Here is a 72,089-nt window from a genome sequence, read left to right as displayed (position 1 = left end):
TTTTCCATCCAACTTATAATTATTCTTCCACTCAGTTTAATATTATGTGTAGTGCTGGGCAACGATTTACATTTTGAATCGCGATTAATCGCATGTTTTTGCGCAAAATTCCAAAGTTAATTCATAAGTAGTGTATTGTGCACTTTTATTTTGAAAGTGCTGCTATATGAACAAACGTACAATAAAGTTTGGTTTGCAAACGCTTTAAACAAATAAGTTGCTTTTTAATGGCAGTATCCTCTTCACACAGTAGCGGTTAAAATATTTCTTGTACATTTGAACTTAAACATTAATTATATATGAATAAATTATTAAACCAAAGCTTTTTGCCATTGCAGGGGCACTAACGTTTTATCTAGTTTGTTTTAGAAAGCAGCTGCAGTGGTTCAGTCTGTAGGGGCTTAAACTTTGAACCGAAGGGTCGCCGATTCATGTACCAATTGGACCAAACAATTTTTATTACGGAGTGTGAGCTGGGCTGCTGAGGTGCCCTTGAGCTTGTGATTAGTTAAGAATATTTTTCGACCAAAGGAGTCGCTCCCTGAAGGCCATCAGTAAGAATGCCCTTCCACACTGCCTTGACTTTAGGACCTGTAGGTTGCAGTAGGGTCCAGTCCAAGGTAAAAATGGATTGTTGTGGTTATGGTGCCAGCCACATTGGAGAGAAAAAGTTAAATTAATAAAGCAAGATGGTAACTTGATTCCGTCTCTTGCAGTGGGCTGGCTCCTGAGAAGAAGGACATGTTTTGGCCACTTAGCAACCTCTGGGCTCTCAGGACTATTTGACCGTTATTATTGTTATGCTGCAGTCACAAGGCCAAATCTTCCTCTTATGTAATTTTTAACAGTTTGTGGGCAGGAATTCTCCTAATAATTTAGTATTTTCTTCTAGTTTTGGTCCAGATCATACTGACTATTTTACAAACAAGTTAAAAAGAAAAAAACATCCAGTCAAACTGACGTGCAACTTGTTGATTTGACACTTAGGGAAATTGTCACATGCTTCACTTTAATGATCCTAATGTGTTTAACTGTGTTTTCTTATAGAACCTCAACAAACTCAAAAATCATTACGGAGGATTACTGTTGAATGAATGCGTCATACTGTACTGTACAAAGAATAGGACACAGGAAGTCGGAACTGCTTCGGTCTTTGAGATATCTGGAACATTGGTGTTTATACAAAACAAAATATTGCAGAATTTCTTTGTTGTTTGCCTGGCGATTAGTTATGTTTTGATCAGTGTGACCTCTTTTGTTTCTTTTCTCTCAGCGAGTTTTTCTGAATTCTGAGCCTTTTTTCTGAACTTCAAATGACTGCTTTATAGGTTGGAATACATTAAGCATTCTTTCTGAACAAACACACTCACCAAGTGTTGGTTTACTTTATGCCTTTGAGGACATAACAAAGTTCAAAGCCTAAAATGTATGGAACCGTAGCTTCAGTATGCTAAATCATGCATGAGTCTAGCCTTACACTCAATATTTATACCACTTGGTTCAAATATTCAGTGTTCAAACTGCTACCACTGGAGTAAACATTGTTCTTAATGACACTGCCACAAGCTGATGGATAAAGCTCAATCCAGAAGTCATGGCTGTTGAACATTAAAATCCTGTTTCGTCCGGTGGATCGCAGGGGGTCTTGTTCGGGTCTATCGTTTTTCCAACCCTCTTGCAGTCTTCCAAGAAAAATATTGAAAAGGGACAGGTGGATACAAGAAAACAAGAGTAAACACCACAACAATTGACAAGTCATAAAATTAAGGCAATTAAGTTGTTGTGACATCAATCATAATTTTCAATTGTGCTTCACAGTTTAAATGCATTTTAAACGTGTCATTAATTTAAGGGCTTTAATTTAAAAGAATTGACTCATTTTGAATTTGCTTTTAATTTATAAATTGGGATTTATGAGTAAAAGGTTATCTATACAGTATGTGTTAAGACAATGTTAAAATAAAAAGTTTGAATAATTGATAAAAACAACGGATAAATAAATAATGTTGTTCATGTATTTCATTTAGATTATTAGTTGTTCAATACCAAAAGCAGTATTTTATTTAATCGGAAAGGCGTCCTTTATGTTTACGTAATGATGTATTTTAAAGGTAACAAACATATTTATATAACGTTTCGTAGTTTGGGTTGGTTGGCTTTCAGTTAGATTAAAAACTTGCTTATTAATTCATTTAAGTGAATGATGTCTTTGGTAAAGTGCGAGTTATTTTACATTTGAATTATAATACCCCAATCAGGAATGGTTTATTTAGAATTTTTAAAATATGTAATGGAGAAACAATGCAATGAAAGATAAAAAGGTTTAAAATTGTATTTGCATGTTCCTAACATTTATTTTGTCTTTTTTTTGTATTAATTTATCATTCTTAAATCCGTACAACAGCAAAATGTTTATTAACATTTACTGTAACTCTGATCTTCTTTCCCGTTAAAAAAGCTTTATTTTCATCAATTTAGTTTGAAAGATATGTTCTATGAAATGACTGTAGCTAAAACTCCAAGTTTGACGCCCTGATGCTGCGTCAATGCTTTGTTGGCGTGGAAGTGGGCATGGTTAATCGCAACTGGGTTGGAAAACAATAAATTTAGCATGGAGCCAGCACAACACTCTTGATAATGAGAAATCCATGGTAAATCAACCAAAGCTGGCTTTTGTCACATCAGTCAGTCTGATTGAGTTTTTTTTTATTCTACACAGAAGGCCACCTCTGCTTCTCCTATATGGGGACTCTGGACTTCCTGCTGGTTCTCTGTCAGTGCCGTCTCTCTCTAACCCGTTTGTTCTCTGCCCTGCACTCCAATGCGTTTAATCGGCGTCTCTTGATGCTCTTTCATGTTTGCATATATCCCCCCACCTGTCAGTTGTATGTTTTTCTCATTACGGAAAAGCCAATTAGGCCTTCAAAACATTTAGCCCGTTAGCTTGTGCTTGTGGCAAACACATTGACTGAGACTATATCTGCTTAAAACCTGTCAACTGCAGTGGAGCAGAGAGTTTATCTCCAGAATTGGTGTGTGTGTGTGTGTGTGTGGGTGTGTGTGTGTGTGTGTGGGGGGGATTTTTAAGCAAGGTCCAACGGGACAACTGGGGAGTGACTAGACAGCTTGCTAAGCCCTGTCTTCTCTCGTAACTCTATAAGCCTGTCATCGCCTTTGACTGTGTTAAATATGGACATACTCTCTGTTAAATATGGACATACTCTCTGTTAAATATGGACGCAGTCTCTCTTAAATATGGACGTAGTCTCTGTTAAATATGGAGGTACTCTCTGTTAAATATGGACGCAGTCTCTCTTAAATATGGACGTAGTCTCTGTTAAATATGGAGGTACTCTCTGTTAAATATGGACGTAGTCTCTGTTAAATATGGACATACTCTCTGTTAAATATGGACGCAGTCTCTCTTAAATATGGACGTAGTCTCTGTTAAATATGGAGGTACTCTCTGTTAAATATGGACGTAGTCTCTGTTAAATATGGACGTAGTCTCTGTTAAATATGGACATAGTCTCTGTTTAATATGGACGTAGTCTCTCTTAAATATGGACGTAGTCTCTCTTAAATATGGACGTAGTCTCTGTTAAATATGGACATAGTCTCCATGGCGCACCAAGAGGTGACGTCAAGGCTCTGGTTAAGGGGCTCATTTCCGGATTGGGAAAAAGACTTTATTGGTGATTATGAGAACATACCAGATTCCCGGCCTGCTAGCTCCAGGCATGCTAGCCCTCAGGCCGTTCCCAATGAAACTCCTCTTGTGCATCCCTTTTTGGGATCCCGCCTGGCCTTTGGTGGCCCGCGGAGCATTCAACAGGTTCAAAAGGGACGCAAGGCCAGGCTTGCAGCTAAGCCTCCACTAGCCAAGGCCCCTGCAGCCAAGTCTCTTGCAGCCAAGCCCCCTGCAGCCAAGCCCCCTGCAGCCAAGCCCCCTGCAGCCACGCTTCCGGCTCAAGTTTTGGCCCTAGCAGTCATGTTTCCAGGCCAAGCCCTGGCCGCTATGCTCCCAGCTGCAGTCCGGCCCACTCCAGCTACTCCTGTTCTGTCGGCGGCCCGGCCGACACCAGCCTCGCCTTTCCTGTCCACCCCAGCCCCTGCTGTCCTGTCGGCGGACTGGCCGACTCCACCCCCTGCTGTGCTGTCAGCGGCCCGGCCGACACCGGCCTTGCCTTTCCTGTCGGCGGCCCGGCCGACTCCAGCCCCTGCTGTCCTGTCGGCGGCCCGGCCGACTCCAGCCCCTGCTGTGCTGTCAGCAGCCCGGCCGACACCGGCTTTGCCTTTCCTGTCGGTGGCCCGGCCGACTCCAGCCCCTGCTGTCCTGTCGGCGGCCCGGCCGACTCCGGCCTGACCTGTCCTGTCGACTCCGGCCTCTCCGGCCATGCCGACACCAGTCTCGCCTTTCCTCTTGACTCCGGTCTCACCTGTCCAGTCGACTCCGGCCTCGACTCTCACCTCAGTTGAACTAGAGTCCCGCCGACTCTAGTTCATGTTCCGTCGACTCAAGCTCATGTCCCGCCAACACCTGCACCTGCTCCGTTGGGGGTCCTGCCGTCACCTGCTCCGATGGGGGTCCCGCCAATCCATGTCCCTGTCCAGTCGGGGGCTCCGCCGACTGAAGCTCATGTCCCGCCGACTCTAGTTCATGTCCCGTCAGTGGTGCTGCCGGCCCCTGCACCTGCCTCTTCCGGGGTCCCGCTGACACCATTACCACCCGGGTTCCCGCCAAAGCCATGTCCTCCCTCTTCCGGGGTGAACCCCAAATTTCAACGGTATTGAAGTCTATGTAGTTAGATTTTGATGAAAGTGTAAACTAAATGACATGTTATGTTATCATCGAAGTGCTTGAAACTAGTTTCAGTTTTGTTGATCTTTTTGTTTACTGACTGACTGATAGCATAAAGGTCAGCCAGTAGTATGCTTTCAAGAAATTGCCTCATCGCCAGAAAAAAAAGCCAGTGAGATCCACAGTGTAACAGCCCTGTTCAGTCACAAAAAAACAAACCAAAAAATGAACAGCGTCTGATCTCTGAAAAAACAGTCTCAAACTGTGGCATTCATAGTCTGGAGAATTTGTTACATGGGCGTCCAAATGGATTCTGACGTCTTGGTTGCCTTGGAAACCAAAAGCTCAGTGACTTCAGAGCTGACCCTGTCCTCCGCCGAACTAAATGTTTTCATATTCCGACAGTTGCTGTGCACGCTGCCTACACGGACGGAACAAAAGCACATATCTGTTGGACAATCACACTGTGGTCTCATTATGTCGATGTGTCATATTCATTATCAATTTCATTTTTAAATGTACCTTTTTATCAAGTTCTTTAAAGGACACAGATACTAGTAATAATAATAATAATAATAATAATAATAATAATAATAATAATAATAATAATAATAATAATAATAATAATAATAATAATAATAATAATAATAACTTATATAGTCCAAGGTTCGCTTTACAAATAGGGAGGGGAAAAGGGGAGTGGGGGTTAGGGATCAAAGGACTTAGAGCAGAGAAATGTTTTGATATGCTTTTTGAACATGGGCAGTGATTGGGCAGAGCGGACGTGGAGTGGTAGACTGTTCCAGAGTGTGCATTGGCAGAGACGGCTCTGTCCCTAAAAGTTCACAATTTGGTGCGGGGAGTGGCAAGCAGGTCCTTGTCAGAGGACCGCAATGATGCATGGGACAACTCTTTTGTTTCTTTGTTTCTATTTATAGGTAATTTCAACAGTTGACTTATGAAGACCGTTCATTTTGTGAAACTTTTCAGGTTGAAAACTCTTTACACAAAAATAAAGACCGAAAAATAGATATTAAAAACATAATTAAAAAATGGTTCTGCCTAATTGCATTTTTTCCTTAACTATCTATTCTTCAAAAATCGATATAAACGATTAATCATTACCCAAGTTTTCAGTAATCGAGTTCAAGAAATAGCAAATTTACTTAAGAAATGTAAAACTAAAATAAATGAATACAGTCATTATTTCAACATACTGATAGTCCACAGACATTCAGAAAACGTTGTTTCAATGAATTATTCAATTCTTTACCTTAACTGATAGCTTGTTAAGGGTGGGGGAAATAGGACCCAAGTGCAGTAACAAAGGGAGGCAGGTATGGGTCCAAACAAAGCAAGCTTTATTCCAAAAACGCTGTTTAACAAAAATACAAAGTTTAGGAAATCCAGGACATGAAAAACACCTGACTTGACACATGAAGGACGACAACGAACTGACAGAGAACACAAGGGAAAGCAGGACTAAATACAAAGACACTAATCACAACACAAGCCACAGCTGGGGAGGGGACGCAGAAACACAAAGAGGGCAACAGGTGACAACAATGAAACAATCAGACACAAGGAAAACCAAAGACAGGAAGTAAAACTACCAGCGCCACAATCGTAACAATGCAAATTCAAATACACTGCCCGGCCAAAAAAAAGTCACACACTCTAATATTTGTTGGACCGCCTTAAGCTTTGTTTACGGCACGCATTCGCTGTGGCATCGTTTCCACAAGCTTCTGCAAAGTCCCAACATTTATTTCTGTCTTGCTTTAATTTTGTTTTGATCTTGTGTTGATGACGGGAGATTCAAGCCACTGCGCAAAGTCTTCTCCATCACATCCCAAAGATTCTCAATCGGGTTCAGGTCTTTGACTCTGTGGGGGCCAATCCATGTGTGAAAATGATGTCTCATGCTCCCTGAACCACTCTTTCACAACTTGAGCCCGATGGATCCTGGCATTGTCATCTTGGAACATGCCCGTGCCATCAGGGAAGAAGAAATCCATTGATGGAATAACCTGGTCCTTCAGTATATTCAGGTAGTCAGCTGACCTCATTCTTTGGGCACATAACGTTGCTGAACCTAGACCAGACCAACTGCAGCAACCCCAGATCATAGCACTGCCCCCACAGGCTTGTGACCTTTTTTTTGGCTGGGCAGTGTATGTTTAAACAAATATGAATTAACATACCAAAGGCATCTCTGAGGCCTCACATCCATGCCAACTATTCCCTCCGTGTCTTTCCAAAATAAAGGAAAGCATCCAGAATATTTCTGGTTATTATATTATATATAATCTTTCTTTTTATTGACTTTTGTTTTAAGAGATGACCACCTCTGTACCAGTGTTTGTTTTAATACAAATGTATGCAAATAACCTAATGAGAGTAATGTACAGCTACTATCTTTCTATTGCACAACAAATATCTGTAAGTGTATGCATATTGGGAATTATACTAAAAATACATAGTAAACTTATATCCACAAACACTCAAATATAAGTACATTCATAAGACATAATGAATACATATAAAACCAGGTCATAAATAAGGGCCCAGATTGTAACAGATTGTCTTGATTTGAAAAAGGTAAACAAAGAGTACTTGTGGAAAGATGCTTCATTTAAAAGGGTTTAGATTTATTCATTTAAATAAAATGTGGTTTTGCGAGCAATGGCATAAGGCCCAGATGGAATAACTCTTGGTCTAAAGTGTTGTTGATGGAAACATTAACAAAGCTATAAACCAAAATCTGAAATCTTTCTTGGCCCTTCTGCATGTACTTGAGAGGGGCCCTAACAACTCTACAGTTGCTGTCCACTAGTCAGTGGCACCAGACACCAGACTGCAATCTATTCAGTTCTATGGTCTAAACACATTAAGTTCTATATTGGAAATTAATGTGTTCTTCATAGGGATGCACCGATTCAAAATATATCGGCCGATGTTAAGACTATTTTTTTTTGCCGATGCTGATGTTAAAAATAACAATTTTGCCGATGTTTTACTATGTAAACTGTAATAGTAGCATAATGCAGACTAAGGCAGCCTATCCCTTGAAGAGAGAGAGTGGGGGATACGTGTGTGCATGTGTAAGAGCGAGAGAGAGGCTGAGCGAGCCATAGTAAGTTCCTGGAAGTTAACGGGAGTAGCAGCAAATATAACAAAGTCACAAATATAAAAGACAGCCTCCCAAGAACACTGAAGGATGGATTTAATTTACCGATCCTGCAGACATCCGCTACACGGGGCGGAAATCCTGCAGCAAAATAAATCATGATTTTTCCTTTGTTCTTGCGTTTTGTATTTATTTAAAGTAATATTTTGTATAACATTTTTTTTGTACATGTTTTAGTTCTTAGATTTCTTTATTCCTATGATGATGATTATTATTATTATTATTATTATTATTATTATTATTATTATTATTATTATTATTATTATTATTATTATTATTATTATTATTATTATTATTATTATCATTGTGTTAACTGCTATTTGCCCTGTTCGGTGTTTCACAAAAAGGTTTATCTTATCTTAATATTTACATATTTGCTGTTCATTCCTACTGACTAACTCCTGATGCCCAAGTTGAATTGTCATTGTTTATTATCTAAATAAACACTTCTCACAAGAAAATGTTTGTTTTTTGGTCATGTAAAAGGATTAACCTATATTTTCTGCCTTAGCATTGTTAGCGAGGCTGCCATCGTCCAACGTTTTCCACATGAACAATATTAGCCAATCAGAAGAGGACTGCCATGGATACAGAGCCCTGTCCTACACATTAATAATAATAATAATAATAATAATAATAATAATAATAATAATAATAATAATAATAATAATAATAATAATAATAATAATAATAATAATAATACATTTTATTTATAAATCGCCTTGCAAGGCTCTCAAGAGTTCAAGGTTTTTTTATTGTCATGTGCACAATATTAACAATGTAGTTATGACAATGAAAATATTAGGCCCTGAACTCCTCCAACAATGGAAAGTATTATACATAGGACACACGACAAAATAACAAGAAGAAAAAAAAAAAAAAAGTTGCCATTCAAGGTACACAAAACACTGAACAAAAACAAAACACCGGCCTAAAAAACAAGACACTATAATCAACAAACACAGAGGACTTGTCATTTGATCAGGATGGATATGCCAGTGTGAAGAGATGTGTTTTGAGACGTGATTTGAAAATGGTCAGTATTTCGGTTGACCGGTTGGAGGGAGTTCCAGAGGCAGGGTGCAAAGCAGCTGAAGGCTCTCGATGCGTTTAAGCGGAGAGTTGGCGCAGTGAGGTGGATGGAAGCAGAAGATCGAACAGCGCAGGTGGGTGTGTCAATATGAAGGAGGTCGGAAAGGTACGGAAGTTGTGGATAGACTTAAAGGTCTCCTATTATGCTATATGTGAACAATATATTGTAGGGCAATATCTATACAAAACATGTCTGTGAAGTGTTTTGCTCAAAATACCAAACAGATCACCCATTGTAGCATGCTTCATACCCCTTTATTTCAGCCCTGTTCCTGAAGTGCTGATTCTGTGACTGTAGCTTTCAACTTGAGCTGAGCTGAAGCTGGCCCCTTTGCAGCATCATGCAGCTCTCTCTATCCTCTGAAAGTTTTCTACCAGGAAAAGATATTCAGCTAAATGCTGCCGTGATTAAACGCCATATTATGTTCCAAACCACTTCAAGCATTATTTCTGAAACACTTCTCAGTGTTTACCACTAGAACAGAGACATTATATGTATTATATATATACAACAACTCTAAGTCCCTCCTGCAGACATCCTGCTGAACACACAGACACACAGAGGCGCTGCAGAGGGGATTCAGCTTGCGACTGTATATGGGGGACGATAGGTTGGGCCGTGTCACGTGGGGGGGACGTTGCCAGGAGTTCAATGTAAAGCCAGCCCACATTTCGGTTATGACTTCATCTGAAAATCTGGATCAGCTCGTTTGTCCCCCCATTTTTAGAGATGTGGGTAAGGAGGAAAAGAGAGAGGGTTGTATTTTCTGACACTTTGTGAGTCTCTCTACACACCGGGGACACATAGTTATATTTAAAATACAGCAAAAAGTGCATTTTGCATAATAGAGGACCTTTAAAGGAGCGAAGCAGAATCTTAAAATCGATACGGTATTTGACGCGCAGCTAGGGAAGCTGCTGACAAACAGGAGTGATGTAGTTAATGGAGGGGCTCTGGTGACGATGCGGGCGGCAGAGTTTTGGACCAGTTGAAGTTTTAGAGACCAAAGAGAAGAGAGTTGCAGTAGTTGGTGCGTGAAGTGACCAGGGTGTGAACAAGAATGGCATTGCTGTTTATGTACGATATGTAGGCTTGAACGCATATTATAGTCTGCTACATACATGCCTAATGTTACCAATTCTTGTCGACACTATGTTGATTCAGTTGCTTATATTACTTCATTACTGCTATCAGAGACTTTATCCACAGGGGAAATCTCCGGATGTGCGCATTTTAAGATGTAAAAGCATCCACAGTATGTCTGAAAAGTCTGTGTGTATGAATGCATTTGTTAATTTGTGTATGTCTATTGATGTATGTTCCTGCAAGTGTGTGTGCACATGTATGCAAATATGAACATCTGTGCTACCCCCACAAATGTGTGTGTGTGTGTGTCCATGTGTGCACTTGACACAAGCTGTGTGTGTGTGTGTGTGTGTGTGTGTGTGTGTGTGTGTGTGTGTGTGTGTGTGTGTGTGTGTGTGTGTGTGTGTGTGTGTGTGTGTGTGTGTGCAGATGTCGGTGCTTGTCGCTCCTAATGAGACTCTCCAGGTTGGGAAACATCTGAGATCCTTCTGAAGGATGTTTGGGATCACACAGAATAGAAATGTGAGAATGTCACAGTGTGTCACGGCGCTGTGTTACGAACACCTACTCACAGGTAGCAGCCTTTGAAAACCATGCGAGCTACAAGGCCTAGTTGGGAAGTGGTTGTTGCCATGCTTACCGTACCAACAGCGTGATGAAGCTGAACTTCAAATGTCTCGAGACACAGCCCTGTGGTATGTTTCTTACACTCTGAAAATGAGGGGGAAGCATTGTTGCACTTTGGCTCATCAGTTTAGTGCAACAAAGCAGCGGCAGACTATTTTAGAACACAGTGTTGCGTGGGAGGACAGAATGTGAGCATCTTGTAGGAATATCTGGGCAATGCTTTCATTTCCTGTCAGAATGTCACCGTGCAGGAGCCGTAACTGGAAAAATAAAGATTTCGTCAGTGGAGTACATCAAGGTTATTTCGAGGTATTAAGCCACCGGTGAATGGAAATATAGTCAACTTACGAAAGAAAAGGAATATGCTTAAAGGCCAAGTCGTACCAGGAAAGAATTAGACGTTGAATGCGGACGGTCTTAGAGAGGAGGAAACCGATTATGTTTGAACGTGGGAAGCGTGTTCAAACAGTACGCCTGGAAGTCATTCGGAGTGCTGAATGCAATTGAACAGACGAAAAGTGACAGATATGAAGAGCAAAAGAGAAAAGCTGACACCAGGACTGCTAACTTCACGCATTTGACCTATCACAACACAAAGTGGGATTAAATGCTTCAGTGACAGGAAAAGAAAGGTACAGAAACGATGACGGCCACCTCGAATAGTAGAAGATTCGGAAATCAAACGATTCATTTGTGTCACAGTGCAGTTAATAGGTGATAAGACTGATTTCCTTCATCAGATACGACTTTATAAATGTTTTGTTTAAACTCAAAGTCAACTTTATTCTCAAACTTTGAATGTGTGTGTAAAGAGAGATTGAAATACTGTTTCCCACAATCACGAGGATCAAATATATATATACATATATGAAAAAAAGATAAATATATATATTTATACAGGCATAAAGAAAGGCACAATAGTCAATATGTACAAAATAACACTTGAATGATGAATATATTGGAGTACGAAATGTACATTAGTGCAAAAGACTGTCCACATATGTCTGTTGGGTGTTAAAGTCCAGGTCCAGTGGGGAGAGGTGGGAGGGAGGGGAGAAGGTTCAGCCTCCTGAAAAAAGCTGTTTTTTAGTCGGGTGGAGCTCAAGTTCAGGCTGCGGAACCTTCTCCCCCAGGCATGATTGTGAAAATACAGTTGCAGGGATGGGATGGGTCACCCACAATGCTGAGTGCTTTGCGGGTGAGGCGGGTGTTGTAAATGTCCAGGAGTGATGGGAGTGAGGCACCAATGATCCTCTCAGAAGTGTTCACGATGAGCTGCGATGCGGATGAGGATGCTCTCGATGGTGCCTATTGGCAGCTTAAACCATATAAATGCCGTTTGTTTCATAGCTTTTTGTGCATGTAAATGTTCTGCAAAGGGTAAAATCCCACCGATGAGTATCCGACTGACATGGGACATTTTCCCGAGAGTCTAGACTCAAACGTCAAATGTTATATAGTGTCCATGGGCTCATGCAAATCTACGGGCCCCTTCCCACGGGATCCCGAACAAGATAACCGCTGCTTTACAACGGCATATTACGTTTGCAAAACCAAGTCTGGCTTGGAGTTACCACGGACATGGCTATGATGTAATTCAGCAACTGCTTTTGGGTTTTATTGTGTTTTTGATGCGCAGTTTGGAGTTTGTTCCTTTTGGTGTGCCGTCACCAGTGTTTTTTTTATTTATATCTGAAAGTGAAAACAATCTGAAGGCGAAAAAAAAGTGAAACCTGAAAAAAACGTTATTTGAAACTGAAAAATAATCGTTTTGAATCTGAAAACGTAAAGTCAGTAACTGAAAAAAATAAGGATTCAAATATCAAATATAGTATAAAAGTGCATTATGAAAATAAATATGTTATTCCCAAAAATTGCTGAACTGAATCAAAATGATATTCAACCTGAAAAATTAAATAAATTATAAATTGTATTTTTTTCAATGATCAAAACTTATGACCCATCTAACACCGGATTTACTTCAAAATATTCACCTACAAAGCCATCAACAACCTTACGGACCTGGGGTGATTTGCTCTAATAGATTGACGAATCCTAACAGAGCTGGCCAGCTAACCAATTAGAGCAGACTGTGCTCTGGTTTCAGACAGAGGGCGAAAAGATACAAATTGTAAGTGTAGCCTCAAGGGGGATTCACATTAGAAGGAAAAACAAGAAAATAATATGCTGCTCATTTAACACAAACAAAACATGTATTACATAATGCAACAGTAGAGCAGTTGCATAAAATAATTGAAATTTGCTTGTTACAAAAAAGAAACATCCCTTGTCAGCATTGGCAATTTGCTGTTGTTTTCTTGGCTGGTAGAGGAATGCAGTGCTTTCTAACAAAGTTGTATTTTATTTGTGATGCTTTAACACACAGGGTTCAATACTGCATGCTCTGTATCAAATATAATAATAGGCCAAACAAGTAAGAAACCCTATATTCACATGAACGAGGATCAGATCAAAAGATTGAAGTTGATTACATAGGAGCAGTTTTTACAATAGACACTTCTCATCCTCTTGAAGCAGCAATTGAAACTGCGACAGATGAAAAACATCTCATTCTGCCTTTTTCCTGACCCTGTTCATCAGTGGAATAACTCATGCTGGGGATTAGGGAGGACAGGTCTGTTGAAAGCTTAAATTCCAACATCAAATCCTATTTATTCTCATTGTCACGTTGCTGACCCCAGCACTGTGTAGCATGGCGGTGCGGCAGTCCCTTCCTCTGAGTGAGCTGAGGCAGCGAGAACCTACTGCTGGCGGTGTCCGCGTTCTGTCTGCTGTCTGTGTGAGTGTTAGTGTGGCTCACTGTGTCGGCTCAGAGTCGTGAGGACTGTCAAACATGGTTTGTGTGTGTGCTTCTCTCCGCTCAGGCAGAAGCTAGACACCGGAGGTTTGAAAGTGAAGAAAATCTGTCTGAATTTAAAAAGAAGTGAGGTTACCTGGGCTTCAAGCCATGACTAGCAGCAGGCTTTTTCCCTTCATGGTGCTAATAGGGAGCATAAGCAATACTTTTGGGGCTATTAAAAGTTCTAAATCTAATTTTGAATGGCAGATGGACATGCATCTACAGCATATACAACCCCTCAAAGCGTTTTTACATAAACAGTTAGCTTTCAACCATTCACTCACATTTATACAGAGGTACCCATACAAGGCGCAGCATTCGCACACCATTGGCCTTGGGTGCAGTGGAATAGTCAGTTCAGCATAGGAAGGTTCCCAACGGAGTGAAATGACCCGGAAGTCCCTCCGTGGCAGCCATGATAAGGGCTGTTCTGATTCTCTAGATGATAGGAAAGGAGCTTTGAAACTTCCTTTATAAAGTCTTTAGCTTAGGAAACACTGGACCTTTAAAAATGGAAAGGAGAACATGCTGTCCCACAATGCCTTGCGGCTGCAACATTTCCCATGACACGACATTCGGCTGCTAACAGAAACAACCGATCGTGATGAGAAATGCGTGTCATGAAAGTTACGGTGCTTATCAAGCAATTTAAAACTTGTGCCGTGACTTGCTAAAGTGCTTTGTTTTGAACGTTCAGCTCTATATTAATCTAAAGGAAAAATATGAACGTTACTTTTTAACTGACAGGCTCAAATAAGTAAATTTTTCAGTATTTATTTAGCGCTGCGGGGTTTCTTAAACTTTTTTGAGACATGTTTTAATGGTGATAGGTTAAGGCCTAACAAGTTTATTATAAATACATTTGTATTTATTTTACTGATTGGAGGACGACCGCTCTACCTCCTGAGCCACAGCAGATTTATAAGAAAGATAGCAAATACAGCCGAGTGATATGAATGTTGTTTTTGATTTATTCTACATTTTTTCAATATGCAGTCAGACAGCTGGGAATTGGTATTAATGTTTCAAATGATGAAATGGCCTTCACAACGGATGAAATTAAATTGCTAAAAATCCCATGGTGAAGCCAGAACTTTATTGGATTTTGGAATATGGCAGAAAATATGTCCTGAGGCAATAAAACATTTATGATCAGCAGAATAATCTTAACATACAAATACCGCTTTATTATTTTTGAAGTGTAAATGCAATCTCCAGAAGAAAAATCTAACGTAAGGCTATTAATAATCATCATTTGTGCATCACCACTGCTAGGCTAATGTTGCTTATGTTCCATGTGATGACGTTTAATAGTCAGTTGTAATCAACTACCATATTTGAGACAGACCTTTAACCAGTGGACTATTACTGACATTATTTACTTATTTCATGTGGAGGAATCTCTTCAGCTGGTTTTAGCCTATACCCAAATCTACTTCAAAAAAACGTCAACTTTTTGGAGTCACTGGGGCACCATCTTGAAACGTAGTATCCCATGTTGTTACCACCATCAACATTCACATGACATCATTGACAGGAATGTCTATGATGCCATGATTTGGCAATACTAATAGAAAAAAACAAAGCCAATCAGAAATCATATGCTGAGGGTTGTTGTAACAGTCTGAGAGATGTGTATGTTTTGCATGTTGGTTTGTGAGTCACATGACCACAGTCGTGTCAAGGGGCATTGCCACGGCATTGTGGGTTAGAGGCAAGATGGCGGCAGAACAGTGTGCTTTACATAGAATTGTATACTTAAATGTAAAGTTATTTTATTTGGTGAGCCAAGTTTTTATTGTGCTAATGTGTTAGCCGTTTGTCAATGGGTATTAGACTGAAACGACCCAATGTAAACTTTGAATTGTTGTTTATTTCTGGTAGTTTACACGGTGTCTTCAGAGATAGAAAGAGAGAGACAATAAAACTACAAAAATACATCAGTATGGTTTGTAGCCTTATTCATTGGACATGTGTAGCAACAGTTGTTTTAACATAACTATTACCAACATGACTGTGTCTGAGTTTCTATGGTTTAGTTGCATCTCACTTCAAGTTACCTGGTGCTTCTTTAATAGGACAGAGGAAGCATTCTCAATAAAAAACTATCAATCTCAGAAGGACCAATTTTTTGTGGCACTGTCACTTCTTCTTTTAGAAATAAGCATATTCTCAGTAAAAGTTCAATGGACTCAAGCTGACACACTGCCATGTCATTATATCACACTGAAACTTCAGTCAGTCTAACACTCCAACTTTCATGCACTTTTTACCTCCCAAGAGTCTAACAACAAAATGTGGCTCCTTTTTTTGCCTTTAATCCAGCCCTTGAGACTTGTCATGCCACATGTCCCTTCTGTACAGTGCCTAAATAGAAACAAGCCAATTACCAAGAGCAGCTTGACGGGGAACCATGTCATCCTGTCTGTGAACAACCACCCCCTTCCTCCGTGCAACAAGACAACTGCTGCAACAGGAGACAAATCAATGAGTGCAGGTCAATTCCTGCAAGAATTGTCCTTTTGTGCGACAAGGGCTGTCTACTGGAGTAGACGAATGGAGTAAGAGAGGCATGTGGAAATCCTCAATCTTGTAGACTACATTAGAACTTACTGCCTTCTCCAAAATGCTTTTTTTCCCCTCCTGGCGAATGCATTTCTGCCAGCAGGGGAAGAGAGCGGAGGGTAGCAATTAGGAGAATTTCTCTGTGAGCAGGCAGAAGGATGCCTCCTCTATTGTGACATACTTAAAGAATACCAATGAAGTTCAAAAAGCCTCCCAAAGACACTCACAAATATCTCAAACTGATCCTGAGACAATTGGATCCAAATAAAAAATATAAAACACACAAGTAAACTTTTCCAATTGGCAATAGTCAAATTATTTAATTAAATATTGAATATTGGTTACTTTCTGACATCATAGCAAAGATTTTGAAAACCACTGATAAATCTGACCCTGATAATTGCAAAGGGATCTCTGAACTTTAACACAGGTAACCTGGGTAAGGTCTACTGAAGCAATATGAATTCCTGGCTTAAAGAAACATTCACTCACACTAGTGGACCTATATGTTAAACTAAATTTTTTTTTAAATGTACTTTTGCATGCTTTGTTGATTTTCTTTTGCATATAGGTTTAATTTGAACTTATACATTTGACATAATAAAATGTACACATGCACAAACTGTTGATTGGCAGGCAATTTCACCCAAATGCAGAACAAATGGAACAAACACCTAATTTACTGGTATGCCTCTTTCCTCACCAGCAGAGAGCAACTTGTGAAGGTACACAAAACCCTGTCATCTGCCATCACAACCAATGTAAGGGCCCCCCAGGGCTGTGTGGGTTTAGCTGTGCTTTTTACTCTCTAGACTGACGACAGTCATACGAAACACACCAAATCAATTCATCATTAAGTATGTTGATGATACTGCATTAAGAACACTGTTAAATAACACAGAAGACCATAAGCTGCACCAACAGGGTGTAGATCAGGGGGATGAATGGACTGATCACAAATCTCTTGAGATCATCACCAAGAGAAGAGAGGAAATAGTTTTTGGCTCGCCACCTGACTGTCATAAAGTCCCCATTGTCAACCATACAGATCAAATCAAGGGAGTTTGATACAAATACTTGGGTGTAATGATTGACCATCTGCTGTTATGGAAAGACCATCTTGAATATTTGCGCAAACGGACAAAACAAATCATTTGTTTTCTCTGTTGCCTTAGGTCTGTTGGGGCGAATAGATACATTCTCCTGTTGTTCTTTTCATCTGTGATGTCGGTTCCACAGTACTGCAATACTACCTGGTACATCCGTTTGTCAACTGCTTAAAGTAAAAACTGCTCCACCGGTTCTGCCAAAAGATTGTCGGTCAAATCTATCAGAGACTTCATGAGTCTGCCACCTAGCGAGGTTTTCCAACAACATCATCTCTGACCCAAACCATGTTCTGAACAGCAAATTTGAACTGCTACCATCTAATCGGAGATACAGGGTCCCTCGATTCAATAAAGTCAGACTGAAGCCATCCTTTGTAGACCTGTAAATCCCAGATCAAACGCACGATAAAGGGTCATTGAGCATGTTTCTCTCAGTGATTATGATGTTATGTTAAATGTTTGTTTTGTCATGTATTGTGTCTTGATATTTGTCCATGTTGATATTACAAATGGAGCTGCTGTGTGCAAGTCAAATTTCAGACTCGATCTGACCATTGAAGTATTATTGTATCGTGTATCGTATCGTAGCAAATACAATTCAAGTATAACTAAAGGCTTTATTCAAAGCATAGCTATAACAATAACTGTTGAACAAAGAGCTGAGGAAGCAGGTAAAGGCAATACAGAACACATTATGAGCAGCACACACAAAATGAGGAACAAACCAATATGCAAAAACACAGAATGCATATCCAAGAAGGAACACAAAGAAAAGAACACAATCGGGAAGAATCCATGGACACAAAAAGACAGGAAACATTGACTACAAAGCAAGAGCGAAACTGGTAAAAATAGGACTTAAAGCAATACAATCAATCAAATCAACATGACACAGTTGGATAATGCACGCAAAGACACAAGGCCAGCAGGGTTATGGGTACACAAAGGTGGATAGAATCAGGTTGGGGCCAACTTTCCTAAAAAAAGCAGGGAAAGACAAACACTGGTCACAAGGAGACTGATGATAAGAAACAAAACAACAGAAAAAAAAACTGAACCAAGATCATTACACAAACAAAAGGCATGGCAACAACATTTATCCCTTCACATTGTCTGGTGAGGTTTATCACCCATCCTGTTTATTATCTACAGTATATCTGGGGTGTCAAACTCAATTTCATCACGGGCCACATTAGCATTATGGTTGCACTCAAAGGGCCGGTTTTATCTTTAAGACAATATAAATAAATAATATATATAAATAATGTATTATTACATTATTGCCTCTGCATTGGATAATTATTGGTTTTGGTAATTGTTAGGGAATATTTTGTGTAAGCTTGTAAACCTTTAGCTCATTTGCATCTCTTCTCTCTGTCCTCCTCTGACCTGGCTCTATGGCCTTGCAGGTGCTGTTATCTTCATTAAGGAGGGGCAGCCTGGGCTTTCTGAAGCCTTGTTGTTCCCACAGTGGGTACAAGCTCACGCTGACCTAAGATTGGCTTCATTGTTTAGGGACAGCTAGCTCCAGTTTATCTGGACCCAGATGCTCAGGTAAACACCTTATCTGTGACCTAGATGACAGTTTAAGTTAGACGTATTGTCCTAGATTGTTTAGTCTGCTGCTCTGAGAATGTTGATTATCCATTTGGAACTAGTTAAACCCTCTTCCTATCCTGAGATCTTCAGAATTGGTTTGGCAACCGCTGTGGGAACTCGTGTCTACAGTAAATGTCTTGTCAATTCTCCGGCCGTAACTCCGAATAAACCCAACAGTGTTTTGCCATCAAGTTCCTGCTCTCCAGGGTCTCTCTGAGTTTCGTCTCCATTGCTTCAGAAGTTTCCACCATAAATTGACGTTGTCGGCAGGACACCAACACATCATCAGAGCTGGTAAGTGTGATTTCAAACTCTTGCTTTTGATTATTGCCTCGCCGGTATCCGTGATTGACAGTATCCTAAAAGTACCTGTATAGAATTGCTTTATTTGATTTTGGCTACTGGACATTTGAGGCTTTCTAACGCCTAGGAGGTCGGTGTCTGGGGACTCTGTCCTGGCTGAGTCCCTCTGAGTGTGCTGCGGGGGGCACACGTGCCTTTCACATACACACAGCTCCTGTTCAAACAAACCTTAATAAACAGAGTAAGATTAACATAAACTTGTGGTTGCAAAGACGGTTTATTAAACTAATGTTTATTAATCCCAAATGATGGTGGTTTCAGCGGTCAGCACACACAGTTTATGAGAAACAGCTTGAGATATCCACATATATCGCCTCCCTAGACACCGCTCCAACTTTCGATTACGGAGGTGTGAGACACTGTACCGACTCTGAAATACCTGGAAAGTGTCGTTGGGAGGGAGTGCACAGCCTGGGCCCAAATTCTTACTCACTCCACCAGAGGGGGACTAAAGGGGGTCTAAAGGCGCAGCCTGACTGTTTCAGGCTCCTACTTGTTGGAGGGTCGGGCAGCTTGGGGGTGCATACAAAAATGATAGGCTACTTGGTTACTGGTGTGAGGTGGCATGAGAGTTTCTGAACCTGGTGTGTTTCATCGTTGATAATGAACTTGATCACTAGTGGATAGAGCTGGTCCGAGGAACACTATAACTAACTGTGTGGTGCTGGATAGAAAGAGGACAGTGGGGTGGTAGAAGTCTGTGTCTCCTGATCGGGGGGACATAGCACTCATTAGCATGTAGGTTAATGTGGGTCGCAAGAGGATAAGTTATTGCTCTTGCACGCTCTTCTGGGAGTGTGAAAAATTGTGGTATCGCATTTGGAGACTACCCCTGCCCCCGCTGAAACCCCTTACATTTGATCAAATTGAGTTGAGAGATCTTGCTGACGCACTGTGGTTTATTGAGAGTTCATGTTTGATTGTCTGATTGTTTGTATTGGGGGTCTATGTTGGTTTGTCTAACCGCCGGCTCATGCATGACTTGTAACCACTAATAATAAATCTGTCCAGATGTAAGAAGAAAATTATATTATATTGCTCTTAGAATCAGTTCTAAGATGTGAGTGTTGACTTTAAGGGCTTGTGAGGCCTCGTCCTCAGTTATGTTTGTGACCTTTTGTAAAGAACTATGACCCGTCCTGCACCCTGAGGGCCTCAGAGGCATCACTGCTGGTCGTGGTACGACCTGCCTGAGGAGACCAGGGTTGCAAAATCTGTCATATGTCCTAGATCAATTTTATGTTATTTTATCTGTCATTTCTTCTTAGTCTATATGCTGTTTGGTAATAATGATAGACTTTATGTATTGAACAGATTCCAAATCAAAGCTGATAGACAGATCTAGATTCAGACAGAATAGGAAACAGTGTAGAAACATTTTGCCCTGTAGCTGCAAAATGAAAACGTTGTTGATTATCTGTTCCAACTGGAATCAGATAATTACTATAAGTTAAAGATCAATTACTTTGAATGTAGTTTAAAATTCTATGTAAATGCTTCAATTGTTTCTCATATCAACACATTTGGTCTCCTTAGACTTTAATTTAATTCAGAGAGTAAGTAGAATTCATCATTGAGAATACTTAAAGTTTTCTGAAACCAATCTTATAAAAATAAAATGACTAAAGCTCTAAGTTCCCTGGTGAAAGCAAGGATCCATATATTCTAATATATGCTGATACTTCAATATGTTTGTTTTTTTGAGTGCACCATTTTAACAGCAGGTCAAAATAAACTGCACCATATCAACAAGTTATAACAAATAAAATTCCTAAGTGTTGGAAAGCATTATATAAATCTTGTGTTTATGTTATTATTGTCATTAAATGAATTCTTTGAAAATCTAATATTCAAATATCTTAACAATAAGCAATGAAAGGATAAAAGAGAAGGATGAATAAATAAATATATGTTTGTTATCCGCGGCTCGGATTTGGCCCACAGACCTTGAGTTTGACACAGTGCCGGCGCTAAGGGGGGGGCATTCGAGGGCCGGGCCCCCCCTAGCGGTCATTGATGCCCCTCCTACCAGCTGTGAAGCATATTCTCCACCTGTCAAAATCGACAATAATTGACACTGAGTTCGAAGTTGCTAAAGGGTTTTTAATGTCACAAAAGCAAGCAATGGAGGGAGAATGGACCATACCCCCCCGCCAATGACCCAATGCCTGTCCAGTAGATCTGCTCTGGCGCCGACTCTGGTTTGACACCTGCGATCTATATGAATGAATTGACCATCGTGGAACTGCCCGCATCTCCCTGTCTAGCACAGTTACAACTCAGAGATCAAATTCCTGCTGTATGCAGATGATATAATCCTGTTAAGTAAAAAAAAAAGATGGACTATTAAGGGTTTAGAAAATACTTCAATGTTATCGGACCTAGGCCCTGGCTGTGCTGCCCCTTTAATGCCCCTTTTTGTCCAACCTGGCTTTAAGTACCGTTCTTGTGCTTTTCTGGTGCTTATCTGGTTCTACTCTGTAGCACCACTTGTGTTTCCACATGCTCAGAGCTCGAGTGGAGCTGCGTCAATGCGTCAACGATTGCGTCATGATGTAACCGTTTACGTGCCTGCTTATGACACCCACATGGCGCCAAATTCTATCACATCGACAACAACAACAATGGCGGATCGTAACGAAGCGCTGCTCATGTTTATCTTGCTTTGTCAAGCCCACCTGTAAAGACAAGGACCACTTTTTCTTCTGATTCGTTGTTGTGTGTGCTGCTTGAACAAAACGTTAATCCCGCGTCCGACGTATGCGTGACATAGCAGTTGCCTAGCAGTCAAATGGGGCCAGCTAAGAACCGGTTTTCGGTGCTTAAGAGCCGTATCTGCTGCGGTGGAAACAGGAAGAACCAGAGCTGAATCAGGCTCTAGCCCGGAACCTGCCCTGGAACCGGTTTGGTGGTAAAGGGGCAGGAGAGGGGCCTGCAGAGTGTTGCCCGTTTTGCACTGTATGTCCATAAAGGCTTGCTGTAGTTTCCTTGTTTTGGAGCACATGGGTTGTTTTTATGAGGGGCCCCCAAGGACATTATTCAGAAATACCATTCACATACACATGTGAAACACTCTCACACACACAACTGAAACCAAACGCTCTCATAAACACATGTGAAATCTCTCACACACACATATGAAAGACTCTCACACACATATGAAACGCTCTCACACACACATATGAAACGCTCTCTCACACACATGTGAAACACTCTCACACACACATATGAAACACTCTCACACACATATGACATCCTTCACACACACATATGAAACGCTCTCACACACACATATGAAACTCTCTCTCACACACATGTGAAACACTCTCACACACACATATGAAACACTCTCACACACATCTGAAACGCTCTCACATACACACCTGAAACGCTCTCACATACACATATGAAATGTTGAGTTCAGTAGGGAATTAGGAGTGCATTACAGTTAAAAAGAAGGCCTTCCTGTCACATGAAGGAAGCAGGAAGACTCCACACTAGGAAAAGCATGATATGCTTGAAGTCAACTTCAACCACAATGAATGTTCATCTGATCCTCATTATTTTCCAAGTCCAAACTTTATTTTTTGCAGTGAGAGGTAATGAAGAGGATGTTTTAAGTTTTTTCAGTAGTGCTTTGCAATGCATTGAGTCACTGCAAAGTGAAGAATCCAACTATTTGGATCAGGAGAGGCTTTTTCGAGAGCTCAATGACCACACACGAACTCTATCTGCATGTTTTGCTGTGTTGAGGTATGGTCATGATAATAGGGATGTCAGTGACCTACTAGGATCATTGTATAGATGCTTTCACAACTTGCTGCATGAACATGAGGCCAGACGGAGATCCACTGATGTGACAAACAATCTAATACCCCCAACAGCCTTGACTGGCCATCCAGGTCGACCCCAATACAGCATACCCGCTGAACAGATTTCTCATTGTGTGTCCATTGGTATGACATGGCAGGGAATTGCATCATGCTTTGGAATCAGTCGAAGAACCCTATACAGACACAGGCAAACTCTGGGAGTTGAGCCATTAAGATATGCAGTATTGTCAAACCAAGATCTGGACAGCATTGTGACAAATATACTGCAGAACACTCCAAATGCAGGTGAAGCATATGTAATTGGAAGCCTGCGATCAAGTGGCCTAAGAGTTCAGCGTTGGCGGGTCAGACAGAGCCTGCATCAAGTTGATCCCATTGGGCGGTCATTTAGACGTCGTCATGCTATACGACGAAGGGTCTACAGTGTTCAGGTCCCCAACCAATTATGGTAAGTTGACTTGTAAACTGTTCAGATGTGCACATTTTAAGTACATACTTTCTTTAATGTAGTGTATATCTCCCAACAGGCATTTTGACGGCAACCACAAGCTGGTTAGGTGGCGGATGGTCTTTCATGGCTGTGTCGATGGCTTTAGCCGGACTATTATATACTTACGGTGCTTATCTAACAACAGAGCTTCAAGTGTCTTGTCATTATTTATAGAAGCAGTAGAAAACTTTGGTTTGCCTTTAAGGGTCAGATGTGATCACGGTATGGAAAATATACATGTTGCCCGTTTTATGTTGGAAAGAAGGGGGTTGAACAGTCGTAGCGTTATTACAGGTGTTTCAGTACACAACCAAAGGATTGAGAGACTATGGGCAGAACTCAATAGAGTTGTATCAAGACACTTTGCAAATAGTTTCACTTTATGGAGGAACAGGGTATACTGGATTCATTGAATGAACTTCATCTTTTTTGTCTGCATTATGTCTATTTACCAAGAATTGAAAGGGCAGTAACAGAATTCATCAACTAGTGGAACAACCATGGCCTCTCCACACAAGGGGGGCAGACACCACTACAACTGTGGCATACAGGTGTCATAAACAGCGTAGGAATCCATCCGGTTATAAATGACATTATTGATGGTGACACCCATTATGGTATTGATGAAGAAGGGCCATTACCTGAACTTCAAACCAATAATAATGTATCATTCCAGACATTGATCTTGCCATTAATGAGACCACAATGAACAATATCCAACAAGTGAATCCACTTGAAAATGATGGAAACCATGGAATACATTTATTTTCTTCACTCTTGCAGTATATTCAGTCCACATAGGAGTTACTTTGTAAATAAGCTGTTTTCCAACAATAAATGAACCTAGTAAACATTTTTTCAAAACTATAAGAAGCATTTGTTCAAAGTGTTTTTTTCAAAAACACATACTGCGAGTCAAGCAGAGACTGAGACTTTAAAGATTGCAAACTTTATTGCAACAGCAATATTATATTCTGAGAAAAATGTGCAATCAGAAATGCAACTAATAGACCTCTTTATAGAACACATGGAAAAAGTTAACTAACAAATGTCATCAAAATATGTATCTCTGCATTTATTTCTCTGTTGTTCTCATTTATCTTTTCCTGTATTTATTGACTTTGGTTATGAGTTGGTCATTTTTTTGCTGTTTTATTTATAGGCCAACCTTCTCGTGTGGGTTTCTTTTTACAGCAGGCAAATCAGTTAAAATATATTTAATATTACTTTCATATTCACCCACTTACCATTAATCCGACAATTGTCCGCTTCTCTGTGTACTCCATTGTGTACTTCAACATGTGTAATCACGATTAATGTTTTCTCTGCTTTTAAAAAACAAAATTCTAATTAATTTTGAAAAATAGTTCATTTTTCCTTCTTAATTATTTATCTACTTATTTCCTCCCTCTCTCTAATGTATTATTTCTACGATACTTTCTTAAACAAAGGGACAATGTCGGAGAAGGGGAAGGAAGGTATCCCCAAGCCTGAAAAAGAAAAAAGTAAATTAAAGGAACAAACTCAGAACAGTAAACATGCTAAGAATACGTTAATACATTGGACAATACCAAACTACTTTTTTTAATGGTAACATTTATCTTCTTTCCTCTCTTTGACCCTTGCCCTTTTTTCTCTTCCTTTCATCTATTTATCCATCAATTTTTAATCCCCTTTTTCCCCTTCACACCACTACTCCCATTGCACAACAAACACACCTACAGTTTCCCCAAACATCCCAAATCAAAATCCCCAACCTCTGATTAATACTTTTCTGCTGTTGCTGTTATCTGTCATGTCCCCTAATGTACTAAGTTCTGGTTTATATCTTGTCCTGCCTCAACTGTTATGTCTCTTTGCACTGAAAAAACTATTTTCTATTCTAATCTAAAATACTATAGACTACAGAGCGTGAGACACCGACAGAGATTGCATACAGAGTATGATGCAGTGGGGGAAATAAGTATTCAACTCATCAACATATTGTTCATTAAACATATTTCCGATGTAGCTATTCCTTTGACATTTGAACCAGATATTGGTATTACTTAATAAAACTACACAGGTAAAGGAAACGTAACATTCCATTCCATAAACAGTGTTTAACAAAGTGAAATAACACAGGAAAAAGTATTAAACACACATGTAAATGTCTTTACCTGTGTAGCTTTACTTATTGACTTTTATTGAGTCAATTCCAATATGTGGTATAAATCTCAAATGAATAACTGCATCAGAAAAATATTAAAATATTTAACGAAAGAAATGTTGACACGTTGAAAACTTATTTCCACCACTGTATATTCATGACCTGCCAAACCCATGAGTGTTCCCTAAAGCAAAGTCAAACTTGTCTTTAAAGACTTCATATGACACATGTAGCGGCAACCTGATGCAGTTGACACATGTGTTGGCCATAGGGAACAATGGTGTCGAGGCATAGTCGTCCTCTCCCTTGTGAATGAACTCCACAGAAGGTGTTGGGGAAAAGCCGATGGGTGGCACCACAGAGGCTCCTGTTGCGAAGGCCAACATTTTTTGTAGTTTGGATGGCCCGTCTTCTTCTATACAAAAAAACAGCAAAACAATTTAAGTGGTAGTTGGTCTAATTAACATGTTTATTGAACATCTCTTGAGTTATTATCATTAGCTGATGATGGCATGTATTCTTTGTAGGAAAAACTATTTTTAAAGTAAAAATATAAATAGATGCATCATTTTACGAGTAGTATAAACTATCAATTACCTTCTGCATCCTGGAGATAGTCTCTCCAGAAGATTACAACCATTTCTTCTGCAGTTCTCTTGTTGCTCCCTTCTGGAGAGAGTGGAATGCTGAAGAGATTGTCCATCTGGTCAGCAGTGAGAAGACTTGCCTCATAGCAAAACAGGGGCTTAAAGCTGTCAGGATGTCTCCTGATTTTTTCAAGAACCCCAAGAGTCTTCAGACCTTCACAGAATCTGTACAAAGTACATGGAAACATTTTACTAATTTTGCATAATTTAAATAGGGTTCCTAATTCACTTATGAATTGTCAATTTGTGACTTACTTGTATATACAAATAATAGTTTTTAGTTTTACTGAAGTTAATCCTACAACATGTTGGTCAATAATTCAAATTCTGATTGTTATGTCTCGTCAAATTTGTTAGTCATGTTTATATTATGTCATGTCTTGTTTAGTTTCAGGTGTCGGTCCTGTATGTTTTAGTTTAGTCAAGTCACTCCTGTCCAGTCCTGTCATGCACTTCCTGTTTTATTTTGAAATGTTTTCCCTCTGTTGTGTTATGTGTAGTTTTAATTCCTGTCTTTTGGTTTTCCTTGTGTCTGATTGTTTCATTGTTGTCACCTGTTGCCCTCGTGTTTCCGCCTCCCTTTGTGTGCTTTCCCTCCGTTGTGATTGTCAAACCCCGCCCCTGATTGGTTCCACCTGTGGCTCCCTACCTCATGTTCAAATAGTCCTTGTCTCCCTTGTCTTGTTGTCAGTTTGTTATCGTCTTTCATGTGTTCAAGTCAAGTGTTTTTCATGTCCTGGATTTTTCCTAACTTTGTATTTTTGTAAAACAGCTTTGGAATAAAGCGCGCCTTTTGTTTGTACCCATACCTGCCTCCCTTTTTGCTGCACTTGGGCCCTATTTCCCCAAACCCTGACACTGATTCCTATTCTGATTAACCTGACATGATAACAAATGGTCCCTTAACAGTTGATTGAGGTTCAGGGTTTTTTTCCCACATAGCTAAAATGTGACAGAAAACATAGAAATTATAATTGGCTTGTCTGTTGGATTGTGGTGGAATTCAAACTACAACACATGGAAAGTGGGCATTCAGCAATGTACTGGGCAGGACCGATACTGCCTCTCAAAATGTAAAACAGCAAGAGAACATTGTAATATTACCTAATTCTAATGGAATATAACATGTAAAACTACCAACTGACCTTTTTGACTTTCTCAAGGAGTTCTGGGTCAGCTATGTCTTCTACAGCTGGATTTGCTGAACCTTCAACAAGAAGCGAAAACACTGTTGGTGACAGGAAGTTTGGTGGTGGACCACCATGCACCAAACTCACTGCAATGGCTCTGCCAGCGTTGTAGTACCGGTCCTCTCTTTAGAGCTGCAAAACAATCAAATAAAAGGAAATGTAATATTGAAAAATGAGTAAAGACTCATTGCAACATAAAATCATGGATTTGATGTGTTATTAAATACATTGTAGATCAGTTTGCATGTAAAAATCACCATACACTAAAATAGCTCCCATTATTAATAAAAAAACAACAAGACATTACCAGTACTGTCAAGAGCGAAGTTCTTGCTGTTTTCTTTTCCCTCAAACATGGCGGATCTGGCAATGGTCTCCATCAGCAGCCTCAAGAATTCCCTCCTTGGCCCTCCTAAATCAATCCCTTCCTCATTTCTCCCCATGTCATCTGAGAACTTTACAGAAATCATCAAGTTTGGGTCGTAGGATACCCTTTGGAAACCCCGCATGGCTCCTTCCCAGACAGCAGAGTGATTTATATTGAACCTGCACTGTCGTTTTGTAATAATTTTGCTTGAGAGTTCCAGCAGTATCTCCTGACTCGGGGCCTTTGCTGCACTATAAAGACAAAAATGATCAAAAACACAGTAAAGTTACACATTTTAGAATAACCCTTTTTTCGTCATTGCAAGCATCCAAATAATCCTCAATGTGTACGTCACAATAATTTAAAGGTCAATTATCAGATGACATCCTTATTAGTTATCCTGATCTCTCACGCTCTCAGTCTGTGTGGGCTACTCACATTGGACACTCCATACTGGCAATAATGGCCTTGTTTAATTCCTCGTCATCTGAGGAATCGTCAGGAAGAGTTGACACAAGTGCTAAATTAGGGTGACCAGATTTGAGTTTGTGAAAAAGAGGACACTTCAGCGGGGGTGGGGGTTGGGTCACATATGCCATTAGGGTGACCAGATTTGAGGTGGCGAAAAAGATGACACTTGCGATTGTTGGGGGGTGGGGGGAAGCGCCGGTCAATTTAAGTACACGCTTAATGGTCCCAACAGTGAAAACCGGACGTATTCATGAATTTATAAAACCCCCCGGACGCTCCGGACAGGACGTAAAAAGAGGACATGTCCGGGCAAAAGAGGACGTTTGGTCACCCTAGCTAAATATGATGAGTAGTCATCATGGCCGCTAGTCCCATGGTTGCCATCACTCCTTAGAAGGCCGCCTCCATCTTGACTGCTTGTGCCAGGGCCGCCATCCACTCCTTCCACTACTAATCTACTCCTTTTAACAGCACTGGTAGCTGGGTGGTTGGTGGCATCATCATTATGATCATCATCGTCAATACCAGTGCCAGTGCCAGGATTGCCTTGACCATCAATATTGCCAGTACAGGGATCATTATTTCTCATTGCTCTTGAGGCTGCCCTGGTGGTGACACGGCTGCTCATGCCTGCAGGGATTTGCAGGATTTCACAACAATCCTCATCACTGTCCTTAGCAGTTGATCTGTCAGTGGTAGAATATTCACTTTCCTCCTCTGAGTCAGTCTTTGAAAGAGAAAGAAAGAAAACCCAAAATGATATATCCAAAGCAAAAAAGGTAACACTTTGAAATTAAATAACCTTAAATAAAAAATAAGTAATTACATAACCGATTAAAATAGGGAGCCTTTGCTCACACTCTTCTCAATTTAAATTGCTCTATTTGTATTTAATATAAACTTTAAATTGCTTTAAGCAGGTAAGTAAACATTTTATTTTCAAAAGGTAATTATACTTAATGTAATTCAGTGGTAAAACAAACAAAAAAGCAAACTTACTAAAAGGGTCCTTGATGGTCTTACATACAGGGCTTTGGTTTTAAAACCCTTGTGGATTAGCATCCCATTCAGCTCCTGACCCTCCTGGATCTTAGGGGACACCAACTTATTGCCACAAGACATTACAAGCTGGAGTCTACAAAGAAAATGTAGGATATTACAACAACAAGAAATACTTTACGGCTAAGGGCTTAACAATATGATGTAACAGTATGCTTGTGTTAGTGTGTGTGTGTGTGTGTGTGTGTGTGTGTGTGTGTGTGTGTGTGTGTGTGTGTGTGTGTGTGTGTGTGTGTGTGTGTGTGTGTGTGTGTGTCTGTGTGTCTGTCTGTCTGTCAGGTTCTTGCTCCTATAAGGTGTGTGACTGAATCCAGTACATTTTGAGCCAAATTCAACTTTTATGTGTTTTTATAAATGATGATTGCAATTTGAAACAACGTTTTAAAAGTGCTCTTGAAATAAAGATTATTGTATTATTAACAACGCAAGAAGGAAAAAATGGGTTTACCTGACGACCTCCGGAATATGCTCACCAAAGCCTTGTCTGATGCGATCAATAACAGTCCGGTGGTCCCAGGCCTCCTGGAATTCAAAGGCACTGAAGATATGTCCATGTTTGTGTAACCGTACTTTTGGACGTTGTTTGCACACTACATCCAATGATGGATTGGGGAGTAGTATCACGTCCTTATTGAAATGGCCATGCTGCTGTGCCTTAGCTCTGAAATAAGAATGTATTATGCATTATAAGTCTACTATTCGACTACATGAAGGCAGACAGTTAAGTCATACTGCTATAATAAAACAATAATGAGAAAACAGTACGTCAGGGTACTAAAGTATAATCAGTTTTCCCCTTAATTAAAAACGATAAAACAAGCAAATGTTTTTTCCCCGTTTTAAACCAAAAATTAAGTGCATCTGTGTCACCAGCACAGGTCTCCTACTGTGAAGGTTATAACCATTTTAATGTCATTATTATTATTGTTATTAATAATAATGATAAAACCGACAATGCTCTTCATTTGGGAAGGAAATAACAGTTTCCACATTATTAATTAATGCCACTGAACTAAAATAATATAACTTTATTTAGCACACTAGCTAGCTAACTTCCGCTTACTCTGCAGCTAATAGCCTGGTTCTCCTGGCAGTAAAGTTATCTCACATATCATTTTTATTAACTTCAGTCAAGTTTTGTCTCCAATACGCAAGCAAAAGTTGAACAATTAAAATGACATCAGACCAAAACACTCAAAATGTTGTTTTTTTTTTCGTTTTTGAAGTGAAAACGGATTATAAAGATATTATAATAAAGATAATTTCAAACTCCGGATATTTATAATTACCTTGTTTTCCTCGTGCCAGATGTCCATGTGCCAAAGCAATGTTGTGCTTAATAACGTGGTGCACAATCTCTCCTAAAAGGAGCTGTAGCTGGCCGCTGCCCGCTGCTGGATGGGAAGAGCGATGCTAGGTGACCGTCCACGGTGTCCTCACCTGGAGTTGGAACGGTCGGTTGCTGCACCATTGTGGTTGCACTTGACAGCGTTCTAATGGTCTCCGCTGAGGCCAATATATTGTTGAGCAACGCCGCTGCCTCAGTTAGGCTACGTGCGGGCTGTTGAGAAGACATCGGTGTATTTTGCAATGCGCTGTTTGTTCTCAACCGTTTCCTGTTTAATTGGAACGCCTTCCGTTTCAAGTGAAATGCCTCTCACACAACATACTGAAATTAATATATACATTTTTTTTTATATTTTCACGGGTGTGTGAGAGCGTTTCATATGTGTGTGTGAGAGCGTTTCATATGTGTGTGTGAGACCATTTCATATGTGTGTGTGTGAGAGATTTTCACATGTGTTTATGAGAGCTTTTGGTTTCAGTTGTGTGTGTGAGAGTGTTTCACATGTGTGTGTGAACGTATTTCTGAATAATGTCCCTAGGGGCCCCTCATATGTTTTATCCTCTTTCCATCCTTGTTTCCCTACTGAAATTGAAGGGCCTTTATGTCTGTAAGTAGCAATCTAATGTCTGTATTTACCTGCTCACTTGATTAACACAGTTGATTATGTGCTAGAACGTTTACAAATAATGAGTAATGTTAATCTTGTTAGCATGTGAAGAGGATTTCAGATGTTTGGTTAGCATTCATGCTAATAGCAACTCAACTGTTTACAAATGTTTGTTCAATCTTGTGTTTTTATATTGAATGTTTAATGTGACAACACCTTGTAACTGTGTGTTTTGTCTTCTGTTATTTCAGTTTTACAACCAATTAACTAAATGAACCAGAATGATATGGAATGACAATTATATACAAAAGAATACATTAAATATTCTCAACTGACCTGCTTTCTCCTGGGTTTTATTTAAAGACATTGTTAAGCTATCTGCCAAGCTAGAAATCACACAACATTCTTGTGAGGGCAGATTACTGGCAATTTACATGAACAATACCAAACCCATTTCAACAAAGATCCAGATGTCAGGTAAACAAAGGAAATACCACTTAACAATAGGCACATAGTACAATAGAAAGCTGTTTGTAATTAAAATATTGAGTCCTGGACATTAGTTCCACTGGAGGTTTAAATCCAGTCAAATACCTGAGAAAGAAACCGCACAGGATGCTTGTGCAATCAAAACACAAATTTGCATTTACCTTCACATTTTATTTTGGTTAAATTGCTGCAATCACAGCACCTATTCAGTTAAATGGAGGCAATCCAAAACTATCAATTCAAAATTGGCTTCATTTAAAACAAAGCGATCCGCACTCTTAACACCACAAAGCCTTGCAGTGTCAAAAGATGGGGACAAACATTATCTTTCAGCTGGACCAGAACCTTCAGAGTCAACCATATTATTACACAATACAAACAGAACCACCTAGTATCACTTATCTCACAGAAAGTAAATTGCAAGGTTGTTTGGCCATTAAAAGACAGTAGACTTTGGATTAACTCCAAAAGATCTCATCAAAAAACTAATTTAGACACATCTGACAGTGTATTGTAGTTTGGGACCCCCGACCACATATCACATGTTATGTTTTATTCATTTTAGTTATTTTATTTATTTACATTACTTTAAGGCATTTCGTATTCTGTGCCTGTTTTACCAATTTTTTTTACCAGTTTTGTTATTTACTGTTGTTTTATTATTATTATTATTATTATTATTTAAACATTTTTGATGTCATTGAACTTGTCTCCTTGTCTCGTTGAGTGTATTCATATATGTATGTAAGTGTTAATGCAGGGGTGTCCAAACTATGGCCTGGGGGCCAAATGCGGCCCAGGGGGCATTTTGAATCGGCCCTCTGCAAATCCTAAAAGTATAATGCAATATGGCCCACAAATTAAACTTTTGCTTGTCTTTTATGTACTTCTTAAATATATATGTTCAAATATATCAATGAGCCCAATTTTCAAATAAATTCAGTCATTTAGAATTTAAAACGTTTTCTAACAAATCTTAGTTGATAAAAAAAAGACCAATAACTTATTTCTATAACAAGCTGGAAATGTAACCTTCATATTTACTCTTATTATCAGCAATCTGAGGCTTCTGTTTTAAGGAATGAGCTGCCAACAAAATAAATGAAGCCATAAAGACAGATGGGATGTAGGCTGTTCTTTTCTGAACGCGTTTTCAAGTCTTGCACATTATTCACCTACATTTGATTTGTTTTGCTAACTCATAATTTAACTTTGGAGGCAATATTCATACAAAGACAAATATTAAGACAAATTGGCCTAGCTCTCCGTATATTTTTCTGTAGGTGGCCCTCGGTGAAAACAGTTTGGACATCCCTGTGTTAATGGAATCAATCCTGATTAGTAATCGGTGCAGTAATACCATAATAAGGGTGGGGCTCTGTTGGAGTGGGTGGGGGGTTGGGTGTTGTGTCATTTAAAATGGATTACTGTATTGCACTGATCATTGTATCTTATCTGTCCTTAGAACCAATAAACCCAATAACCTTGATCAATAAACATAAAAGACAGTAAACTTTGGTGAGCTGCCTGACTTCAGTGACTGAAGCCCCAGTTGTGTTTCCCGCCCAGCTAAGAACCTGTTTTCGGTGCGTAAAGCCGGCCCTGCTACACTCAAAAAACTGATTCTTGGCCCATATAAATATGAAGCAATATTTTGGCTTGCTTGCTTTTGTGACATTAAAAACTCTTTAGCAACTTTGAACTCAGCGTCAATTATAGTCGATTGTGACAGATCGAGAATATGCTTCACAGCTGGTAGGAGGGGCATCAATGACCGCGAGGGGGGGCACGGCCCTCGAATGCCCCCCCTTTGCGCCGGCACTGAAGTATTGTAGCGTTCGCGGCTCCGCCGCACGGGTGGCTAACTAGTTCAAAGAGGAGGACACGAAGGTTTTAGTTGAACTGGTGAACCGGGTTTTATTACCCTACAACAGACTAAATTCCGGGGTTGGAAAACTGCCCAAAACAACAAAGGCTAGATAAGGTCGGCGGCAAAACGTGCTTGTCCAATTGTCTTTTTCTCTCCCTCTCCCGCTATCTCCCGCTCCGCCGCTCCATACTCTTTCCGGTCTCCTTTTTCCCACCCCCTTTTTCTACCTGACCTATCCGGCTAACTAGGGCAACGTCTTCCCCCCAACAATCCTTCCCCCCTTTGTGAGTCTCTCCCCTGTCAGCACTGCAGGGTCGCTACAGTATGGTCTGCATGTGTATATTCTTACAGGTCGTGAAGTTAGGTTTGCGCTTCACAATGCTGGCTAGCTATTTGGTTGCTGCTCTTAACACTTAATTATTTCACAGCAAGTCAATGAAATGGAAAAACATAAGTATTTACATTAAACATACGTAATAAAATTGAATGGAAAATGTACATGTAATGAAAATACTTAAAGTATTCACTTTTGGCTTAATCGTCTTTTGAGTGTAGTTATAAAGTTATACACATCCACGGTTAATGGAATCAGAATATGAAAAAAATTACTGTCTACAACATGAGGAAATGGGCAGGGGAGGGTTGTTGTGTATTGGAAGACATGAATATACAGAATGGTATATTCCAAATGTATATGTGCAACTGTATGCTACAGTTGTCATTATTTGTAAAACACTTTGGTAAACCTGTCATTATGGTCTCCCAATAAAGCTCTTTGAGTTTGAGAGACTGCCTTTGTGAAGGGTTTTCTAAGGTCAGAGGCAGCAGAGGGGGGCGAGACTAGAGGGACTATAGAAAAATATATAGGGAGAGAATGATTTGTGCTCCCAGTGAGGTCGGAGGGTGAGACCAATGGGGGGTTGTAATCAGTGGAGTAGCAGTAGTGGTTAACAGTTGATCATTCACCCTGCTGCGCTCTCCTCTCAGCTGATAGACTGAACTTTGAATAGTTTGGAACTCATACGTATTTCTATACACATATATACGAAAATGATCTACTGGAAGGCAAAGGAAAAAAGAGAAAGCATGGGCCTTAGATGAGGCAAACTCACTATATCAAAGTCAGTTAGCAGTAATAATAAATAGAGGATGCAGAGGGCCTTTATATAATAATACTTTCCGAGCACAAACTCTTGCTCCTAATCAAACAGTGAAGCTAAAATTAAGCTGTTCCTCACCTCACCAAGGGTGCTGGTGCTGGTAGGTTGATGCAGGGGTGGAGAGAGCTGAATTAAGCAGCAACCCACAGCAGGTCATTTTTAGAAACTGTATCACAACACAAGCCCTGATTACGTGGGTGCTCGGATATGTTGGGCGCCTCGAGGTAATTGTAAACACCTACAGGGAAATTATAGCGTTGTGCTGACCATTTAGAGTCAGTGCATCTTGTCCAAATCAAGCTGGAGTAGGCACGTTTTGTTTTTGGGGTGTAATTTGACAAAAGAAAATCGATAATAAGCCCTTCAGCATATTATAATTCAAGTATTTGAATAAAAGGTAGACTTCTGAACCCCCTCGTTTTTTTTTCGGGCTTTGGGAAGTCAAGCTGGTAATTTAGAACTATGGCAAATCACAGGTTATTTCAGAGACAGCATTCCGATTGGCTGTATTACCAAATAATGTGGGATATCCAACAGTAAAAGTTGCTATTCCAGCATTGGCAACAACTGCAACCAAAACAACATAAATAAACTATTTCTAATAAGCGTTTCAGAGATGCAGAGAAAATGATGCAAATGGTTAAGCTTCTGCTCAAAACTACGGGTGGCGTCGCTAACTAATGTCGGATTCCTTTCACTTGTTCCAGACAAAAACTTGGCCTATACCTACATGAATTACCATCCATCCATCTGTCAAAGTCGAGGGCCCCAAACTTCCCTTTCCCTGGCCACATCAACCAGCTCTAACTTGGGGATTCCAAGGCGTTCCCAGGTGAGCATGGAAATATAATCCCTCCAACTGGTACTGCGTCTTCACCCCCAGGGCTCCTCCCAGCTGGAACACCCCCTAGGGAGGCGGACAGGTAGCATCCTTACTAGCTGACCACCTCAACTGGTTGCTTTCTACGCAACTTAGCAGCGGCTCTACTCCGAATCCATCCTGGAAGACCTGAATTCTAATACGCTAAAAGCTTAGTATAGATTTTCTGATTAATAATGGTTAAAATAAATTCCTTCCGGGCGGTTTGTCCCTAAATTAGACATCTGCTCAGCACTGTGAGTCTCATCTACTGTGAAAGCCATTTTGATGAAGTGTTATGGGTTCAAGTTGTCACAATTAGGTGTAATTGACTGTGTGTGGGGTATTTAAGGTTTGTTTTGGTACCTGAACGGTAGTGTCTGACCCCGGAAAGGAAAATGGTTTTGTATGAACACTGCAAAGAATGTTTGTTTGTTATTGAATGAATTGAAATTGACCATACAATAAATTGATTGTATTATTCCGCACCTCAATACAAGCCTACCGATTCATCATTACAACAGCAACACAACCGGTATTATATCAATTCAGTAAAGCGCGTCAGCCATATCATCCTCGGGAATGAAATCACCACATAGAAGCCTTAGTATTGGGTTAAAGCTCCCTCACCTACATTCATTTATATTTCACTTTCTTTTTGTAGTTGTATGGACATAGATCACTCCTCTGGTAAATGAACAGAAGATGATAGCTGGATGAGAGCAGCAGCAGTATTAAATGTACTTTTAAGAAAATATAATGTCTTGTGTCTTAATTGTTTAGAGCAGCTATGACACTAAGTGCAGAAGTGTTGATTTGACCCTCTCGTAGAACAACAATAAAGCCCTATTTGTATGTGAGTAATAGTACCTGGGGGGTTATTTCTTGTAATTGTAGAGGTTCTCTGTTATCTTGATCCAGTACCAACCTGCTGTCTCTTTTTTGACAGGTAAAAATTCCATTGCAAATTACCTTCCATAATTGGCAAACACCGACTTTATGTGATAATTAACATCCTCAGAGAATGAACATCTCTGTGAATTGGGGGTCTTATTATTTTTTTGGATAGGTGATGAAAGTTTTGACAATATTTGTATTGCAAACTCAGCAGGCTTACCTTGTTACATAGCATGGAGACTCAGAAGTGTTTTGTTTGTTAATATTACACAAATATAAAAAAAACCTATATAATATAATAATCTAAAAATGTTCTATAACAAAGAAAATATTACTCACAGCCTTAAACATTTTCTAAATTAAGTACAATAGACTTTTCATTACAGTTAAACAATATTACAAGATAATCCTTGCCCATTTCAATTTCATCAACTTTAAATGTGGTCCATACAATGAAAAGACCTGAACGATTTAAAGTTAACAACATTTTGAGTTTCCACGAAACAATCTTTCCGTGTTGCACAATTTAGCTACTCCACACTACACCCCCCGCATCCAGACCGTAGAGGTCTGACATAATTGGTCATTTTATTCCCAAACCTGTCATGACTAATTTAAGACCAAAGACTGAAAATGTGTAGGTTTACACATACACACACTTACCCTTGTTGACAACTAATCACATCGCTAAATAAAACACCTTAAAAAAGGGACAATGTGTAGAATGTGGCGCCACCTGGTGTTGTGTTTGCAGACTGCTACAAACCTAATACCCTTCTGCATTCCGCAACCATTACAGCACTGAACTAATAAGCCAAGTGCAAAACAGCGTGGTATCTTTCAGGACTTTCAACTCGCTCAAAGACCATCCTTATCATTATCATCATCACTTAATTCATTACCGGAGCTTAACAAGCATTTCTGAGAACTACGATGGCGTTGCGATTAAATAAAAAGCAGAAGGCCATCTCTGGGGCGATGTTTGCTTGGGACATGTACAAACACATGGGGGTACAACCAATCCCCCAGGAAGTGTGCCCAAAAATTGGGAAAGAGAGTCCCATTAGTCAGCTAATTCAACTACCCAGAATGAAAACTTTTATAGCCCTTTCAAAGTTGTTCTCAGGTAACTCATAAAGTCATGCATATAAATGTTTAATTCCATTTGTGCTAATACATCTCCCTAAATAGTAAACAATAGGATATAGGATGGCTGCAATAAAGTATTGCATAAAAGTCTGGAAACAAATTGATTAAGTGTTATTTAAAGTCAGGGCAGCTTGTTAGATGTTCAAGCTGTGGTCACTGGACTCCTTTCCTTTGGTTCTTTTTATAGCTTCCCGTTGTTCCCACCCAAATTACAGACAGCCATTTGTTTTACAAAAAAACAACCCAAACCATCTACAGTTTGTCTGTGTGGAATTGAATTAGCTGATTTTAGCACTAACTGTTCTCCTCCGTCGATTAAGTAGCTCCAATTAAAGAGGAAAAGCTGAAAGCAAAGGTTAAGCCCTGGCTCACTGAACAAACACAACTAATGAGATGACAGCCAAGAAAAGAATCAGACAATATACAACCCGACTCAGATCCCAGCACCACAGTCCTGTTTTACATATCAACTGACATTAGACATAGACATAATCTGAACATGTAGGAAGGCTAACAGAAAATGATAAGAAGAAAAAGTCAAAAACTGTTAGATTTCATGCAAATTGGACTATTAGAGACATAAATTAAGTTAACAGCTAAAGCAACTTCAGTTCAGCCATGAGAACTCTTATTTAATGGGCTTTTACCCTGCTGAAACAGAACACAAGTTGTCACATTTCTGCCAATTTTGGTTTAAGCCAGTAAACAGATAGCAACACATACATACTGTGTGATTGACAAGCCATTGAGGCAGCTCTACTAAAAATGTTTTCATGTTGACGGCAGTTTATGGTCCGTTACTCACTAGCACCTTTAGAGGAACCACTGGTATAACCTGATTATGTCTGGATCCCAAAGCAGAGACTGGTACAGGTAAGGCTATCAAAGCCTTTAATGAAAAAAGCTAACAAAAAGCTGGCAGTGGAGGCAGGACGCTAGCTGGTTTAGCAGGAGAGCAGAAGGAATAGTCACGAGGCAAAAAAAAACCACGAGGCATCGCACAGGAATATTGAACGACCGGAGACAAAAGGCTTAAAGCTGCACACAGGCATGCTGGATCCTCCGAGAATCATCTGGCAGAGTAATGGAGAGAGGACAGGGCGTTTATGAAGCAGGTTGATGAGGTCAGGGTGCGATTTGTAGGGGGGGATGGTGAGGATTTCCCCCCCTCTGGTTTTCCTATCCCTACCTCTGCTAAATTATTTTTATCTCCGGTGGGGACAAGGATTTCCCCCCCTTGATAGCGATGAATGCAACTTAACTGCTAGCCTACTTAAACTCTTGAAATCTAACGATCTTCAGTGTCTTTACATCAGAGTAGGCTATTCAGCAGCCTTCTGGCAGACGGTGCATATTGCTGAACGTCATCGAACACAAAAACATTGTAACATTTTTGTGCGGGAACTTCGCAGAAAAAACAGCGCTGAACCAAACATGAAACGCGTTCAGAGCAGCATATCATCTTACTTTACAGGACCCATTTGCAGAATTGTGGATAGAAGAGGGCCGAAATGCTGCAGACAATGCCCCGATAGGAAAAACGAAAAAGCCACCACAAATTTGTCACCAGAGCCGACTGTTTACTTTGTCTAGTTTTCCAGACCTGTCCCTGAGTGTTGACAGCACGTTGTGCTATTTAGTGAATTATTTTGAGTGTTTGATTTAAGTTAATTGGAGGGTCTTTTCATGGAGAGCATTGATGCTGTTCTATGGTGCTTTCTGCCTGTTAGTGCGTACGCATGTTTTTGTGACGTTGAATAGAAATCCATGTATGGGTTATTAAAAGTTTTGCCATGTTGTGATGGGGACTAATCCACGGACCCGAAAAAAGGGCCTGTCTACTTTTTGCGTTTTTTTCTCCCTAGTTATGCAAGTTAAAAGTCCAATGTTCTTGTCTATGAATACATTTTAAAAAACATCCCCCCCTCTGTTTTTTTGTCAAATCGCACCCTGGATGAGGTCATTGGAAACAGGTGTGCCTCTCGTCTGCAGCCGGGAGGATGCCAACCACGAAGAGGCAACAAAAAACACCCAAACATCACAGAGGCAAGCTCAAGACACAGGAAATGCACTTTTTGTAGTGGCTAACAATAGTATTGCAACTTGTGGTAATCATGTGATGCGTATCATTTTTTGGGACGAAAATCGACAGTTGGAAAATTTGAAAAGCCCTTAAACTTGACATGACGGAGCGAAAATGGAGGCAAGGCTTCAACCCAGAGGCGGCTGGCCCATAGGGGGCGCTGGGGCTCTGCCCCACCAGCTGTTGAGGGGAAAAAATATTTTTTGCATATTTTTTTTTAAATCAATGTCAGTTTTACTTAATAGTGTGTGTGCCTACATGCAATTTAAATCATTTAAACAACATTTCCACCAACTAACACTCATTAAACAGTGAATTTCCACTGACAGGCAGTGTATCATTCTCTCATGGGGCGATCGGCAAAGTGCCCCTGACCGGCAGCTAAACAGCCAATCCGGTTATGGTTGCTAGGGGGAAATTATGAATAATTGGCCTATCAACGTCGCCAAATTTAACGCCGGTGGGGCGCTGGAAATTTAGCCCCAACTGCTACGTAAAATGCGTGAAGGTTTAGGATTGCTGTAGCTACATAAGGAGCCAGCGATAGTTTTTTTTCGTAGTGCGACTCCCAGACTCTGTCCTACGCTACGTGGGGAAAAAATACGCGCGACGACGAAGAGAGATGATGGCGATGTAATATGTAATAATATTATAGTATGTAATTGTAATATAGTTGTGGAGAATGCTTTGTTGTTTCTCTCAGGCTGTGACATGCAATGACAACTGTATGGCACTGATGCTGTTTTCTCCAAGTAAATGCATTTTTCCTTGAGAGAGGGTATTAAAATAATCTGTTTATGTAAAATGTTTTGAAAATAACTTGGTTCTAAATTCTTTGTATATGTTACATTTTAATAGGAAAGTTCTGTTTCATTCTCTCTTCTCAACCCACACTCACTCATTCACTCACTCACTGTTGATTTGTATAGATTCAGCTGAAATCATACCCTTGTTGTTAATTTATCCCTTGATTGTATTGTATAGTATTTGATAGCATAAAGTCTAATATAGCTGTACATTGTTACTTTTTCTGTGAAGCTGGAAACTGTGAAATTAAATTATTATTGTGGAACTGTAGTCATTTTCCGACTGTTCATTTGAATGCTTATGCTAGATTAGGCAGGGAAATCTGTTGGCACACTAGCCCCACCAAGATTTTTTTCACCAGCCGCCACTGCTTCAACCCTAAATGATTTCTGTATCCTGAGGGAAACTCTGCCCATGTGTAAATTAGCTGTTATATGGGTTTAACATAAGAGTACAAATAAGAGTTTAAGATTAGTACAATATAGTCATAATACGGGTGTCAGAGTTGTCATAGGGGTGTATTGATGTTTAAAGTGGATGTTAAAACAGTGTAATATAGGTGTATTAGGGGTATAATAACAATGGGTGTAAAAACAGTGTTACAAGTTTTCGCAGTGGCCAAATGGTGGTAGTACAACTTACGTGACGTCATATACATAATTTGGGCCAAAAAGTTGATTGAGCAAAAAGTTGTTTGTAATGTGGGACATTGATCTTACTAACTAGACGTTTCATTTAACACACATTATTGGAAGTGAACTACATTCTGTATTGCCCCCCCCCCATGTTTTTTACATGGAAATTTGTATTTTTTGGAGTAAAAAGCGTGCAGATTATACATCCAAATAAAGTCTAGAACCCGCAGTTTTTATCAGAATTTGTACATTTCTTCTTCATGAAGAGCCGGTTGAAACACTGAAGACTTTTTAATGTGTATTTCAGTTTATATTCATCTATTTAAGAGGATACATGCAGCCAAAAGTGAGTGAAATGTCCTCTAGTTAAAGGTGGTGTGGTGAGCAAACAATTCACAAGATGTAATTGAGTTAAAAAAATGAAAAATAAATCTGTCCGAGTTCCAGTCATCTCTCTGAATACAGATGCAGACACTTTGTCGGTTGAGCAGACACAGATAATGATGTGGTAGTACACTGTCAGTCCTGGTTGTCTTGTGCTTCTGTTTGCGACTTTGTCTCTAAATGTGCTTTGCAAATAAAAGTAAGACAACAGGAACATAATCCCTCAGCGTGTCCTTGTGTTTACTGGCATTTGCATTTCTCTCTACGGGGTTCGGCGCATCCGAATCTTGCCAGGAAAAAGCATCACACACTGAAGTGAGCTGCCAGCAGCCGCCAGCACAGGGACCCGAGGCCTGTGGATGTCTTTTAGCATGCGGTACGCACTCAGAGAATTTCCCTCTTTTTGCTGAGACGAGAGTGAAGGATGATTCAGACGAGTGTGTGACCTTTGCTTTACGCCTCCTAGACTAAAGCCCCTGGATTCTGAACCACCAGCAAAACAGCTTGCGAGGTGTAACAAGACATTTCTACACTCTAATCTGAGCATATATCTCTGTGTGAAGCTGTCGAAAGACATCTGTCTCTTCCTGTTCAGGTCTTACATGAGTTCAAGCCTGCAGTCAATGGGTTCAGAGCAAGCCACTAGGGAGTGAGTCAAATGTTGAAGCACATTTTTCGTAGTGGCCAAATGGGGGTACTACAACTTATGTGACATCAGATAGCATCATTTGGGCCCAAAAATATGTTTTCAAAGTCACGTACGTTTGGTAAGAGTCATTTGCGGAAGTGGCTTAGTCTGTAAGGGCTTGGACTTGGGTCCAAAAGGCCGCCGGTTCACTTCCCGATTGGAACAGAAAAATGGAGTGAGCTGGTAGCTGGAGAGGTGCCAGTTCTCCTCCTGAACCACTGCCAAGGAGCCCTTGAGCAAGGCACCAAACCCTGAACTGCTCGCTGTACTTGGCAGCCTCCCTGCTCTACCACCATGTGTGTGGTTGTTTGTGCATGTATATCATATGTGCTTTTGCGTGCATAACGTCTGTGGGGAAAGACATTTCCCTGCAAGGGATCAATAAAGTATTTCTTCTTCTTCGTCTTGTTCTTGTTCTTGTTCTTGTTCTTGTTCTTGTTCTTCTTCTTCTTCTTCTTCTTCTTCTTCGAGGCTATCTAATAGTCATCTCAAAAACAATTCAACAGCCCTCATTAGGATCTTAAAGTGTAAAAGGGAATTCATTCCAGAGTAATTTTCCCTCTTCAATTCATTTGACTTGACCTGCTAAGCAGCAAGGAGGCACAATTTAAAGAGATTGCTAATGCGCATGCAAAGCCCCTTGGAAGTTAGGCGGCCGTTGGAAAAATGTTTTGCATTGGCCAAACGGTGGTACTACAACTTACGTGACGTCGTATAACATCATTTGGGCTCAAACCGACGTTTTCACATTGATGTAGTTTGCGAAAGAGACATCTGTAAATTAGCATTTTCCTTTTTTTGGTGGGGGATATCAGAATGCACACACTCGAATAGCCCTCATATAAGGAACCAGAGTGACACAGGTGTCACATGACATTTAAATGTCCTTGAAAGTTCCTTATACATCTTTCGCCTGGATTTTTTTTAATTCCCTAAGTGACACATACTGAACACCCTGGTGTGTCATGAACCAGGTCATGTGATCTTGTTTTCAACACAACAACATTTCCAAGATGCCCACCCCCAAGGCTCACACATGTGACAGAATTAGCTAAAAAGCTTGTTTTTGTTGCTAAAGGTAAGATTCAAGCCATTTAAAAATGATAATGTTTGCATAACATGTCCTTTATTACATTTAACCTGTTGTGAAAACATGTCATGATCAAATTGATATGAAACAAATGACATAAACATCACTGTGACACCGGCGTCACATCAGGACTTTAACCTTAAAATGTCACAGTAAACCCGGAGTGACACATACTGTATGTCACAATAACAATTATGATTATGATCAGAACAGTACATTTAACTGATTCAAAGACATTAACTTAATGTATTTGATATTGTTCAATTCAAAGGAAAATGTAAACTAATTCAAACAAACTAAATCCTTGTTGATTAATGAAATTATTAATAATTAACAAAAGTTTCCATTTGGCCTAGGTTAAACTGCCACATATGCTAGAAACACTAGTTCAAAAGTGATTCTAAGAACATAAGTTTGTTGCTGCTGCTTCTAAAGGAGGCAGTTAGTTGTATAATAGACCTTTAATATCATGAAATCTTATCTTTATTCAGTTCGAAAATGTTTGCGGTGTAAAAATAAATCAGAAAAAAGTTGTTTTTGTTGAACTAAAGTTTGTTTTAAGATGTCAAGTTATAACTTTGTGAAAATGCAAATACAAAGACTCATATGTGTTACCAAACATAAATAAACTCTCAGGCTGATATATATTCAAATGGAGATTCATTTTACCATTAAGGCCCAATGTGACATATATGTCACTTTTCAAATCTCTGACACCAGGGGGGGTTAATTTTGAAAAACAAATTGAGAAATGTTCTATGTGGTTTATTTAGTCTTTTCTATGTTTCCCTTAATGTTCCTGCAAGTAGAAATGGGTCCAGGTTCTTGTGTAAAATGCACTTAAATTGCACTCCTGAATCATTTACCCTCTCCAATTAACTTGGACTTGACATGGCAGCTATGAGGCGGGGTTTAAAGAAAACGCTAGAGCGCCTGCCAAGCCCCCAGGAGGTGTGGTGGCTGTTGAAACCCATTTTCGTAGTGGCCAAACGGTGGTACTACAGCTAACACGTCAGTCGGTGACGTCATGGGTCCAAAATATTTTACATTGAGAAAGAGAAATCTCTAAATGAATGGAGTTGTTTTGGTTGAGCTAAATTAAATACCCTATATGAACACTTTTGCAGCCCCTAGTTTATATCATTAGGGTCTTCAAGTCACCGGCGTAACGTTTGGGTGGCGGGGGTTTAGGAAAACTCAAGCACGAAACATACTTTTATTAACCCAATCCACAATATATATCCTCAAATTAACTGAGCATTTTTGTTTGAGTTCAAAACAGTACATTTCAATCTGTTTTACGTGTTACAATGTTCCACTTATACAACCTGGTCGGATTAGTTTGAAATGCTGAGTCATATTAGGGTTTAAGACTCTCTATCACTCTTTATTACTATGCACAAAAAACGCAAAAAAACAAGCACTCTTTTTGTTCAGAGCCGCACACTCAGCCCCCCACTCTGTGTTTTAAAGGAGCCCCACCTCACTTATAAAGGCTATACTTTCAAACTAGTAGGATAAGCATGGCCTGTCTGAGCATTCGAATGGCAGCGATAACTGATAACCATTTATCGGCTGATGACATACAAATATGTACTTTACTACTGTAATATACCTGCTACCACACGTAATTCAATAATGTCATACTTACACTTTTTTTTTTTTATACACACTGCTTATCTACCTGAATGTGTAGGCCTACATGCGTAAATTGCAATAATTTTAATTTAAAATACTACATGCCTATTTCTTTTTTTGTATTTCAAGTTTTTATATAATTTTTCAGTAAGGACAAACAAAAACTGGCGGTACATTGCATCAACAAATCCCTCTCCCAGGCATTGACATTAGAAGACATGGCATGAAAAAAAAAAAGAATATATATATTTATATACATAAATTAGGTACATCAGCAATGGAAAAAAGGAAGTGTGCAATTCTTGGTAAAAATTACAATTAAATAGTCTCTATTGGCCTTAATGTGTGACTAGAAACGCTCCTAAGGAGTATCCTCAGCATTTTCCTTGCCTTTCATGCTAGTGAGCATAGCCTCGTAGGATGCAGTCTCAAACATGACATCGACCCATTCCTTCATATCCAGAGGTTTGTCTACTCTTCGATGTCTCTATATAATTCATGAAGCTGTAATCAAACCAACCATAATAACAGAAAATGCACATATTGAAACGTGGCATTTTAGATCTGTCCCCCAACGGACACAAAACAGGAGTCAAGGGGATTACTGACACAGACCAGTTACACTACATATGCCTTTTATCTAATAGTTTTCTATCTTGCTTTATTTTTTATGTATCTATACATTGCTGTAATAAGGTAAATTTACCCTCGGTGGGACGAACAAAGGAATTCTGATTCTGAAAATTAGTGAAAGTTGAATAAGGTTGTGTAAATATGACCAACTGTCGCACAGGTTGCTGTTCATGAAAGATGGTCTTTAACATAGAAGTATGAAAACAGCCACCACAAAGACAATGAACGACTCTGGAGTTAATTCCTCCAGCAGTGACCACTCATCCCCGACATAAACAGAAAACAAAGCAGATGGATCATCCGTTGACAGCTGATGCTTGAATGAGAGCTGTGCTTATTGTTGCATCGCTCCCTGTAGAATAGCGGGCAGATAACAGAGACAAAGCTTACACACAGAGCGCCCAGCGTCTTGTTGTGATTGGATGATAATTCCCATTGGCTGTTCTCCATCTTGCTGATGTGACTCTCTGTGAGGCCGCCGTACATGAACACATTATGTTGCATTTCATATCACTGAATTGCATTATGTTAAATGAAAGTGCTGCACTGTGAGAATGTTCCCACACGTCTGCTCACGAGGCTGCTTTCTAAATTGCAGCACTCTAAGATCAATAAATCATAAGCACATTACTTTCTAGACATTAATGCAATTATCATAAAAAAGTGAGACCATTATGGAGACTGGCAGACTCCATTTAAAAAGAGTTTGCTTCGCACGGTGAGTGCCACAGAGTGGAGAAGTGTGGCAACAGACAGAATTAGGCTGTCAGTGGATATATTGCTAAGGTTGACAAGAGTTCAAATGTATGTAGAATCGAAGGCATTCAAGATGGGTCCATACTTTTGTCCCGACTGATATACTTCAACAACTAATAGTGAGATTGCTATGATTTTTCACTCGGAGATTCATGGTCCCTATGAGGATGAATCGTTGTGACTTTGACCACTTGTGCATTAGCTGGTCAAAAATACTGGTTAAGGTGCTTATTAAGCATTTTCCATCTCATAGCTTGCTAAATCGTTTATTTGTTTGAACCGTTAAAGGCGACATATGGACGTTATGCTTATTGCTCTGAAATGATCAAACAAAATGATTATTTAAAAGGTGTTTACTAAAATGTGTAGGGTTTCTTGAACTATTTTTGAACATGTGTGAATGGTCTTATGCACATTGATGGATGTGTAGGCCTTGCAAGTTTTGCATAAATTGCATAAAGTTTTCTTTTTTAGCTTGAATATTAATATATTTTTTTACATGCTTCTTAAGTGATATTAAGCCGTCTTTGGCCCTTTGCTGTAACAATTGTAAATTGCCCCTCTGTGCGACTCATGAAGGTATTCTGATTCTGACTCTGATATTTCAAAACAATTATACTCATTTGGATTTGTGTGGATTAATACATGTGGACATACGGGCGGTGGTAAGTGCCAGAATGGATTAAGTATCAAATGTATTTTTTGACTTTGCCAACATGAAACAACACCATTAAATAAAACAGCGTTTAAAGTAGTCCCCTGCACAGAAAATATAAGTTTCTGCCCGCCGCACGTACATCGATAACTTACGCATCATAATTACGCTGCCCAGTTTCTCGAGTCGGATCCTCTTGCACAGCAGTTGTAATTTTGTAAGTCCTGATGATTTCTCCTTCAGCCTGTGGTTAAGTCATTATGTTAGGAGAGGACATTTTCGGACAATTCACATCAACCATTGCCTTGCTTGCCTTTGCAGTAGTAATACCTAACTTTTCCAACTACACTCTTTATTGCTACATGCTACCATGAAGTTAAAACCATAACATCGGTATGCGGAAGTACACAGTATCCGCCCAACAATTGGTCCGTTGGGCAACAGTGAATAATGTCTGTTCACTGTTGAACAGACATTGTTCATGTTCCTTCACAATTTATAGATTTTTCTCACAACTCCCAGCACTAATGTTTTACATCTTTGTAGGGAAAAAAGCCCTGAAACTTTGCACACTTCTAATGATTTGTTTGGAATAGTATGCTCCTATTATTTTAGATGACACCTCACCCTCGAAGTAGAGTCATTGTTAGTCATTTTGGACAAAACTATCTGCCAAATAGATGCAGTGCATAGTTCAATGAGTAGCCCTTAATTAGACTTGTTTTGATGCGGATTATTAACAGTAGTCACATTTCTTAGCGGTAATTACGGCAAGCTGTCACAATTCTGGATACACCGTGAAAACAGACTGAAAAACACTCGATTAACTTTGTATTTCTAACGTTTTCTTGTAAATTGCCATCGGTATGCGAAATCTGTAAACTTAATTATTTGGTGGAGACAATTTCTGCCGTTTGACAACTCATTTTTCATTCATATTTCCCAATATACGACACAACACAAAATAATTGATAAGGAGATAAGGTCAAACAGATGCAACTAACAAGTTATTAACCCTCTTTCATGGTCACACAGTGCCTATTAAACACATTTATAAACACAACATGAGCAGTACAGGTGTAACTGTGGCATTTATCCCCTTCATGCTTTTCAGCAGTGGCTCTTATTTCCATTTATCATTCAAACAAATGGAGTTATGAAAGTACGCCGGATTTGAAAAGCATGACGGATGAATGAAGCACCTGTGCCTGTGCGTGTGTGTGTGTGTGTGTGTGTGTGTGTGTGTGTGTATGTGTGTGTGTGTGTGTGTGTGTGTGTGTGTGTGTGTGTGTGTGTGTGTGTGTGTGTGTGTGTGTGTGTGTGTGTGGGTGTGTGTGTGTGGGTGTGTGTGTGTTTCACCACCTGGGTGTATGCAGATGCCTGTGTGCATTGTGTTTCACGAGTCTGTTTATTCGACGGTGTGATTCGTCATTGGAATAAATATGGAGCGATTTGCATATTAAGTGATTTGTCAGAGAAGTGTGGCTCGGTGATAAAGTAAGTATTAGAATCCTGTTGGCTCTCGTATTCATCTGGATTTGTCATTGTTTTCTCTTCTCTTCTTCTTCCTTCATTGTCTTTTTTCCCCCTCTCTTCTGCAGGCTGTTCATTTTATGACCCATATTTTCTTTTCTTCCTGCTTTTCTGTCTCAAAAACTTTATTTCCTATCACAGGATGTCCCTCCCCCTCTGAAAGCAATGCAATTCGTACTCTCATTATGTGTCCGTGCTGTAGATATTTATTTGAATTGTGTCTTTGGCAATTCCTCAGCCTGGTTTGGACAGTTTAAGCAGCCCGTTTCTGAGGCTGGAAGGACAGCCGGCTGTAAGCAAAGAGCTGGCCGTAGTAAAGGATGCAGATTGTGTGGGTAAATGATTCACCAGTCCTTATTCACTTTTCATGTCTCATGTTTGGTGAGAATTTGAGTTAATCCAACCCTGTCTCTTGACTGAAAACGTCACGTCAGCATCACATCATGAGACGGAAGAGCCAGCAGCAGTCAAACTTTATGTGCTCTGTTCAATTTATTCCTCATGATCCTTTTAGCTAAGAGAGGGGAGGATTAAGAAACCCAGAACTTAACCAATAATTATTTTATATGGTTTAAATAATTGAATAGCGATAGAGAAGAAATATGCCACCAAAAAGAAGAACACAAAATAAGAAAACCAATAATATGATGACATTTTCAAAGTTAAACAAAATAATAATAAATAATGGTTATATGTTAAAGCTAGAAAATATGCAAACAATAGAGTGGTGCATGCGATGATGACCAATTTTTGTATAATATTGCAGAAAGTAAGCTCTATGGCCAACACACATTCAGATACTTACACATTTTGTTCAGCAGGATAATCTCCATGTATAGAGCTAGGCAGGAATGAGCCCTAAAATCCGCAACAATGGGTTAGCATTTTACCCCTTCCGGTTCTTCATTGTTTTGTTTTTTTATTTCTTTGTGGTTAAGCGCCTGAATAAGGTATTTGGTTAACACAAGCTACGATCAAAACATATAACATAAGTAAATAATTCACTTCTAAAGCAGTGGTTTTCAAACTACGGACCGGGGAACAAATACAGCCAGTGTCCCACTTTTAATTGGCCCGCAGCAAATGCTAAGTATATTGGAATATGGTCCATACCATACATTTCTGCTTGTCTTATATTGAATTCTTAATTATATAAATGTAAAAACCTAATAAACAGGATTCATGTGTAAATAAGCCTACATTTCTAATAAATGCCGTCAATTAAAGTTGAAAACTTTTCTAAATTAAAATCTTAGTTGATAAAAAAACGTAATTGCACTACAAGCTTGAAATAGACCCTTCACATTTCCCCTTATTATCACCAATCTGACGCTTGACAAATGAGCTGCCAACACTTTTTGTAACACAATAGGGCAAATGTTATTTATAAATGAAGAGCTGTGATGTGGGCTTTTTTTCTTTTCTTCCTTAAACCCTATTCAAGTATCAACTATAATGTACCTAAATTTGATTGATTTTGCTAACTCATAACTTATCAGGCAATATACATCACCTGAGGGGCCCAGCCCTTCAGATGTTTTTCTACATGTGTCCCTCAGTGAAAACAGTTTGGACACACCTGGTCCAGCATCTATGTGTCATGAAAACGGTGGTTGCTAACAAGGGGCTCAATAAACTACCAAACACCGACACGAGACCGCCTTTAGCTTATTGGTAGTGATGCACAGCTGTGTGACCGGGATGTGTATAGCCTAATGTTAGCTTTTCTCTTCTGGCGAGATCATTTCAGTTTCAAAAATCAGAAATTGGTTCTGAAAATAACCGTTTATGAGATAATTTGAACACTATTAGAATCACAAACACATTTATTTTCAGCCGTATACCAAAATCCAATGGAAAAATCCAGTTGCTTTTTAGAGGGAACCCTTGCATTTCAAGGTTTCAAGGTTTCAAGGTTTTATTGGTCATATGCACAGCATATACAACGTATATGTTGGCAATGAAAATCTTATGTCGCGTGCTCCTCCAACAACTCAACATACATGGTGCAAATAAGATAAATAAAATAGTGCAAAAAGAGAGAAGAATATTTACAATAACAACAATAAAGATTTGAGGATGTGAAATATATACATATGTGGAATACATTGAAAGTATTTAAATACTTTACACTGTTGAATGAGGAGGTATGGACAGATGCATATATTACGTATAACAGATGTATATGGCAGATATGTATAATATATATATATATATATATATATATATGTATGTGTGTATTATAAACAGATATGTATGGCAGAGGTGTATAATATATATATATATATATATATATATATATATATGTGTGTGTACTATAAACAGATGTGAGTAGACATTCACAGAGCTCAGGAGTTCAGCAGTCTTATAGCCTGTGGTATAAAACTGTCTCTGAGTCTGGTGGTCTTGGTCCGGATGCTGCGGTACCGTCTGCCAGACGGCAGCAGACAGAACAGATTGTTGCTGGGGTGATGGGGGTCCTTTAATATCCTACCGGCCTTCTTCCTACACCGCTGGGTGTAGAGGTCCTCCATGGATGGCAGCTTCGTCCTGGTGATGTGCAGAGCAGTTTTCACCACCCTCTGTAGAGTCTTACGGTTGAGGGCGGTGCAACTGCCATACCAGGCGGTGATGCAGCCAGTCAGGATACTCTCGATGGTGCACCTGTAGAAGTTGCAGAGTATCCTGGAGTCCATGTTGAACTTCCGCAGCCTGCAGAGGAAGAAGAGCCGCTGTCGAGCCGTCTTGGATATGACCCTGGTGTGATGTGTCCATGTCAGGTCCTCACTGATGTTTACCCCGAGGAACCTGAAGCTGCTGACTCTCTCCACAGGAGTCCCGTCGATGGTGATGGGTGTGTGTGCCTCTCTCTGCCTCTTCCTGTAGTCCACAATCAGCTCCTTTGTTTTGCTGACGTTGAGATGGAGGTTGTTGTCCTGGCACCAAGATGTCAGGGCTCTGACCTCCTCTCTGTACGCCGTCTCGTCGCCGTCTGTGATCAGGCCGATGACGGTCGTGTCGTCAGCAAACTTGATGATGGTGTTGGAGCTGTGTGTGGCCACGCAGTCGTGCGTGAACAGGGAGTAGAGGAGAGGGCTGAGCACACAACCCTGAGGGGCTCCGGTGTTGAGGGTCAAGGTGGAGGATGTGATGTTCCCCATCTGCACTGCCTGGGATCTGCCCGTTAGGAAGCTGATGATCCAGTCACAGAGGGCGCTGTTGAGCCCAAGGTCTCTGAGCTTAATGCTGAACTTGGAGGGCACAATGGTGTTGAATGCTGAACTGTAGTCAATGAACAGCATTCTCACATAAGTGTTCCTCTGGTCCAGGTGGGATAGGGCAGTGTGGAGGGTGAGGGAGATGGCATCATCCGTGGACCTGTTTGCTCTGTAGGCAAACTGCAGGGGGTCCAGTGAGTCAGGGAGGGAGGAGGTGATAAAAGGTTTGACTAACCGCTCAAAGCACTTCATGATGATGGAGGTGAGTGCAACTGGGCGGTAGTCATTGAGGCAGATGGGTTTTGTCTTTTTGGGGACAGGGACAATGATGGACTCTTTAAAACATGTGGGGACTACAGACTGGAGCAGTGACCTATTGAAAATGTATGTGAACACATCTGCCAGCTGAACTGCACACACCTTGAGAGCACGGCCAGGGATGCCATCAGGTCCAGGAGCCCTGTGTGTGTTGATCCTTTTCAGAGATCTACACACATCTGCACTGGTTAAAACCAGTGAGCAGGGATCCTGGGCCTTCTGTGCCTCCACAGCCGGGGGCCTCTCAAAGCGTGCATAAAATGTGTTCAGTTCATCTGGGAGAGATGCAGACACTTCCTCAGCACCACTCGTTGTCCTTTTGTAGTCTGTTATTGTTTTTAGTCCAGACCACATATTTCTGGCGTTGGAGCCCTTGTAGTTAGACTCCACCTTGTCCCTGTATTGTCTTTTCGCACTGCTAATAGCTCTCCGGAGTGCATACCTGGAATTCCTGTACTCACCCAAATCACCGCCGCTGTGCGCGATGGCCTGTGCTTTAAGTTTAGCTCGGACCTCGCCGTTTATCCAGGGCTTCTCATTTGGGAATGTCCGTACAGTAATCCGCGACACGACGTCATCGATGCATTTGCCGATGTAGCAAATGACCGCGTCAGTGTGTGTGTTTATGTCGTCCTCCTCAAACACACACCACTCCGTGATGCCAAAGCAGTGGCGGAGAGCAGATTCAGACTGCTTGGACCAACGCTGCACTGTCCTCGTCACAGGTCGGTCCCTCTTCAGTCTCTGCCGGTAAACGGGGAGCAGAAAAAGAGATACGTGGTCTGACTTGCCGAAGGGGGGGCGGAAAGGAGTGTAAACATGGTCCAGTGTATTTCCACCGCGCGTGGGGCAGCTGACGTGCTGATAGTATTTTGGCAGGACTTTCTTTATGTTGGCTCTGTTAAAATCCCCGGCCACAATAAATGCACCCTCTGGCCGAGAAGTCTCTGTCCTGTCGATAATCCCATACAGCTCCTCCAGCGCTGTGTTGTTGTCAGCGTGCGGCGGAACATACACTGCTGTTAGAACAACCGATGTGAACTCCCTCGGCAGATAAAAAGGCCGACATCCGATCATGATGTGCTCTAGGCTGGGAGAACAGTCCGAAGAAATGATTTCCACATCTGAGCACCACTTGTTGTTAATCATGAAGCACACACCTCCTCCCTTGCTCTTCCCTGAGTTTATTGTCCGGTCCTGGCGATGAATGGAGAATCCGTGTGGAGCAATGGCGGCGTCCGGTATCGTGGGGTCGAGCCAAGTCTCCGTGAAAACCAAAACATTACAGGTCTTAATGTCCCGTTGAAATGCCACCCTGCTACGGAGTTCGTCCAGCTTATTATCCAGGGATTGGACATTTGCCAGAAGTAAACTCGGTAGAGGAGGCCTGTTTTCACGTTTCCTCAGCCTGACCAGGACCCCGGCCCGGGAACCTTGTTGTTTCTTCCTCCTGCGCTCCACAGGTAGAGCTCCAGCAGGTAAACACGGAGACTCTCCATTGTTTGCAGGTTGTCGTGGATTATTGCTGTCCACCAGCGACCTGATGTGTAAAAGTTGTTCTCTATCATATTGGATGATAGGGCTCGCTTGGGCGGTTTGCATGTTGCAAAAAATGTTAAAAACAACCAACAAAGTAAAACAATAAAAACACTAAGATATGGAGTTGTTGAGGAGCTCGAGACACGGCAGCCATCCTCGGCAAGATGGCGAGATTTTGCAAGAAAAAAGCAAGATTTTGCGTAGCTACTTTCCAGGTTACTTCAATGGGACACAGCAGATTTGGAGGTATGGGAGCCATTGCAGAATGTTTCTTAGATTATAACAAAAGTGTACTTACTGGTTGACACGTGCGAGTATAAAACTAGTTTCAGATGCTTTTTGTACTACTCCAGAGGTTGGAGCTATCAGATGAACTGTGGCACTGGTCCAGAGTCCTTTCCAAGAGAATTGACCTGATCCCATTTATCCGTATCACAGGGCGTTCAGGCAGGAAGCTGAGCACTTCCCTGGGTCCATCACCATCAGTACACCCTGCAGATAAAGCCTCTGTCCTCCAAACTGAGGCAGATAATGTTGCCTCTGTGAGCCACTACTGAGAGTTCTGGAAATACGACACCCGTCACCAACACACACAAACACAAACAGAAACACACAATGCAGAGACAACCAGATGTCTTCGAGGAATTCTGGATCCCAGCTGCTGTGGTGCAGCCAACCAAAATGTCCGGTGGCGCTGGGCAGATTATCACTCGCACGTTGGTGATACTTCTAATTCGGTGCTGGAAGACAGACATGTGTAAGCCAGCAAAGGCCCTCTCATCCTCAACCAATGAAATGTGTTGCATCTTCTTACACGCACTTTGGACAATCAACACTTTTGAAAGCATTCGGGTAGATATTCTCACACACAAAGACCCAATGGAGGCAGATAAAAGCAGGCATTCGGGCTTTGCATCAAAGCTCTTTTCTTGGAGGATGTTTGTGGAAAGCTAGCCTGAGGAGTGTCCATTTTTCTCAGTGGGAATTTAACCGTGTTTGTGCGGTTTATGCTAGCTACAGCTGGCTAGTGACACACATTGCAGAACCAAAGCCTGAGGTACATATGTCTGGCTCAGGCTTCCTCTTTCAGTCTCTCCCTTTCTTTCTTTTGTTCTACTTATGTTGGAGTGTTTCCTTTGTACCAGCAGCGAAGGCAAAGTTGGTATTGTTTTCAAGTCTTGGTTTCTGTTTTCTTGAAAAATGTGTTCCTTCAGACACCACTGATTTTGTCAATGCATGAATACTGTGCAAGATGAAGCCATGAAACATTTATGACAAAAACAGAAGTTAACTTCAATGACGGCCATGATCAAAGCAAGGACAATGGAATAATAATAACAATAATAATAATAAACCTTTATTTATATAACACCTTTCATACAGCAGTTGCAGCACAAAGTGCTTTACAAAACGGCAAACAAATTAAAATCAACAAGAAGAAATTCACATGGAAGTAAAAGGTATGATAATAAGAACAATAAAACGGATAGAACTAAAGGAAGACAAAAGACAAAATATATCGAGATAACAAAATATAAAAAATATTAAAAAAAATAGAATAAACATGTATACACAATAAAATATAAAATAATTTCAATGCAAACGTATTGATAATTATAATAGAGGATTAACCATTAAGAGATTAAAAGACCAACTTTAAAGGTAATGTGCGACATTGACTTGATCACTTGTCTATGAAAACTTTACCAACAACACTTGTTTGTCCACCTGCACCTAGAACAGTGGGTACCAAACTTTGTGTTGCTACAGTGGTATGCAAAAGTTTGGGCACCCCTCTGAGATTTCATGACAATTTGCTTTTCCTTTATAATAGAAGATCACAGCAACAACATTTGTTTTCCTACAAAGATGTAGACGTTTTAGTGTTTTCCAGACCAAAATTCTTAGGGTAGCATTACATAGTTTTATTATAATAAAATAAAATGCAAAAAATGGGATGTGCAAAAGTTTGGGCACCCTTATAAATAGCATTCATTTCAACACCTGTACGGATTTATAGCTGACAGGTTGCTGCACAAAATTGCTTTGATTAGCTCATTAGACCTTCAATTACAAAGACAGGTGGAACCAATCATGAAAAAGGCTATTTAACATAGGTAATAGCTGGCTGTGCCTGGCCTAGGTTCTTTCTTAGGGAGTGGCAAGATGGGGACCTCAAAACAACTCTCCACTGACCTGAAAGCTAAGATAATCCAACATTATAAATTAGGAGAAGGGTACAAAAAATTATCTGACAGGTTTAAACTGTCTGTCTCCACAGTCAGAAACGTAGTTGTGAAATGGAAGGCCACAGGAACAGTCCGTGTGAAGGAAAGATGTGGTAGGCCGACAAAAATAGGGGAAAGGCACAGGCGAAGGATGGTGAAAATGGTCACAGAGAAGCCACAGACCACCTCCAGAGAACTACAACAACATCTGGCTGCTGATGGTGTAGTTGTTCACCGTTCCACAATCCAGCGTACTTTGCACCAGGAAGAGCTCATTGGAAGGGTGATGTGCAAAAAGCCTTTCCTGAGTGTTAATCACAAGAAGAGTCGCATGAGGTATGCAAAAGCACATCTGGACAAGCCAGAAGCATTTTGGAACAAAATACTGTGGTCAGATGAGACCAAGATTGAGTTATTTGGTCATAACATGAACAGGTATGCATGGCGAAAAAAACACACTGCATTCAATGAAAAGAACTTGTTGCCCACTGTAAAATTTGGTGGAGGATCTATCATGTTATGGGGCTGTGTGGCTAGCACAGGTACTGGAAAACTTGTTAAAGTTGAGGGCCACATGAATTCCTTACAGTACCAGGAGATTCTTGACAAGAATGTTCTAGAGTCAGTCACAAAGTTGAAGCTACGCCGGGGTTGGATTTTTCAGCAGGACAATGATCCTAAGCACCGATCAAAATCCACCAAGGAATTCATGCAGAAGCACAGGTACAATGTTCTGGAATGGCCATCCCAGTCCCCAGACCTTAACATCATTGAAAATGTATGGATTTATTTGAAGAAGGCTGTCCATGCACGGAGGCCAAGAAACCTGACTGAACTGGAGACGTTTTGTGTGGAAGAATGGGCCAAAATACCACCTGCCAGGCTTAAGGGACTTGTCTGTGGCTACAGGAGGCGTCTACAGGCCGTTATTGCAGCAAAAGGAGGCAATACTAAATATTAATGGAATTATTTCTTAGGGGTGCCCAAATTTATGCACATGCCTATTTTTGTTTGAATGCACATAAACATGTTTCTGTTTGACCAATAAAAGTTATTTCACTACTGGGATGTTTCTGTTACCATAAGGTATAACATATGTTAAAATGAAGTTGCTGCTTCAAAAGCTCAGCAAGTGACAAACTGATGCAGTGGTTTTCCTAAGGGGTGCCCAAACTTTTGCATACCACTGTATGTAGCCTAATACCCCTATCAAACAGGTTAAGGTAGACTTTTCATGGAGCGGCCATCTTGGATATGTTGCTGCACAACCATAACAAACAACGATGCTGCAACTGGCTGTGTTCACACCAGCTCTCTTTATTTTTATGTTTTTTGTCAAGTTGTCCCAATTTATCATTTATACGTTCAACTACCCCACGTTTATATTCACTTTAAATATGTTACAATTGACTGCTTGTTGGTATTTTGCCCTTTGCTGTCGGTCAGTCATCACAGAAAAGGTTGGTTATTATAAAAGCATACAAAAAATATTGAAACAAAGATATTTAATATCGTTTCATTTCCCCCCCTAAATGCAAGCATGTGGATGTTTTTTTTTGTGTGGATGTATTTTATGATGTTTCTGCGATTACCTCAGTGCAACAGAGTGTTTTATTAACAATACATTGACATAAGGACCAAACGTATATATACAGCTCCAGAAAAAATGAAGAGACCACTCCAAATTGTTCCTAAATCTTTATCTCTACATGTATGGCATCAATTCCAGTGTCTGTTAAATTCCAACACAGAGAAATGTTGTCAGTAGTTTATAGAAAAAAATCCTTCAACTCAAAGACATACCTATAAATAATAAAACAAGAGAAAATGATAATGATGCAGTGGTCTCTTGATTTTTTCCAGGGCTGTATGCGGTGGCGGCTGGTGAAAAAAAATCTTGGTGGGGCTAGTGTGCCAACAGATTTCCCTGCCTAATCTAGCATAAGCATTCAAATGAACAGAAAATGACTACAGTTCCACAATAATAATTTAATTTCACAGTTTCCAGCTTCACAGAAAAAGTAACAATTTACAGCTATATTAGACTTTATGCTATCAAATACTATACAATACAATCAAGGGATAAATGAACAACAAGGGTATGATTTCAGCTGAATCTATACAAATCAACAGTGAGTGATATGTGCTATGCTAATCTTTCCGAACACAGCTAGCTTTACGCAGTTTTCCATGTGAACTTTGGATCGATCGTGCTTCTTGATCCGTTCAGAGAGGTGTTTTAAGTCAGTTAGTCCAGTCTTTGTCCAAGTCGAATCAAATTTGTCACTTCTGAAGAGGATACAGGGGAAACAGAAAAGTGCATTGGCTGCTCCACAACCTGCCAGCCACGTCTTACGGTTGAACCAGCTCCGACAAAAACTCCGTTTGTAAGATTTATCTTTCAGCTTGATTTGCTGGGAAATGCTGATTTCAGGCTTGTCGGGTCCCAGCTCCTTAACGAGAAGTTTTTCCTCCGTTGTCCGTCTCGCAAAAGGGTATATTATTAACGATTTCACCGAATTTGGTGGAAGCTGCTCTTGAACTCCAGTTGTCACCGCCATCGCCATCATCTCTCTTCGTCGTCGCGCGTATTTTTTCCCCACGTAGCGTAGGACAGAGTCTGGGAGTCGCACTACAAAAAAAAACTATCGCTGGCTCCTTATGTAGCTACAGCAATCCTAAACCTTCACGCATTTTACGTAGCAGTTGGGGCTACATTTCCAGCGCCCCACCGGCGTTAAATTTGGCGACGTTGATACGCCAATTATTCATAATTTCCCCCTAGCAACCATAACCGGATTGGCTGTTTAGCTGCCGGTCAGGGGCACTTTGCCGATCGCCCCATGAGAGAATGATACACTTTCTGTCAGTGGAAATTCACTGTGTTAGTTGGTGGAAATGTTGTTTAAATGATTTAAATTGCATGTAGGCACACACTATTAAGTAAAACTGACATTGATTTAAAAAAAAATATGCAAAAAATATTTTTTCCCCTCAACAGCTGGTGGGGCAGAGCCCCAGCGCCCCCTATGGGCCAGCCGCCTCTGGCTGTATGTCATATTATTTTCAGATCTTTCATTATGATTTCATTAGCATTGGACTGTGTTACCTATGTTTTCCTTTGGGAATTGAGTTAACACATACCCACACCTTTGGAAATACTGTGTTTATTTTCATGATGACTGTCAACCATGACAATGCCTGAACACAGGTGTGAGTTATATTCACACAACTGACAGCATTACAACGTCATTTCAAGCACAACAAACATTTTGATGCCAATCCAATTTCAAATTAACATTTAAGAAGCTGCCACGCTCGGCAGGGCACGGGGTGTTGATGTGCATTAGCTTGTGAACATGCCAATAAATGCCTATTTTTTTCAGAAAGGGCAAAGCACTGAGAGGAAGAATCAAAGATGAACACTCTTTGGTGCCACAGATTCAAAGAAAAACGCCCAAAAAAGCCTCAAAGTAAGATTAGGACTCATTTTTGGTCAACCTGTCTGACGTTTAAATCAAATATGCAAGCTCCTCAGCATCTGGGTGTGAAGGGAAACGCTGTCAGCAGCTTCCTACAACTCCATATAAATGCCTGACACACGTTGTGGTTTATCTCTAAGGTAGGTGACAACTCATTAACAGTTCATGCTTATCAGAAATACAGCAGAAGACGCTTGAATCCAGTCTGGAGGTTCTGCAGTCAGTGGTGCCTGTGGCCACAAGTATCGGCTGCTGTTCTTTTACCTTCATTTCAACATAACTCACTATTGTTTGTTCTTCTTGTGGGTGTAAAAAAATAAATATATTTTCCAAAAGATAAAAAGAGGATTGCAAACTATTAAAACACGTCTAAGATTAATAGAATATAATTGGATAATGAGAACGTACATCAACCCTGTGATGTTGAACAAGTTTGACCCTAACATTCCTGATCTATGCTATAAATGCAAGATCCATCCTATACCATTGCTTTTGGGATTGTGTAGAGGTTAAAAGTTTCTGGATGTCGGTGATAACATATATTTTCCAAATGACCTGTTCTCCAATACCTTTAAGCCCTAAACTTTGCATTTTAAGCATTTATCCAAAAGACTCCTCGCTAACGGTTAGGGAAAGAATAATGGTTAACCTATTCCTTCTACAAGCCAGGCGCTTTGTGTTTGTAGCCCAGTTATTCCCTAGGTTAATCAGAGAGGCCCTGAGTTCATTAACTCAATAAATCAAATTTACAATAAAGAATACATAAGGTAATGTTGTCTTATGTCTCTCTTATCCTGTTTATATTTTACCAATGTACCCTTTGTGTTATCTTGAGTCCCTTTAGGCACCTTTAAATAATGTAACTTCACAAGTCACTTACCTTAAACACCTTAGTTTAAATACCTCTATTAACAGAAATCACCAAATATCACACTGGATTCAATAATGTCAGATTAATAATCCCTTTAACAGGAAATTGTTATAATATCCAAATAGCTCAGATCACCTTTGTATCAATTTCACAGTTAACTCAGTGGGCCCACACTCATTCACACACACACACACACACACACACACACACACACACACACACACACACACACACACACACACACACACACACACACACACACACACACACACACACACACACACACACATGCCGGCAAATAACATGAAATAAAACCCCTCACGTTGCAGGACTGATGTGATGCTTGAGAGCGTTGAAAGTCAAAACTGTTTGTCCTCTTCACTCCAATGAGCAATAAACCCAAAGTGATACCTGAACATCTGCAACTCCAAACTGCAACTGCACCGATCCCTCAGTCTCAGATGGCGATCAGCGGCGGCGGGAAGGTGTCCAGCGATGGCGTACTCCCTCGTATTGTCCGAAACTCCTCACTGTGTCACCAACTTGCAGCAAAACTGATAAAGATCCTCAGGGTGTTCATGTTCGACCCGATCCCCTGTTATCATTTTAAACACATGTAATACCGTTCCCTTTTTAAACTGCTATGAAATATCTTATCATCGTTATCTTTGCAGGAACTAAATATTTTAACCAAACGTATAACTAAATCACATATTTATTATCTTGCTTTGATATCACTGTAAGGGTTATTTTCAACCTGGTTACATGCTGGAAAAAGGTTGGTTGCCCCTCCCTGGGCCACTGGTTAAACAATATAGCTTTGTGTATGGCTCTTAAGAAATTAACATATATAGTGAAGAACAAAGCTTCTGAATTTTACAACATTTGATAATTGTTCTTGGAATTTATAAATGTATAAATGGGGACATTGCAGAAGCTATGGAAGGTTAGAGTGAAAAGACTTAACTACTGTGAGGAAATGTTGAATATGGTTAATCTATTTGGAGAATTGTAAGCTGTACTCCGCTCTGTTAGTGGATGTGCTTCTATTGTATTTTTGTTGAACTTGTTCATTTACAAATGTAATTATCTTCTTCCATTACACTTTAAACTGATTTCTAGTAACTGCACTTATTTTTTTTTTTTCTTGTGCATTATTTGCTATTCTGCCATATGTCTAATGTTGGGGGACGTTTGGTTGTTTTTGTGTAATGTGATTCAAATTGAAAAAAGTAAAAAATGAATATGTATTTTAATTATGTCGGACTCAGGATGGACAGTTTAAAAGAGAATCTAAAGAATGCAGCAGAACCGAAGATATGGCCTTTTTCATTCTGGACATTAATGCTTAAAACCAACATGCAATCAGGTCCAGGAAAGCAAAGTCACCTTGCAATGATGCATAGGATCAATGAATAAAAGAGACTACTTTATTATTTAGTTTTATTTTCTTAAACTTTCTTTATGTAAATGTCTTCCCTTGCTCCCGTCCTGTGTTGGTCTGATTTTGCTCTGAACTCTTCTATGTGCAAATTCATGGCAGCAGAGAAAATTGGTTTGAATGTTTTTGGCTGTCAGGGTGATCCACAGCCAGAAAATTGATGCACTTTCTGCCAGGCCCTGCAGGGAAATTGTAACACGAGGGTCTAGTTTTTGGGTTTGAAACATTGCATCTAGGAATCCCAGGATGCTTCTGTTTCAATGACTCGAAGAGCCAGGACGATTTAAGTCCATTTTTCAAATTGGTTTGTGTCTGATCAGGTTTGACCTATGTGTCCTGAGTTACTCATGGTAAACGTAGTTTCAAAACAGCTTTCAAACCTGTTTGCGCTGAAGTGTGTGCAACACTAACTAACAAATGCGGTACTTCGTTTTTTTATAGTTCTGTTATAGACTACAACCACTTCCTGTGCAGTGCAATACCATTGTTCCGATGCCCCATTAATCCAAACCCCGATAAATGTGTGAAGGAATGACTCCTTAATCCGGAAATTAGACAAATTAGCATTTTAGCACTTCCAGACTCCATATTCTCTGGTTAGATGACTGAAATAAGGTCTTTAGTCAACACAAGCTTACAAGTTTCCCACATTTTGTTCTACGACATGAAATATGTCAGTAAATACACCACTAATGAATGGCTGAACTCTTACATGTCCCCAAAAACAGCTAAATGCGACTTTTAAATGTAATCACGGCGGACATTAGCCTCCTCAAGCTTGAAGTCATGTGACCGTTCTTCAGTTTTGTACTTCTGTAACAATTGTAAATAGGCAGTATTTTTGGGTGTTTAAGAGACTAATATTTCTTTGTAATCTATTTTATTATAATCACACAAACACTGTGTTCTGTATCTACCAACATTTTAAACATGACTTGTTTGGCCTCAAATCAGTGGGCGGAAAACCTGAAATTCAGTCCAGGTACCAATATGATTATTTTTGTGGGGACTTCCCCCATTCATAATGTGTCCCTCACGTTTCCCTGTTCCCTTTTTGTAAACGAGCGTCTGCACTGTTTTTCTGACATTTTTGCATTTATTTATGAACATATATGTATGCTAACTGTGTCTTTCTTATTTAATCTGTGCAGGAGCCGAAGTGTGATGGCATACAATATACTGCAGTAACAACTGATTTGTGACACCGGTTACACTTCGAGCAATTGCATTTATGCTTTAACTACTATAAAAGGTATGTTAAATGTGGGGATTATTCTGGTTCAAAATCCAATGGAAAAATCCCATATGCTTTTTGTTTATGGAGCCCTTTGCGATTCTTACTTACCAGGTTGGCCTACAACAGTCCAATCCAATCCAACTTTATTTCTATAGCACATTTAATAAGAAATGAATTCACCAAAGTGCTGTAAATCAATATATATATATATATATATATATATATATATATATATATATCAGATCACGTGAAATGTTCATGCCGGCCCTGGATAAAAACCACACTCCGGGCTGCTTCTGTCGAAAGTACTGGCTTGAAACTCTATGCCAGTATTTGTTTTATCCAAATGTACCCAGTAAACACGTAGATATGATGGTTTAAAGTGTATACAATAATATTTGAAAAATGGAAGCGCTAATTTTAATATCTATGCCGTATTTTATCATTTTACGAAGCGGAAAAAGACGCTGGAAACTTTAGACCCTGCTCAACAGGATGCATTTACCAAGGAAGGGGAGGAGCATTTAGCTAAACAGAGCTTTACGAAGCGAGACAAAGCGAGACGAAGAGAAACGGCGGGAGCCGAAGAGAAACAGCCATCCATCCATCCATCCATCTTCTCCCGCTTTTCTTTTTTTTTTCCAGGGTCACGGAGGTAACAGCTCCAGCAGAGAGCCCCAAACTTCTCTTTCCCTGGCCACATCAACCAGCTCTGACTGGGGGATTCCAAGGCGCCCCCAGGCCGGCAAAGAGATATAATCCCTCCACCTGGTCCTAGGTCTACCCCTCAGTCTCTTCCCAGCTGGACGTGCCTGGAACACCTCCCTAGGGAGGCGCCCAGGTGGCATCCTCACTAGGTGCCCGAACCACCTCAACTGGCTCCTTTCAACGCGAAGGAGCAGCGGTTCTACTCCGAGTCCCTCCCGGATGACTGAACTTCTCACCTTATCCCTAAGGGAGATGCCAGCCACCCTGCGGAGAAATCCCATTTCGGCCGCTTGTATCCGCGATCTCATTCTTTCAGTCATGACCCATCCTTCATGACCATAGGTGAGGGTAGGAATGAAGATGGCCCGGTAGACAGAGAGCTTTGCCTTCTGGCTCAGCTCTCTTTTCATCACAACGGTGCGGTAAAGCGACTGCAGTACCGCTCCCGCTGCTCCGATTCTCCGGCCCATCTCACCTCACTCGAGAACAATACCCCGAGATACTTGAACTCCTTCACTTGGCGTAAGGCCTCATTCCCTACCTGGACTGGACAATCCATCGGTTTCCTGCTGAGAACCATGGCCTCAGATTTGGAGGTGCTGATCCTCATCCCAGGCGCTTCACACTCGGCCGCGAACCGATCCAGTGAGTGCTGAAGGTCAAAGACCGATGAAGCCATTAGGACCACATCATATGCAAAAAGCAGTGGTGCAATCCTCAGCCCACCGAACTGCAGACCCCCTCCCCCACGACTACGCCTCGAAATCCTGTCCATGAATATCACAAACAGGATTGGTGACAAAGCGCAGCCCTGGTGGAGACCAACCCTCACCAGAAATCGGTCCGACGTGCTACCGAGGACCCGGACACAGCTCTAGCTTTGGGAGTACAGAGATTGGATGGCCCTGAGTAGAGACCCCCTCACCCCATACTCCCGCAGCACCTCCCAGAGTATCTCCCTTGGAACCCGGTCATACGCCTTCTTCAAATCCACAAAGCACATGTTGACCAGCGTACTCCCAGGCCCCCTCCAGGATCCTTGCAGTCGGACTGCTTCCCTGACCACCGGTGTCCACCAGGAGGTTCGAGGGTTACCGCCCCTTGAGGCACCTAAGACCTTGAGACCACAGCTCCCCACCGCAGCTTCAGCAATAGAGGCTTTGAACACCGTCCACTCTTGTTCAATGTCCCCAGCCTCCACAGGGATGCCTGAAAAGCTCCGCTGGAGGTGTGAGTTGAAGGCTTGGACTTCGGACTCCTCCAGACGTTCCCAGTTCATCCGCACTACATGTTTGGGCTTACCAGGTCTGTCCAGAGGCTTTGATCAGTTGACAACTCCGCCCCTCTCTTCACATGAATGTCCACAACATGCGGCCTCAGGTCCGATGATACGATACGATAACAAAATTGATCATGGACCTTCTGCCTAAGGTGCTCTGGTACCACGTACACTTATGAGCATCCTTATGTTCGAACATGGTGTTTGTTATGGCAAATCCATGACTAGCACAGAAGTCCAGTAACAAACCACCACTCCGGTTCAGATCGGAGGGACCGTTCCTCCCAATCACGCCCCTCCAAGTGTCTCCATCATTGCTAACGTGTGCGTTGAAGTCTCCCAGCAAGACTAAGGAGACCCCTTCAGGAGCCCCATACAGGACTCTTTTCAGGGTCTCCAAAAGGCTGAATACTCTGAACTGCTGTTTGGTGCATAAGCACACACAACATTCAGAGTTTTCCCCCCCCATAACCCCCAGGCATAGGGAGGTGACCCTCTCGTCCACTGGGGTAAACTCCAACAAAGCGGCACTCAACCGGGAGCTTGTGAGTATCCCCACACCCGCTCGGCGCCTCACACCTTGGGCAACTCCGGAGAAGAATAGAGCCCAACCCCTATCAAGAAGTAAGGTTCCAGAGCCAACGCTGTGGAGGTGAGCCCCACCAGATCCAACTGGTAACGCTTCACCTCTCGGCTCCTTCCCCCCCAGAGAAACAGCGATTGAAGAAAAGTGACAGACAGACATTGAGAATTATAGATATAGTTAGATAGATTTACAGTTTTGAAGATACAATACTTTACTATGTCATGGGTGACAGAACTTTGAGTAATGAGTTAAAAACGCCTATGGATGCACCTATTATTTGTTCATAAAATGTGTATATAGGTTCATGATACCTCAATCAAACGTTTACATTATCATAGTGACGTCTCCTGTATATATTTCCAGTTTTCAAAATGTTTAGCTGTTCATGTTTGTTACCCATATACAAAATAATATCATTTTCAAAATCCGTTTTTATGTTTCTCGTGTGAATTTGGTTTCCAAAATGTTCATATACTATGTCAAAATGAAAAAAAAGTAACTATCAGGTTATATAGGTGAGGTTGTCCTAAAAAAAAGATACCAAACATTGACATGCTAAACATTTCTTAATGGGATTTAGTAAGACCAAAAATAAAAAAAAGTAGCTGGAAAACAGCCAAATTAGCCAGAAAATTCCAAAGGGTTAAACAAGATGTAGAAACAGGCAAAGTGGGAGCAAGTCCGATCTGGGGGTGCAAATCGTTCCACAGCCTGGCAGCTGCGAGAGCAAAGCCCCTGTCTTCCAGCTGTTTCAACCTTGACCTCAACACCAAAAGGAGAAATCTGTCAGCAATTGAAAAATATATAATTGTTGCTTCACTCTATAGTATGACTGATGTCGTATGGGAGCCCTTATGTCTGAAACCTGTTACCTGAAAACAAACAGTAGCACATATGGGTCATTATCATGCAGAATGACAGGGAAGGAATGAGCCATCTTACTCTGATCGCCTTTATGCTACCTGTATTTTTTACCCTCACAAATCTTATACCCTATACCAAGGAACCCAACCATTGCTGAGCGTGCAAACGCTTTATACGTGTCTCAAGTTATCTTGATTATCTTGTGCCATTGTTTCCTGTTATTTCTTTCCATGTTTCTCAGAGAACAGCATGGTGTTGACAATTGTAGAAATGGATTTAGGTTTAAAAGTCAGATCAAGGAGTGTTGTTGATCAACGCATCAGGCTGTCTGACACAGGCAGGAAGTGTATTGAGATAACAACATACAGATCAATCCTAAGCATTCAACAGGAAGAATGTTATTGTTTAACTTTAGGTTAACTGACATGGATTATCTGCACATGTTCAACACAGTATGTATACCACAGAAAACATTTAACCCTATTTTCTCTTTGGTGTTGATACGGTTAGGTACTTTGTTGTTCTAAAAAACATACTTTTAACCTGGGTTTTATCATTTAAACAATATTAGAAATGAATATTTCAAGCATGCTCTTCAGCAGCATATGGTATTTTGTGATATAAAACAGAAATGGATAGAAATGTACATTATAAATACATCTATATAATAGCCGCACATGGAGTGACTGTGGAGTCACTTGATTTCTTGACCGTTTAGTGCTGTTATAGTTTAATTTCGATTAAAAACCTGTGGATTGCACCTCTGTCGAAACAATATGGATTAAAATGTTTTCTTTTGTCAACAAAACAGACTTCAGTGGATTATTTTAAACAGCACCGGACACACTTGTAGGCCACTACACAACAGCTAAACAAACATTTTGGCAGTTACAGTACTTAATTTGCATCATGCACCTGTGTAGCGGGTAAATATATTGAAGTGTTACACCCATAGAGTGCAAGCTAACTCAAAGGAGGTCCTATTCAAGACATATTTATTTTGAACAATAGATTAAAGGAGCCCTTATTATGCTGCTTTTTCAGACAGGAAGTGGAGCATCTGGTTTAATTTCAAAGTAAACACTGCTTGTAGGTTCCTAACCTTTTGTTGATATTCACTTTGTCTTTAAAATGGGTTCTAGAAGTTCAGTCTTTCGGCAGTAGGCTTGTCAACCAGATGGTCACTGGTTCAAGAGGACCGGTAGATGGAGAGGTTCCAGTTCACCTCTTGGGCCCTTCACAGATGTTCTTGAGCAAGGCACCAAAGCCCCAACTGCTCAGGGCACAATAAAAACCACGTGTGTTTTAGAGAAGAAAATATCATTTAAATAGTAAAACAAAGTTGTTCTCTTTGTACTTGTATTTGTCTGTAGCTTAACACATGAATGTGTTATGTGCCCTCATTGTTTTTTCTATTTCTTAAAGACAAGCCAAGAACCCGTATATCTCCATCATCGCCTCTATTTCCACAGCTTTATTCCCAAAACCAGAAACTCCTCTGAAGAAGGCAGGATTTGGAAATCTGTGAAAAAACAAACTAACCACGTCAATCACTCAGTCAGCTGTGAATGAATGGACGTTCACTTCCTGCAAGAAAAAAAGAGAGAAGTTTGAAAGGCATTTTCAATATCCCAAACTTGAAATTACACTTGGTGAAAAAGCTTTCACAGTTTGATTAAACCTCATTCTTTGCATGGCCTTGTTTGGCTGCAGATGAAACCAGGTGTTCCATATTCAAAGATTCAAAGGTTTTGTTTTGGTCGTATGCACAATAGCTGCAGTGCATTTTGGAAATGAAAATCTGAAGTCCATGGCTTCTCTAACAATATACTCATGACATAAGAATAACTACAAATAGTACCAGAAGAACAAAATGTAAAATGAAATACCATACAAAGGAATGAATCGCTGCTTATTGTAATATATACATGCAAAACCTTTTTCCGCGGCTCTATGTTGACTGTGTGAGATTTATGGGTTTTAAAGTGAGGATAATATGGTGTAAAGGGAGGGGGGGATTGATGTGGTGGAAGGAACATGCTGAGTGCTCTGTGGATAAGATGAATCAGCCTTTTGCCCCTCACACTTGTTTGGTTCATATTTTACACCATGTTCGGCTAAATGCAAGCATCCCGCTGCACAGCTGCAGGTGCTGCACTGAACAAACTGAACTCTGATTAAATGTAATATGTCAACAGATTCCACATAACTGTGTTAGGTTGGTTGAAAGCAATAATATTAAGTTTAAATCAAAAAAATATTAGGTTTAACTTAATATTATTGCTTTCAACCAACTCAATACAGGTTTGTGTTTTACATAATACATTTAATTAAAGTCAATGATTCAGTCTTTCAGGTGTTGGACCCAAGGTTGAAAAATCACCAAATGCTACACATTCCTATGCAATTTGCATAATAAGTTAGGAGATTTATAGGTTATATATATGAAATTAAACCAATTTTAATCTGAGGAGTACGGTACATGTAGTGGCAGTTTAACATTAAACATAAAAACATTTGGACATTTTTAAATTGCTTAAAAGTTTACTTGTGTATCTGTGCATAATTTGAACACGCTACGATTGCATATCCCAACATGATGCGTTTGATAAGTAGTGTAATGTGTTTCATTTTATTATGGGATAAATTATTTTTATCATTCCACACCAGGGTTACAATCTTTGTAAGGTGAGGAAAACAGGAAATATGGTTGGCATGGGATTGACCAATGGGCTGCACTGCAGACAGTATGTTTAGAACACATACAGCAGTGCAGATATTTATTCAAATATGTTTACACTACACAATATTTGATTCCACGTTACAGTTTTTATTTCACATCTATATAGTTTACATTTTTTTTCCCCCACATTTTATTTTTTATCTATGTTTATGTCTGACATATATTGCATTTTTCATTGTTGAAGGAGCCTAAGCCTTTTTTATTGCCAAAACTAAACTGTAACCATTGTGCATATGACAATAAAGTGTTTAAATCTTGGACTTTGAATATGCTGCATTTGCAGTTGTTGGTTGCATTGTATCCAAAGATGGCCAGAGAACCCTTAGCAAATCAGTCATGATTGCTTTTGATCCAAGTATAAGTCTTGTTGCAGGCTTGTTGACATAATAAGAGGTGGGGCAGGATAACTGAAGCATCTGGCCCATCAGCTGTGTTCAGCGCAGCTCAGAATAAATGTCCGGCCACCTGCTGAGAGACTGTGCTTTTCAACAAGAACAGACATAACGTGCTAATGACAGAGAAAGCAAGTTTGTCTGGCTGATCTGTCCTTCATCTCCCAGGATGAATTGAATTGCTAGCTTCTCACAGTCAGGGTCCCCGGCGACCATTGGCTCTTCACAGCTTATGCCGCCTCGGCCTCTTTTGCTATTTGTTATCTCTTCAAAATATGGCTTAATATCTGAGTCAGCTGAAACACTGTAACATGTATCATCAAACATAACATATTTTGCAAATGCTTTTTACAGGTATAACTAGTTTGCAATTCAAGCAATGAGATCATGGAAGAGCTGGAAGGACTAGAAATCCAAGGTGATGTAGCCTGATTAAAAAGGGTAAAAGCGTTATGTACTCACAATATATGGAAAAGGTAACTGTATTGCCTAATGTTGCGTTCACAACGGACATATATCTGCATGACGCTGTTGTGAGAGTGGACGGAGCAGCTACAATGTTAGCTAAGCCTGATCGATCCAATCTCCACTGAGAAAACATGCAGGCTGTCCAACAACATCATCTCTGAACACCGAATATAAATTGTGACCGTCAAATCGGAGATACAGGATCCCACGATTTACTAAGATTAGAGTCAATCCTCAAATTAAATACAGAGCTAAATCCCAGCTACAAGGTCTTCGACATTTTGTCTTCAGTGATCCAGATGTTAAGTTTAACATCTGTTTACTTGCTTGATGTTACAAATGAAGCTGCTTTGATACAAGAAAAATGTCGGACTTCATCTGACAATTAAGTAAAGAGATAAAATAACAGCACAGCAACATGTACTGGAGCTGAGTTTGGAGCGGGTTCGAATCACATGTCAATCTCCTGTGTTAATTTTTAAAATAGTAATTACATTTTTTTTAATCCCTTGTGGCAGTACATTGTATCAAAAATATTATATATGAGGTTTGCAATCTAAGTATTTCAAGGTTTTTAGAAGATATATTTTACCAACCACCGGCATACAAGACACTGCCCATTGTAATTGTGTACAATTCGTATCACTACCTCTGAATAAATGATGTTTAATGTGTTCTTCTCTTAACTTAAAAAACAAGCAAACATCCAGGAGCTCTACACAATATTCTCTACTGTAAGCTCAATTTAGAACTACAATTCAGCCCTCTCAGCATGACACCTCTTAAGGCAAATGATGAGTAACTCGTGGGTTATCACAGTTATTATTTATCCATAAATCCTCCTTACACTGCACTCAGAGCTGTAGCATGTGTTCCCCAAGCAGAAAATTCCTTTGCTGAGGAGTACAGCTTTTGTAGCATATAATAGCCTCTATATATACAATAACCCCATCACACACACACACACACACACACACACACACACACACACACACACACACACACACACATACTTTCACAGGAAACAGGAAGCACACTTTTGAAGTTTCTAGCATAAAATTGCCATTCTTGTCAAATTCTAAAAAATATACACAGCCGGAAGTTTTTCACAAAGCGAGCACTACTCATGGAAATGTATGTTATGGCAAATTATAAAATGTGCTTTGGTATCTGAATGTGCTTCACTAGATTACATTGAAGCAGCAAACAGCTGTGGGTATTAGGTATCCAACAGGGACCAAAGCAGGATCCTGCAATCCTGGAAGTCTTTCTTCTGTCAGTGAAAGCTTAGGAAAAAACTCCCTGACTGACATTTGACACGTTCCCCTTACACTGTGAATTTGTTCTATTCATTTCTAGATGAGAAGCCCGTCTGCTTAAAAATTCAACCTGGGACTTTTTTAAAGTCAAAGCAGACAGAGTTTGACCCCTCTTACGGTAGATCTACTGTATCCACACGGGAAGTTAACAGCCTTGAACTCTTTCCATAGGAGCTTCTTTTTTCTCCATTTACAGACATCACAGTAGAGGTGGAAGAAGTACTCAGATCTTGTACTTCAGTAAAACTACAAGTACCAAAGATTAGGAATATTCTGCAACAAGTAAAAGTCCTGCATTCAAAATGTGACTAAAGTAAAAGTAGTCATTGTTTGATTGGTCCATTTCAGAATAATATCTCTGATATGTTTTATAATCATTGATCATTAAAGTGTTCTCAGAGCTGGTAAAGGTGCAGCTAGTTTGAATGGCTTTGTATACTGCAGGGTAGCTGCTGAATTTACTCCAGGTGTACCTAAAGTTAAGGGAAACATAGAAAATAATAAATAAGCTACAGCTCCAGAGAAAATGAAGAGACCACTCCAAATGTTTCTTAAATCTTTATTTCTATGTGTATGGCAGCCATTCCAGACTTTGTTGAATTCCATCACAGAGAAA

The 72,089-nt window shown here is 40.3% G+C and overlaps 1 protein-coding gene and 1 pseudogene across 1 annotated transcript; both read right to left on the bottom strand.

The window, feature by feature from the left end:
• Positions 1–25,851: 25,851 nt before the first annotated feature.
• LOC134860362 (G2/M phase-specific E3 ubiquitin-protein ligase-like) lies at positions 25,852–26,608 on the bottom strand. The gene is made up of 2 exons (XM_063877324.1): positions 26,363–26,608; positions 25,852–26,180 (listed from the first exon to the last, which is right to left on the bottom strand). The coding sequence occupies exons 1-2, from the start codon at positions 26,598–26,600 to the stop codon at positions 25,921–25,923; spliced, it is 498 nt and encodes a 165-aa protein (XP_063733394.1). The 5' UTR covers positions 26,601–26,608; the 3' UTR covers positions 25,852–25,920.
• A 641-nt stretch (positions 26,609–27,249) lies between these two features.
• Positions 27,250–65,101, bottom strand: LOC134859566 (G2/M phase-specific E3 ubiquitin-protein ligase-like; annotated as a pseudogene).
• Positions 65,102–72,089: the final 6,988 nt, after the last annotated feature.

Source organism: Eleginops maclovinus, chromosome 23 (assembly GCF_036324505.1).
Source record: "Eleginops maclovinus isolate JMC-PN-2008 ecotype Puerto Natales chromosome 23, JC_Emac_rtc_rv5, whole genome shotgun sequence".
NCBI classification, from domain to species: Eukaryota; Metazoa; Chordata; class Actinopteri; order Perciformes; family Eleginopidae; genus Eleginops; species Eleginops maclovinus.
This window is presented reverse-complemented; position numbering and strand designations above follow the sequence as displayed.

Bases quoted from the DNA above. Each gene is read 5' to 3' on its own strand.
- LOC134860362 (XM_063877324.1), bottom strand. From the start codon at position 26,600: ATGTTTCCATGTACTTTGTACAGATTCTGTGAAGGTCTGAAGACTCTT. The intron at 26,181-26,362 runs GTAATTGATAGT...TTTTTTGTATAG, and splicing joins CTATCTCCAGGATGCAGAAG to AAGAAGACGGGCCATCCAAA.